The sequence below is a fragment of the Capsicum annuum genome, chromosome 7 (assembly GCF_002878395.1).
Source record: "Capsicum annuum cultivar UCD-10X-F1 chromosome 7, UCD10Xv1.1, whole genome shotgun sequence".
In the NCBI taxonomy this organism is placed as follows: domain Eukaryota; kingdom Viridiplantae; phylum Streptophyta; class Magnoliopsida; order Solanales; family Solanaceae; genus Capsicum; species Capsicum annuum.
Window position 1 is genome coordinate 226680400 of NC_061117.1, and position 57131 is coordinate 226737530.

Sequence of the window (57131 nt, forward strand, 5' to 3'; positions counted from 1 at the left end):
ATGTGTAGTAAATTAATTGTGTGAATTTTCTATCATTACATGTTATATGATTAAGTTATCGAATTGTTTATATTTATACATAGATATGGAGTTAGAATCATAGATGTGTTTGTATTTTTCTTGGATTGGTATATAATTGTCAAATTATTTCCAAAAAAAATGAGATTAAGTGAATGCTATTACTTTGTCTTGATATTATATTGTTTGTGCATACCTTCATAAATGAAAAAAAAAAAAAAAAAAAGAAGAAGAAGAAGATAAAAGTGTAACAGTTGTTCTCCAATTTCCATTATAAAGAAAACAAGAGAAAAGAAATAAATGGACAGATCTACTTTTTTTTCTACTTTCCATGGCATCCACCCATTTTATTTTTTTTTTCTGCACATTGGTTACTGTTTATTAATGTAATTGCATGACTTAAGCTTTGGAGGATTTTAGACAATTTGCTAAGAGATTGTAAATTAAGAGATTGTTAATTAAGAAATCACTAGCGTAGTTATATTGAACCAAAAATGGGTCTCGTGTACGATCTATATATTTGTAGTTTATATGATGCTTGTTGAAAGATAAGAATTTATTTAATGATTATTTAAATTTAATTTAAAATTATTTGAATAAAAAAAGTTAATTTTATATATTTACAATATTATTATTTTATTATTTTTATTATTATTATTATTATTAATATTTTTTTATTTTTTATTTTATTTTCATTATCATTATAAAACTTAATTATTTGTTAAACTAATTGACTACTTTAATTAAATATTGTTTAAGTTCATTGTTTAGATTAAGTAATGTCTCACATAGATAAAATTGTTATAAATTTATACCTAACAAATCAATGTCTTTAATGCGAAGTATTTTTTTTAGGCATGTTTAAAATGTTCTTCTCAATTAAGAATGCGACATACGCATCTTTTTGAGACTTTTGAAAATTCAAGAATGTAAAAATAAACTTTGGCAAATATTTTTCTTGCAATTTTTTTTTTAAATTTTCATTAATTTATTTAATATAAAAGAATATACAAGTTTTAATATAATAAAAATGAACGAACTTAGGCCTTAACATAATTTTAACAAAATAGTTTAAGTCAAGATAAGTACCACGGGACTCGAGGGGTGCCTCACACCTTTCCCTCGGTCAACAGAATTCCTTACCCAATCTTCTATTTTCGCAGACCAACAAAGAGTCATTTTCTTTTGATTAAGGATTCAATAAGGTGACTTGGAACACCATAACTCAATTCCAAGTGGCGACTCTAAAAATAATAAAAGTAATCCCTATTCAATGCCGTCACTTTAGCTGAAAAAATCCTTCGACTCGACCATCGGGCGAAAAAAGGGTGTGGCATCTCTGACGACTCTGCTGGGGAAATAATAAGAATTCGAGCTTTTGATATTGACTTTAATTGCTTTAATTATTGTTATACTGTGTTATACTGCCGGGGAGAGACAACTTGGTCGGTAGCAGGGCAACACCGCCTTCGTTGCCGATCTGAACCCCACCTAACATGTGTGACTATAATCCTTCACCAGGTGCCTTGACACTCCGACTATCTCAAAAAGAAAGTAGGATGCATGCGCTTCATTCCTTCTATCCTATTTCAGAGACTCAGAGGGGGTGCGCAAGATAAGACAGTATATAATACAGTTCAATCAATATCAAAGCGGTAAATAAGCGACACCTATCCTCATTAGGCTTAAACTTAGAAGAACTGATAATTCGGAATCTAGTTATCCCTATTAGGTGCCGCTTTGGTTGCATCATATGCATTTTACTTAGCGGAACTTGGCACATGGGTCGGATCTGTCTAGGACAGGTGATATACTTTATAAAGACCAACATGTGCATCCTACGTGCTCTTTGACATTTGTTTGAAAGACTATCTGATTGTTGACCGGCTTTTAGGCAACTTTAAAATGCAAGAGATTATGTTATCCTCAAATTTAGTGAATTATTTTTCAAAGAATTTTCTTTAAAAAAAAAAGAAAGGAAAATTTTAAATTTATAATAACATAGTTTTACGGTTTTCATGAACTACGAGGGTCTGATTCTCACATCTTATTGAGATACGTAGGAAGTCATTCTCAGGATACGACCCTATCTTTTGAAAAAATATTCATAGACTTATTGGGGAATATTTTGAAAATATGATTATTTTCATAATTATTTTTCTAATTCTCAAGTCTAATTTTTATATATATATCTTAATAGCCCTGAATCTTTAGGGATCATGAGGCTAAGTTTTTACAAAATAAAATATATATAAATGTTAACAGCCCTAAACCTTTAGGAGTCTTGAGGCTGAATTTTGTACGATATATATTTCAAGAACTACGCACACCTGGTTCTCATTTTATTGAGATACGTAGGCAATCCTTAATGAATTCAATGATCTTTTAAGAAATGGTTATCTTTTCTTTTAAACTAAAAAAAAATAAGGTTGTTGTCAAAAATGAAAAAAAAAATTATTTAATAAATAAATAAATAAATTTCTCATTATTCAAAAAAAAAAAGGTATATTTCTTTGCATCTCCAATTTTCAAGAACTACGCATACCTGATTCTCATCTTAATGGGATACGTAGTCAGTCCTGCATGGATTCGGTGGTCTTAAAAAAAAAAAGAAATTTAAACTCTGACACATTAGTTTTCTCCAAAATTAAAATAATATTTAGTGGTTGGCTTGTGGCTAAATTGACATCTCACCAATACAACACCAGGTTCATAGAACAGGTAAAATGACACACAAATATGATATAGGGTCTGATATGAGATGATGTAAATTGTTAGAAATGAGGAGTAAGAAGAAATGACCTGAAAAGTGATAAATTTGGAGCAAAATATGAGAAACATGCAAATACTGAGAGACAAAAAAGAGAATTCTCACAAGGATTTTTACATATTTCAATGTTCACTTGCCTCTAACCTCCAAAACACCAAAGTTGGACATGACATGTACGAGGGTCATGCCGACCTTTCTTTCTATCCCCATTCCAAAAGCCAAGTTACAACCAAAGAAAGACCTTCAAATCAATCTTTGAGAATGCCAAGGCTAAACATGTTATGGGTGCATGATATTTCATATTTTGAGTGTTATTTTCTAAAAAAAAATAAAAAATGAGAGAGTCTTATTGGTGAAAATCCTTTTGGGCATCATAAGGCGACCGTGAGTTGTGAGATCAATAAAAATGAGTCTTATTGGTAAAAGTCTTCATGGGCACCATAAGACGATAATGAGTTGAAAAAGAAAAGAAAATGGGAGCGGCTTGTTGGTGAAAACCCATTGAGGTGTCACTAGCCTAAGGAGGATTATAATCCAGAGGAAACATGTTCAAGAATGACTCCGTTTCAAATTAAATGATTGGGCAAAAAGTGATAGTGATTAGTTTGGATAGATCAAGTTGTTTATTCAAAATGCATTTCATAATCACTAGAATCAGTTGTCACACCCAGATAAAATTTTCTTTTTGATTTTTTTTTTAAAGAAGAGATGTCTATTGTTCTTTCCTATTCTTTTTGCTATTTTTATTTTTATTTCTATTTTGATTTTTGATTTTTGATTTTTTATTTTGTGTCTTTATGGTCAAAATAAAATCACTATCATCATCTTTCATGTATTTTTGAGTCAAAATTTTGTCAAGATAAATAAGGAAAGACTTCAAAACTTACTACCAACTCCTTTAGCTGTGCAAAGTAAGACAAAAGACCAACACACAAAGATAACAAGTTTCAAAAATAAAGTAAAGTACTCGAGAATGCTTGTCATCCGACAGTTTTTGAACTCATAAAACTATAAAAGGTGTATTTGAAGCTGAATCCCGAGGCATCATGCAAGAGAAATATGATTTGAGTTAAAAATATTTTAGTAGTCAGAATTTGGGGTCAATACTACAACAAGTCGACAATACCGATCAATGATTTGCAATAGAGTTGAGCATGACAAGTGCAAGAGATCGTCTCAATAGCCAAATGCCACAAATCAACCACCGTATTTTTAAATTAAAAAGTTTTCCTTATATGAGGCAAAAACACGTGTTACCTTCATATCAAAGGTTTCAAAGCTTATCTATTAAAAGCTGTAATTTCTCACTTCTGTAAATGCAAGAGGTAGTACTGTTACACAGATTTGGTAATCAATAATGGTAAAATCATCATTTTAACCCCTAGGAGACACACTTCCTAGTCCGGATAATTCAAGATTCATTTGTTAGGTGATGCACTTCCTAACTTGAACAATCACTCCTAGAAGACGCACATTCTAGTTGAGTCATTTCATTCAATCCCTAGGAGACGCACTTCCTAGTCTGAATAAGTCAGTTTTCATTTGTTAGGTGAAGCTCTTCCTAACTCGAACCATCGCTCCTAGAAGACGTATTTTCTAGTCGAGTCATTTCATTTAACCCCTGAAGACGCGCTTCCTAGTCTGAATAAGTCAGTTTTCATTTGTTAGGTGAAGCACTTCCTAACTTGAACGTTCATTCTTAGAAGACGCACTTTCTAGTCGAGTCCTTCAATTTAACTCTTAAGAGCACACTTCCTAATTTTAGTCATCAGTTTTACTCTGATGAGACGCATTTCTTTAGCAGGGATTTGATTCACACTCTTTACTGTACTTTTCAAAAGTTGTGATCTGATGACACTCGCAAAATTTACCAGTACAAACTTGTGACACCCCGTATTCAAGTACATGTATTGGCGTATTCAAGTACGTGTATTGATCTTATTTATATGGAATTAATTTTTTATTTTTTGATTTTTTTATACCGGAATTTGCCCGTCGATGGTTCCATACGAAGGTTATTGAATAAGATTTCCAACGATATAAAGATTTCCAAAAACGGATAAGTTTCGGATATAATCGAGCACGTTCGAAACTATAAAACGGTGGCCGGGATATGTGAACAGTAAATGTGCAGGAAAATTTCCTGCACACAAACTACTGAGGCCTGCCAGTTTTTTGGGTCAACTTTGAACGATCATAACTCCCTCAATATAATAAACTGGGAGAGATACCATATATCAAAAGAAAGATCTTTGAATCTTCTTTCCAATGCAATTAGTTTCATCCAAATCCAACATCTAAGTAAGGAGTTATACTAGTTTTACTTCAGCCTCTCAAAATATATTTTTAGGGTCAACTTCAAACGATCATAACTCCTTGTACAGGACGAACTGGGTGGCCTACTTTATATGAAATGAAAGCCCTTTGAATTATCTTTCCAACGATACCAATTTCACCCAAATCCAATATCGGAGCAAAGAGTTATGGCCGATTTACTTTAGCCTATCAAAACAGTCCACCATGGACAGATTCGGATTTACTTAAATTTTTAAGGGCAATATGGTCATTTTCCATCACCTCATGGACGAAAATTGGTCATTATATACATATAATTAGTCTCATATCCATCAATTATCATCAAGTTATTGAAAATAAGAAACCCTAGCCTAATTTCAACTCCAATTATCTTGTGATTCAACCGTAGAAAATCCAAATTGATTTCGTAGTTGTGTTCACCGTCTCGAGGGTTTCGATAAGCACCCCTTATTTGTGCCAACAGGACTTTGAAATCAAAAGGGCCATTTTATGGTAAGGATGTAAATTATGTTGGTGTTATTTATATGGATATATATATATATATATATATATACATATACATGTGAGCATAAGAAGTATGTTATTTGATTGTTGTTGAAAGATGATTGGGAAATGATGTTGGATTATGTTGAATTGTGAAGGAATTTGGTGTGATGATGTGGTATTGAAATGATGATTATATATATATATACACATAAACCTATTGTTCAAGTTGGTTTTTGGAATGTTTTGCAAATATTGGTAGTATGGAATTATGGAAGAGAATTGTGGTGTTGGGTTGCTAATACTAGATGCCAAACATTTCATTGTAGATAAGTGATTTGTAAAGGCGGGAAGTTGTGTTGAATTGGTATCCGAATCTACAACGAGGTATGTAAAGCATACTCTAACAGTGTTCTTTGGCATGAAAACACCAATGTTCCATCAAGTAAGATTCTGAGGTTCTCCTAAAACATGTATTGTTCTACGTTACCAACGAAGTTGTTTCCATTCTATAAAGTGTCAAAATGTTTCATTGATATACCAAAAGGCTCCTATTTCATTGTTGTGATATTGATGATTCTGAAACACATTGTTGATGTACCAATGAGTCTTTATTACATCGTTATTGTATAGAAGGTCTATTACTTGATTCCTATTGATGTATCATTGTTCCAAAGGTACTATATTGGCATGAACACTAATGTAATCATCTCAAAAGCTTTTGAACTAAGTTATTGGAAAGATCTCTTATGTGTGTTACTTGATATACATGTGGGTGGTATCCCAGGGGCATAAGCCTAGCATGGGTCGATCCCTATTTATGTGTTTATGGGTGGTATCCCAGGGGCATAAGCCTAGCATGGGTCGATCCCAGTTGATATGTACTGGGGGCAGCCTAATGGTCACAGTACGATACAGTATTGATTATTATTAGGTGGTTGGAGGTTTGGGAGGAGGAGGTAATGGCGAATGATAATTGTAAAGAATGAAATGAACGAATGTATACCATTCCACAAATGTGTTTGAATTCAAGAACCCAATTCAGATTAATGATAATGTACATGATCCTAAAAGTGTTTATGAAGTATGGTTCACTTCTATTATGATTTATTCACTTGTGTCTGATTTTCTTGATCCCCCATATCACATATGATTATTTACAGCTTTACATACTCAGTACATATTTCGTACTGACGTCCCTCACGGGGGACCTGCATTTCATGTTGCAGGCACAGGTACCTCAGCTCATATACCGCACAAGTAGGAGTCAGGTCATACAGCTATTGTTGGTGAGCTCCAGTTTGCTTCGGAGCTTTTCGAGTCGGTTCTGTATGTTTTGTTATTGTACAGGAGTCATGTGTGGGCGGGGGTTTGTCCCGACCCTAGTTATGTCATGTATATCTTAGAGGCTTTGTAGACATAAGGAAGGGTAAAGTCATGGAAGTTTATATAGTGATGTTATATTTGTATATGTGGTGGCCCCGACGGCCAAGTATTATATATATATATATATATATATATATATATATATATATTTGTGCGTGTTGTGCTGATACAGGTAGTTAGACCCTTCTATATGCAACAAAGTGCTGTCCAAATTTTTGGTGACATGTAAGTGAAAGTACAGGTATCTGAACGGGTTCTCCCGGGCCTTCTCGGCTTCGGGTGTCAGTCTGGCCCGATGGGATTTTGGGGCGTGACAAAACTGGGGCACAATTTTATTCGTGTTTACTAAAATTTATTTTGTACTTAGGACCCACCTGAAGAGTGGGACAGGATCCTCCTGAAGAATGGGAATTTACTTTTTGCTCAGGACCCTCCTGAAGAATGAGAATTTATTTTATGCTCAGGACCCTCTTGAAGAATGGGAATTCACTTTTTGAACAGGACCCTCCTGAAGAATGGAAATTTACTTTTGAACAGGACCCTCCTGAAGAATGGGAATTTACTTTTTGAACAAGACCCTCTTGAAGAATGAGAATATACTTTTGATCAGGACCCTCCTAAAGAATGGAAATTTACTTTTGAACAGGACCCTCCTGAAGAATGAGAATTTACTTTTTGGACAGGACCCTCCTGAAGAATAAGAATTTACTTTTTGCTCAGGACCCTCCTGAATAGTGGGAATTTACTTTGTCCAGGACCCTCCTGAAGAATGGGATGTTATTTTTCAGTTTCATCTTTTATTTTGAGTTCAGGAACATATTTGAAAAATCAGAAAAAAGGAAGTCCAGGAGCCCGCCTGAAGAACAGGGTGAAGAAAAAAGAAAATCTAGGAGCCCACCTGAAGAATAGGGTGAAGAAATTGTAAGTCCAGGAGCACGCCTGAAGAACAGGGTGAAGAAAAAAAAGAATTTCAGGAGCCCGCCTAAAGAACAGGGTGAAAAAATTATAAATCTAGGAGCCCGTCTGAAGAATAGAGTGAAGAAAAAAGGAAGTTCAGGAGCCCATCTGAAGAACAGAGTGAAGAGAAAAAAAAAGCAAGTCAGGAGACCGCCTAAAGAATAAGGTGAATTTTCAAATTCAAATCAGGAAGATTCAAGTCAAGATTTAAAAAAAAAAAAAACAGCATAGATAGGATCTTTCACTTGTATCTTCAATTTTTTTATTATTATTATTCAGTTCAATGTAAAAGCAGAAAGTCGGAAATCGAAAACTCGACGGAATCTTACTCGACCTTTATCACTTTCTCTCACTTTTTACCTTTGAACTACAAGTGACCCGATTCCCTTATAACCCGAGATATGTAGGCGGTCCAAAATCAGAACTCGGTCACATCTTTTATTTTATTTTGTTTTATCTTTACTTTTCGAATAATTGGAGGATCAAAAATCACCTTTTTATCTACTTCTTTGTATGAAACTCTTTGAAATTTCACATAAAGAGGGGCAAAAAGTAGACACGTGATTTTGACCCTCTCCGAGTTTAATATATATATTTTTCGATATTAAATATTTATATTTGGCCCGATATTTTTTTAACTCTTATTTTATTTTTAAAAATTTTTTAGTTAAAAATAAATAACTAGATATTTTATTTTATTTTATTCTAATTTATAAATTAACACAATAGTTTTAAAAAAAATAAAAAATTATTATATATATATATATATATATATATATTCTTTTGTTTTCTAAATTTTAATAAATAAATTAGTAGTTTTAATATTATTTTTAAATTTTATTATGTTCTGTTAAATATAAAAATTAATTAATTAGTATTATATTTATTATTATTATTATTTTACTATTTATTTTATTTATTTACTATTTTTATTTATTAGTATTATTGTCTTCTATTAAATAATAATAATAATAATAATAATATATTTTCAAAATTCAAAAATTCTATCCTATCCTAATAGATAACTACTCCCCCCATTCCCCCCATCCCAAAAAAAAAATTCCTCTACAAAAAGAACTCCCATCCCCCAGAGAGACAAACGTACATTCACTATTCCTACACAGACACTGAAAAAAAATCACCAGACACTGTGTCAGAAACATCAGAAAGTAGAGAAAAACAGATAAAAAAAAGTCAGTCAGAAAAAATTATCAGTCAAAAGAGAGAAAAGGGTGTAAGTGAATTCGGGTTCCATTTGAAATTTCCGGTGAAGGCTTCTTTCTGCTTTATTGAATTTAATTTATTACAGGTTCTTCTTCAATCCTGTACCATTTTCTTTATAAATTTTACTATGGAAAAGCATGTATAAAAATATTCAAGTGGTTTCCTACTTTATTTAATACGTGTAGTGAATTAATTGTGTGAATTTTCTATCGTTACATGTTCTATGATTAAGTTATCGTTAAAAGAATATACAAGTTTTAATATAATAAAAATGAACGAAGTTAGGCCTTAACATAATTTTAAAAAAAAGTTTAAGTCAAGATAAGTCAATAAAAGCGACCGTACTAGAACCACGGGATTCGAGGGGTACCTCACACCTTCCCTTCGGTCAACAGAATTCCTTACCCAGTCTTCTATTTGCGTAGATCAACAAAGAGTCATTTCCTTTTGATTAGGGATTCAATAAGGTGACTTGGAACACCATAACTCAATTCCAAGTGGCGATTCTAAAAATAATAAAAGTAATCCCTATTCAATGCTGTCACTTTAATTGGAAAAACCCTTCGACTCGACCATTGGGCAAAAAAGGGGTGTGACAGTACATATATATGTACGTCATTCATCTCTATGGAAAGTTATGGCTAATAAATAAATGTTGATTACAATGATTTGCACTATTTTCGAGGCCGCGCTCGATGATCAAACAAGCGATAGAACGAGAATTATAATTGAGGGCCTGACAAGATGGGAAATAATAATGAATCTGGACGAGGTGGCAATGGTAGTGATAGTGATAATGGAAGAAGAGAAAAGGGTGTGGAGAAAGAGTGATGGTGATGGTGTAAGGATCTTTGTGTAAATAATAAAATTTGAGGGTTTTAAAATTAGTGTTACTAACACTAATTTTAAAATTGTCACCTCTACTCAATATTTAAGACTTGTGTCATCACTCTTTTTTAGTTTCGAAACTTTTTTGTCACCCTTAATTAATTTTTCCAGCTTTGTTTAAGTATCATATAAAATGCATCCTTTTATTTTCCCGAATGACTTTATATGATATTTTAAAAATAGTTTTGTAACTTTTTGTGAATTTGAGCAAACTAGAGTTGCCAATTTGTCAGAGAAATTAGTGAATGACCATAGTATAATAATGTAAAAATATGTGACCAAATAGAACGGGAAAAAAGATTGGGGTTTTGAATTGAGGGATGAATTTGCGAAATCGTCGTCTCAAGTTTTTGACGCCGGCGGTTTATCACAACTAAGATGGATAATCAATCGGGCTTAGGGTTTGAGCTTAGCTGCTCAATTTTGTGTTCGATTTGAAAATGGCGTCGGGGTTATTATCGAGAACTCTCTTTGCCCACCGCTTTCTCAAGTCATCTTCCACTTCCTTATCCTCCACCAAGCCTCAATTCTTTTCATCTGTTGTAAGTTACCGTTTTTCTACTGCTACTTGTTGTTGTGATAGATAAAAAATTGTTCTTTCCACTTCCAATTTTCGATTTTCTTTCTTTCTACCTGTTTTTTTTTGCTTAGTGTATGCGATCTTCATCATAAAGCGAATTGTATTTGTAATTGTTACTATCTTTTTTCACAGCACATGAATATCTGTTGATCCTTCGTTACCTCCTTTAGCTATATGAAAACAAATTTACAATCTCACAGGTGCATTTGATTTGATGACTTGGTTAGTTAACCCGTCAGCAAATAAGCTGTTGATCAGCGGAACTTAATACTTTCAACTCCATAAGAAATTTGTGCAAGATTGTCTATTTCTTATATTCGAGTCTGTTTCCCATTTCCTTAATTTATTAAAATAAATGTTCTTCATTTGCTTAATCCTATCAGAAGAAAGCATTCTACTCCCAAGCTGCACCAACCTATTTCTCTTACAAAGTGGTGGGTTCGTTTACTTGTTGCCTTGCTTCATCAAGAGTAGGAACAATGGCAACATTCTCAACACTGGCGGTCTACTCCAGTGAACCTGTTGTTTCCGTTGACTGGCTCCATGCAAACCTCAAACACCCTGATATAAAGGTCTGTGTTTGAAATTTTTACTTGTTGCTCCTTCTTCCAGTGATTCGAGCTTATTTAACATGGTGACGCTGTTCAATCTACTCAATCAAGGGCAAAACATATCTCTTTTACTTCTTTTCTTATGCTTAGTACTTACATTTTTCTTTTTTCTTAAAGGTATTGGATGCATCTTGGTACATGCCAAACGAGCAGAGAAACCCTCTTCAAGAGTATCAGGTGCTGACCCTGATTAATAACTATATAAACGGAACTACTTTATCCTTACTCGATGAAAAAACTTATGGAGCTACTTTATCTTGATTCAAATTCCTGCATTGCTTTTTTTGTTGTATATATTCTTAGATGGAAAAATATCTTCCTTTTCAGACCCCCGTGTGGTTTATTTGCTCTACTCTCTCTCCTTTTTGTCTTTTTTTTTTCCTTCATTTGTGTTTTGGGGGTATGATTTTACTTACTTCTATTTGAACAGGTTGCACATATTCCTGGAGCACTCTTCTTTGATGTAGATGGTATATCCGATCGTGCTACAAATGTAAGACTTGTTCAAATTTTCCATATTCTATTTGTTAATATGTTGCTTCATAATGTTGTCTTTCACATCATGAAACATCTACTCTGGCATCAGTATCTTTACCACAGCTCCGTCCTTTTATCATTTGAACTCATCTGTTTCTATAGAATCTATACCATAAGAGATGTTTCACCCAACTGTCGAACATGCTTTTGAGAGTGATCACATCACCTTTTTAATCGTATAGAAAGCTTTATTTCTCTGTTTGTGTTATCAGCTGCCACATATGCTGCCATCTGAAGAAGCATTTGCAGCCGCTGTATCTGCTCTTGGAATCGAGAACAAAGATGGGGTTGTTGTCTATGATGGGAAGGGCATCTTCAGTGCAGCTCGTGTATGGTGGTGAGTTAACTGGTTACTGCAGAAGGCAGATTTGCACATTTTGTACAAAATGACTAACAAATTACAAAATGGATAATCAGGATGTTTCGAGTGTTTGGACATGACAGAGTTTGGGTTTTAGATGGTGGCTTGCCAAGATGGCGTGCTTCTGGATATGATGTTGAATCCAGTGCATCTGGTGACGCAATTTTGAAAGCCAGCGCTGCCAGTGAAGCAATAGAGAAAGTATATCAACGACAGGCGGTAAGTAAAAGCTTATTTTCTGTGAGCTTCATTTACTCGTTTATCTTAAAACAGAAAATTGCTTCAACAAAGTATCTTTCTTTAACCGTGATACCATAACACTGTTGAAGCAATAGGACTAGAATTTAGTGATGGCAAAATCTCTGTGCAAAAATGCCTTGTGAGTGAGTTGCACATCACTGAGTTCAAATTTTAAGCCACTAGCCTCAGGGATTTCTCGGTTTCAAAAAAGGTGTTTGCGAGAAAAAACTTAAATGTTTCTTGTGTAACTTTTAATGAGAAAACTTTTTCTTAAATATGGTTCTATCTCGATGAGGAGAAATCCAAGTGGACAGATCATGAGTTTTTTGAGAAATAAAAAACAAAATAGAGGTTGCTGCCTTTACATAAGAACAATTAAAGTTGAAAACTAGAAGGGAGTTATGGGTTATCCACTTGTTAAGTGGGATCACCTGAAACATTATGAAGGATTTGTTACCAAATGTAGATATGATAGGACAAAAGTCCCTACACAGGATTAAAGGCGGCCACTGATTCTCTATTAGTCCATGGATGTAAATCTAGCATCATAAATTATGTGGTAGAAGTTCAATAAACCCTATTTTTTCCTCATGTGTGGGTCACAGTGCCAAAAGGAGTTTCAAGGAGCTTAAGGTTTAATTTTGAGGTGAAGCACCAAAAGAAATAAACAATTTGACAGTGTCCGCTTTCTGAATGGTTTATTCTTTTCTGAAGAGTAAACAATTTGATGACTGAGAGTTTCCTCTGACATGAATGCTACATTGTTTCCTGGAGAGGTGGGGTGAGAGAATGAAAGATTGAGGTGTCTTATACTTGGGCATGCCACACTATAAATGTCTTTTTAAGTACTTGTTATCTGGAGGAAATTAAGAGCGTTCTTTTATTAATTTTTAAATCCAAATTCCTTGTAGCTATTGGAATTCTGCTTGTAATGTGTATTACATGATATTACCATAAGAACTTGTTGTTTGCAGGTTGGACCTATTACCTTTCAGACCAAGTTTCAGCCACATCTCGTCTGGACCCTTGATCAGGTTGGTGTGCTTGTACACCATTGAACTGGTGCTAATGGCATGGAGTTCTATATTTAAGTTGTATTCTCTTCACCAGCACTCAATCACCTTACTTCCTATCACTGTGCACTTAAAACTGATGGTAGGTCTAGGAACAGATGGAGCATGCACAAAACTTACACATTGTAATGTAGTGTGTTTCGATCAATCGTGCTTATTAATCCTTGGATCTTTTGACAGATATATTCAGCCAAAAAAAAACACATTCACTTCTAGGGATGGAGCCATAGTAGTGGCTACGGCAGAACCCAGTGCCGTTGGCTCAAACCTTTTGTGTTAAAAAAATCTTTTGGTATGTACAAATGATTTATTCAGAACCCAATTAACAAAAAGAAAACTTCTACCTCAAAACCGATAAACTTGAAATCCTGGCTCTCCTACTGTCGACTTCCCTTGAGTAAGATGTAAAACACCACAAAGTTCGGAAGTAAATCCGGGCCATGGATTTTGGAGGTTTTTCTTTAGTGGATCTTTGTATCAACACTTAGGTCTAATGGTTTTATAAGTGTGTGGTAGTCCAACCAACAAATTCTCCGTCCTGGTAGATATGTCAAGTAGAGTGAAGTTTTTTGATCTGCTTCCAAAAGTAAATGAATGCAACTTTTTGTTGTCAGTAATTCTTTCAATATACTTGCCTTAATTAGCAATTGAATGTGTGATTTAATTGTCAATGCTTCTACTTTTTGGTGTGGAGTTGTAATTTTATACTTTCAGGTTTGGAAGAACATTGAAGAGGGAACGTATCAGCAAATAGATGCTCGATCCAAAGATAGGTACTTGAGTTTGTGGGCGAACTGTTTCCTAATATATGATGCACTACTAGCTAAGTCCTTAGTGGAGTAGTAGGTTAAGAAGAGATACGTAGCATGCATAAAATTCATTTTACACGACTGAATTGAATCTAAAGTTCTGAGTTTTGCTTGCCCCTTTTCAGGTCAATTCTAAAGTTATGAGTTTTGCTTGCCCCTTTTCAGGTTTGATGGTGTTGCACCAGAGCCTCGAAAAGGAATAAAAAGTGGTCATGTACCTGGGAGCAAGTGCATTCCTTTTTCACAGGTGAAGGTTTATTAGTAAAAGAGATGAGATTTTTCAAAATTTCTCTCTACTAAAAGCCATTGTCTGCAGTGGAGGAATGGGGAATAGAATTTCGATTTAACTGATTAGATTATTTGTTGAGGCATTTGGTACCTTTTAATCTAATTTTGGAAGTTGACTTAAATCATTGGCTCTCCAGATTATCCAGCTGCCAGCACATGATATTGTAGGTGTCTCACGTTGATAGTGATTAAAAGCTATCACCCTTAAAAATAATACCACAGGGAAGACCCTAAATAAGGATAATAATCCCTGGATAGAATTTGGGATTAACTTTATCCCATGTTTGGTTTGTGTTATTAGCTAATCCTGGTATAACTATAAAACTAATGGTAGGATTAGCTAGCCCATATAGAAGATGGGATAGATAATCCCATGGGATATCCCACCATTGTACCAAACGACCTCCTCGGGTTTGATAGATGTTCTCTTCATATCTTCCAAGGTTATTTTGGGTAGATTGGGGTAACTGAATTCTACCTTCTGGTCATGCCTGGGTAATAATGCTGGGAAAATAAGCCATGCCTATCTTCATCCCCCCTTAGGGGCACCTATTGCACATTGCACCTAATACCTAAGTGTGCTCTTCCTTAAAAGTTCTTGTTTCTTTTCACCAATAATATATGGATTGTTCGGTAGTGTGTAAAGTGCTATTGTCTAGAAGCCCTTGATACAATCGAGGGTAATCATGGTAGCGCATTCTTGTTTCTGAATGTTGATCCCTACTCATTAATTCCTGGATTAAGCTCTGTTATCATGTATGCGTAGAGTTCAACTATTTGTTGAAGCCATTAATGCAACCAAGGGTAATTATTCTGGCGCTTATCTTTTTTGGCCAAATATTGATCCCTGCTGACTAATTCCTGGATGATGCTTTGTAGTCATGTATTCATATCTGGTTAACTTTGGTGATTTCATGCAGATGCTTGATGGCTCTCAGACACTATTATCTAATGAAGAGCTCAAGAAAAAATTTGATCAAGAAGGTAAGAAATATGAAAAAAATTGGATTTATTACAGTCCCAAATTTCAATTTAGCTTTCCCTTCCTTGATGATATATGAGCAGAATTGGATTTAGTACGGTCCCTAGTTTCAATTTAATGGTAAATTTGAAAAGGTGTCGCCTTTGAAATAAAGAATTGATTGTTTATCATCATAACTTAGGCATCTTTGCATCTGGTCCTCGTTAATCACACTATTAAGTTATCAGAATTTTGCCGTATGCTAACCTATTCTTCTATAGGTATCTCTTTGGACAAACCTATAGTAACTTCCTGTGGCACTGGTGTAACAGCCTGTATACTTGCCTTGGTTAGTCGACCTCTCTATTTCTCTCTTTCTGACGATCTCTTTGTATAATCAATGCCCTGTATCTGGTTTTTGATTTCGTGTAGGAGATTTTCAAACTTTATTTATCTTTGTAGGGCCTCCATCGTCTTGGAAAGGCTGATGTTCCAGTATATGATGGTTCATGGACAGAATGGGGAGGGCATCCAGATACACCAGTCTCCACATCTACATCTGAAGCGTAGATTCTACATGCTTTTGACGAGTGCTTCGACATAGGACTTTACAAGGTCTACTTTGTCCATTTAATTTCTTGTTGGTGAGTATGACAGCAGCCGTTGTATCATGGAATAATTTGATACTCATATATAGTTATGGCACATAAATATGTCCAGTCTCCTAAGGTGGGAAGCCAAATGAGGGTCTGAGGACGAGTTGCCATCTCCCGTCAGGATTATTATTGTTTATATGCGACATTGTTGTGGTAGGACTTGGATGCTACTAGTATGAGCAGGTAGGGTAAATCAAACCTGTTTTTGAGGGAGAAAGAGTGCCAGCTCACCGGAAAATGGTGTTCAAAGGGGTTATTCGTGAGGTGGAGGGGGTATTATTTCCCAACTATTAATGGTTAAAGTTGAATTTATTCGGGCTACTTGATCAGGAGTCCAAGTTTTCGGATCTTTAATAAGCAACAAACATTTGTTCTGTTTGACACGAGCACCATTAACTTTTTCTTTTTGGGATCCAACGACTCATGTGCATAGGCATATCTCTGTTGCTTAAACTGGATGAGGTGCACATTAGTCTTCAACAAGCACTGAATTATTAAGCACATTGGCGTTGGCCAATTTGGATTTAGAGACGTGGCGTTTGCATGAAGCTCAAATTTATTTGTGAACAAGTTGAAGTGGTGAGTATGTTAACAATTACTACCAAGAAGAATAAGTTGATATGAGTAAAGAGTGCATTTTAAAAGGGATTAAAGTGGAAGGCGTCGAAAATATCGTTGGTTTAAATGGTCATAATAACAAGCATACGAATAAGAAACAACTATTCTTGACAAGTCGCAACGTTTCAGGTAAAGAGGCGCCCTTTCTTTCGAAATTAAGAGGTGCCACCGTTTCGTTAACTGCTTCCAACGTACCTTTTCACACACACACACACACACATATATATATATGGTGGTGGTTATATTTGTGCACTACGCTAGTATCCTCATCCTTGATTGCTTTCAGACAACATATTCCCCAACATAATTAACCGTCACCTTCAGCAAAAGAATACTAGAGAAATGGATGCAAACCGCCAAGCGGAACGTGATAAGATACTGAAGGACATTCATAAAGTGGATGAAGATGTTGATTCAAAGGCCAAAATTGTTCACGAACAAGTAACTGCAACTGGAGGAATTCACGAGGCGCAAATTAGCAGCAATGAACCTGCTGCTGCATGCACAACAGGAGTGGGGAATGAGGATCAACCTGATAAAGAAGACTTGAAGGGCGAGATGTCGACATGTCATGATGCTGATGAAGAAAAAGAAGAAGTTAAGGAGTTGAATTATGACAAGGAAGCAATGGAAGACCTTATGTCAAAACTTCACATTGGGAAGTTACCTACTATTGGTAAGAGTAGATCAACCCCGCTAAATAACTTGAGAAGCCGAGGTCGCTCCACCTTATTACTGTTCTATCGTCTCTGGAGAGACCACCTTCTAAAGAAACCTCCGCCTCCTCTCTGAGGTTAAAGCTATATGATAATATCCTATGTATGTTATCCCCCTTTAGTTTCCCCCCGTTAAAACTACATTTGCTATTGCGTAATGAAACTATTGAATAATATAGTGGTACTTTGGGTATGTTTTAGATCCCTTGGTATTCTCTTATTAGATTTGTCGTAGTTGTAGACAAGCATAAACAGGTGATCGCGTGGCCTAATGGATAAGGCGCTCGCCTCCGGAGCGGGAGATTGTGGGTTCGAGTCCCATCGCGATCGCTCGCTATATTTGCTTACATTTTGTTCTTCGTCCCACTGGAGAGATCTATATCTTCTCCCTATCATAAAATTACAACAAATGGCGCTATGCACGTCCCAGTGCTAACTTTATTCCTCCAATCTGATCCTCCTTTTCTTTTCTTTTAAGGTGAAGAGGAAATTATGAACAGATTCCACCAACCATTTGCATGCATGCATGCATATCTTTTAAAAGGATCCATTTTGAGTTTTGACCTCTCCCAAGGAGGGGAAGAACGAAACAGTACGTATAAGTATCATACTAGCTAGTACCTTATTACATTAGAAAAGAAGCTAGTATCCTTATGCTCACTCAACAATATCTCACAGGCACAGCCATATCGACTCAAACAACTTCCCTGCATTTGCTAGTAGTTTAACTTCTTGTTTCGGCATGGCCATAACACCAAACTGCGCTTCAAATCTATTCAATATAACATGCAATTTAACAATTTTAGATTCAAGTTACTTTTCCATGTACAAATCACACTTTAACTAAATATAGTTGGACAAAAACAGAAAGAAACAAAAGAGCTGGACTTTCTGTTTGTCCTTTCGTCACGTCAAAAACTAGTGCCAAGTCTTTGTCACCGTAAAACCAATGGCAGCCAATAGACGAGCTCTAGAGCTCCATTTGATAGAGCCGAAGTAGCCAACAAAAAAAGGCAAAATAAACAATAAAGAAAAGCTCATTGTAAGTATAAACTCCAATCCACAAAAAACTATTTGACAATTTAACAGTTATTTCAACTTATCAACCATGATAGATTCTCTTATCACAAGAGAAAGTACCTCAATGAGGCCCAGAAAGTGCTTATTACAGTGATCCATCATCTTACAAGACTCTACAGATCCAAATCCGCTCTAGATTAAAATCCAGACATGAAAGCTAACAGAATGTGCAAAAAAAGGACCAAGCATGAGCACATATTGCTTAGGCGTCATCTAGGGCAAGCACCCCAGGAAGTTGTTTCCCCTCCAAAAGCTCCAAGCTAGCACCCCCGCCAGTTGATATGTGGCTCATCTTGTCTGCAAGCCCTACCTTCTCAACTGCAGCTACAGAATCACCACCACCTATGATGGTTGTCACTCCCTTTCCGCTAAGCTCTGCCAGTTTCCTTGCAATAGCCTGGCAAAAAATAACATTAGATGCAATTAATCCCCAATGTCAAATGGAAACATCTACAACATCTTAAAGAATCACTACATATTCCAACTAGAATAACAACTCCTAATTCATAAAGGCATAAATAAACCAGCACAACTAAAGAAAATCTCCATTTGATACCTCTGTTCCAGCAGCAAACTTGTCAAACTCAAACACACCCATTGGTCCATTCCAAATGATAGTCTTGGTGGAATCCAAGGCACTGCCAAAGGACTTGATAGCATCCGGTCCAATATCTAATCCCATCCAGCCATCAGGAATTTCAGAAGCTGGAACAGTCTGAAAATGCCAAAGAAAAGCAAGTCAGCCAAGACTTGAAAACAGATACTGCTACAAACAGAATTCATCTTCCAAATCAAGAAAGCAGCTAAACATATATAATACTTAGGTATTATTTTTCAAGATAGAATTGACAGACGAGGAATGTACCTTGCTGTTCGCATCAGCAGCGAACTTGTCAGCAATCACTACATCAGTAGGAAGCAATAGAGATACCCCTTTTGTTTTTGCCTTCTCCATAAGAGATGTTGCCAAGTCGAGTTTGTCTTCCTCCACCAGTGATGATCCAACAGAGTAACCTTGGGCCTTGTAGAAGGTAAAGATCATTCCTCCACCGAGTAATAACACGTCAACCTTCTCCAAGAGTGACTCTATAACACCAATCTTACTTGATACTTTTGAACCACCAACAATAGCAGCAAATGGCTTCTGTGGATTCGACACAGCTCCAACTAAATAGTCAAGTTCCTACAAGCATCAATTATGCAGGGTAAGACACTACAACAAAAATAGCAATCCAACCACAATACAGTGAAAGAGTGTATGCGATTATAGTAACTGCTGAATCACAATTAACCACCCGACTACATGCCACTAAATTGAGCAGCCCTCAGATTAATAACTTTCTGAAATGTTTTCCTCTATTTGACAGGTTGAAATTTTAGATTAGTACCTTCTGCATAAGGAATCCAGCAACGGCTGGTTTCAAGACCTTGGCAACCCCTTCCGTGGAAGCATGGGCTCTATGAGCAGTTCCAAATGCATCATTGACATACAAATCTGCAAGAGATGCCAACTTCTTGGAAAACTCGGGGTCATTCTTCTCTTCTTCTTTATAAAATCGCACATTCTCCAGAAGCACAACTCCTCCTTCCGGTATTTCAGCCACCAATTTCTCAACTTCTGGGCCAACTGAATCATTTGCCATCTTGACCTGAACAAATCACCAAATAATAACCTTCTTAAATTGGACTAGAAGAAAGAATGAATCAACAGAAAATAAGAAGGGAAGAGCATACAAACCTCAACTCCCAATAGTTCTGAAAGTCTAGGAATAAGTGGCTTTAAGCTGTACTTTGGAGTGACACCTTTAGGGCGACCCTGACAAAAAACTGACAATCAGAGAACACATAGAGAGACGAAGAAAAAGCTCAAAAGGAAAACAAAAAAAAAAAAAAGAGTAACAGTGAGTATAGTACAGAATATTTCCCCACCCATGCAAAGACCATGATAACAAAGCCTAAATACAACTTTCAATAGTGAAAATTCCAGAGTTGACAAAAAAGGTTAGCATCAAAAACCAAAGATCTAGGAGAAAAGAAGAAACGAAACTAGTTTCTCAATCTTCTGAAGCTATCTGATCTCCTCATACCACGAATACTGACATCCAAAGAACCATTTATGATTGGTATTATGAGTAAAAATACACAATGAGAGACCAGGGTCCGTTGGGCAGAGGCGTTGTGTGTTCTCATCCATCTAATTCTTGCCAGACAAAGTTACCTGGTACATGAACTAACGGAAAACAACAGATAGCCGGCACACTAGCGCAGGTGCAAGCAAGTTGACTGAGATACCAATGTTATCCGAAAAAGAAAGGAGAACAAAATATGACTGGACGCAAACCCAAGAGGTGACACGGTGTTGCTGACAAGAAAGCTGGAGAAAATAAAGCCACAACCTTTATTGTATTGTCTGTGACAACAATCACAGCTAAATGAAAAGCTTGGAAATAAAGTCGATAAAAATGATAACTTTAATATCATTCCTTGAACAAATTTATCCATGTATTTACAGTATCTATGAAGCCGCAAAACTTAAACCGTAGTGCTGATTTATCCAGAGTTTTAATCTCTAAATCTAACCTTGAACATGTTATTCCTTTATCCTTATACCTAGTAGTTACGTCTAGATAGAAAAGGCCATTTAAGTGTTGTTGCTAGGGACACAATGAAAATTCACATGAGTGTAAAATCGTAGGCAATGACTTGAACTTAACAATACAGAGTGAATCTAGAGAGCATGCATAAAGAGGAGGGCAGAGCGAGGGTGAGGGATGGATTACAAGATGAGAGGCAAGGATGACACGAGCACCATTTTGCATCAAGTACTTGATGGTAGGTACAGCTGCTCGGATTCTGGTATCATCAGTGATGTTGAAGTTGTCATCCAATGGGACATTCAGATCAACTCTCACGAATACTCTCTTCCCTTTAAGATCTGCTTCTTTCAGTGATCCAACACTCTTCTTCACCGCCATTCTGCAAAACACAAAGATCGATCCATCAGAAAATTGTATATGTAATTCATAGTGTATTTGAGCTGAGGATCAGCAAACTCACCGTGCTTATTTCGTCGGAGAATTCAATTCAATGTATATTATTGCTGATGATGTCTGCAAGTTATCGGAAAGATCGAGAATGTGGTTGTTGTTGTAGTTTATAAATAGGGGAAATCCTGGAGTTGGGGCTTTTCTTTCCGTGGCGCACATTGTTTAGGGCAATATTGTGGGCTTGGGCCACGACACCACTAAGTTCGATTCCATAAAGAGACATATTCCTCTTTTACATGCTATTTTTTACCTTTTAAATTTATGGAATTTCATTTACATCTTTCAATATTTTGTGATAAAAAAAGTGATCAAAATATATTTGACATAAAAAGAAAACAAATAAATTCACAAGCCAAAAGAAATTTGCAAGGTACAATTATTATGACTTACAAGGAATAGCTTATTTCGAAATTAGTTACCCGACCCTCAAAGAGGGATAAGAAAACACTACAATCCCGAAAGAACTAATTCCGGATAAGTTATCTCATCCATTTCGTCTCAACCAAATATGGAATAAACGCCCGAGATTAGTTATCCTTACCCTCCTACCAAACGACCCCTAATCCTTGCCCATAAATTTTTCATTAAATGAGAAACACAAGCAAAAGTTATGAGGCTGGAAATAGAGTAAATTGGTGCAAAAACTTGTTCCAAAAATGCATCGTCCTTCTACATACAGGAGTTTCAACTTCTTCTTTTTTCTATTGAAAACCAAGCATGAAACGTCCAGATTGAGGCAGGCATGTTTATTAGAATATTCCTGATGGTTGGTAGATCGAAGCTGAAAAGTAATAGTTGGAAGACCAACTATGAAACTGGTTCTCATTATTATGATCGCCACTCAATGAGAGTGTTATCATAGGCGTAGCTCTATCAAAATATTAATTCTGCCCAACTAGTAGTTTGTAAACAAGGTAGAAAAAACTAAACTGGCGTAGCAAATTTGATCTCACTAGGATTGTATGTTTTTAATTCTTTATCCCATGGAAACTTTAATATTTCCCTTTGATCGCCAAGTTCAAGTTATTGATCACTTTCTTAATTCCAATTTAGTAGCACTTTAGACATTGAAAGTTCTACATCTCCAACTTAACGTTATGCCCCAACTTTCCACCAGCAATCTACATCACAAGGTAAAACTTTGTCACATGACCGGACTGGATGAAAGCCACTGTATTTGCCTTTTCTGTGGAAAGATACTTACAAATTTCTCGTGTCCTTTACTTGAAAATTAATGTTCAAGTTCCAACAATAAAATGACTGCTAGGTATATGCATGCATTATCATGGTAATTTAGATATGTGCATCAATTCACATACTAATCTCACTTTCACATAGATAGATCACCACGTATAATATGGAATAGCACATCCTTCCACAACAGTTATGTCATGAGCCAGGAGGTGTCATTTTAATGCAAAACTGAATGTTATTAACAAAGCATTAGTTTGTTCAGATAACAAAGTCCTTACGTCTAAAGAAGTTGCTCCAAACATTTGTTGAAAGACATGAAAGCTGTAGCTGTCTATAACTGATATACTCGTCCTTTATTTAGACAAACAACATGGGTGGGAAGAAAAAAAGGACCTTATACTGCAAGTATCACCTGAAAAATCTACAACATTAACTCAATGTTTCCCAACTGGAAATCACCACTGATATAGGAAAAAAAGAATTTAGTACATATTGTTTTACACAGCAACAGGGGTATCTGCTTCGTCTAGAGCTATGACACCGGGTAGCTCCTTTCCTTCCAGTAGCTCCAAACTGGCACCACCACCAGTGGATATGTGGCTCATCACGTTAGCAACTCCAACTTTCTCAACGGCTGCAACAGAGTCTCCACCTCCAATGATAGTGGTCACTCCTTTCCCACTTAGGTCTGCTAGCTTCTTTGCAATTGCCTATTACCACAATAGCATACTTGTTACTAGTCACTCTTCAGTTACGGAAACAACTCTATCAAAACCGAAGGTAAACACTAACAACATATACAAACAGCACAACTGCTCCATCACCAAAAATAAAAAAATAGAATAATAAATTCACACACTAAGTGACATGCCAAACCAGCTTATTCCTCTTCCTTTAAATTTTAAAACGCCCTACAAAACCAGCTTTATTCCCTTTCCGTTTCTTTTATAGATCTCAGGATATGGTAAAAGTAAAACAAATATGAAGAGAAGAATGGTAATTGGTACCTCTGTTCCGACAGCAAACTTGTCAAACTCAAACACCCCCATAGGTCCATTCCAGATCACTGTTTTTGTGGTATCCAAAGCATCGTTAAAGGTCTTGACAGAGTCTGGTCCAATATCTAACCCCATCCAACCGTCTGGGATAGCTGATGCTGGCACAATCTGTAGTAACCAAAACAAAATTTTATTTTCAACACAATCCATAAGTAGCAAACACTGTTATTAAGTGGCAATTACAGTACAGATGCAAGATCAAAGTCTAAAGAATCTCAAGAGCTATCAGGTTAGATAGGTTTATATGAGAAAAGCTTAGCATGCAAACCTTGCTGTTTGCATCAGGAGCAAATTTATCCGCAATCACAACATCAGATGGTAACAAGAGACTGACTCCTTTTGCCTTGGCCTTCTCCAGGAGTGATGTAGCAAGGTCTAGTTTGTCTTCCTCGACCAAGGAGGAACCAACTGAAAGACCCTGAGCCTTATAGAATGTAAAGATCATACCTCCACCCAAAAGCAATATATCACATTTCTCCAAGAGTGACTCGATCACTCCAATCTTGGATGAAACCTTTGAACCACCCACAATAGCAGCAAATGGCCTCTTTGGAGTTGAAACTGCCCCGACTAAATAGTCCAATTCCTGAAACAGATAAGAGAACAGTTAAATAAATTTGCTACGGAGTGCAGTTTGCAATACATTCATTTTAAGATGGCCCATCAGTTTGTCAAAGCAAACAATATGTAAGGAAGTGACAATCAAGTGAGATAACCTTTTGTAAAAGGAAACCTGCAACAGAAGGCTTCAAAAATTTGGTAACTCCTTCAGTAGAGGCATGTGCTCTATGAGCTGTACCAAAGGCATCATTCACATAGAGATCTGCCAATGCTGCAAGTTTCTTTGCAAACTCAGGTTCATTCTTCTCTTCCTCCTTGTAGAATCTTACATTCTCAAGAAGAAGAACACCACCCTCTGGAAGTGAAGCAACCAACTTCTCAACTTCCGGACCAATGCAGTCATCGGCCTTCACAACCTGTTGGTGAAGCATACAAGAGTCTATTAGATAGCCACCTTTTAATCAACACAAGCTATTACTTTTGCTACAGTTTTCTTGCAGAGAATTAAAGTGCAAGAGGATGTACCTGGATTCCAAGCAGTTCGGATAGCCTGGGGACAAGCGGTGACAAGCTGTATTTAGGAGTGACTCCCTTTGGCCTTCCCTGAGATTTCAATAAGCAAGATGAATAAAAGCTGGCATATCCTCACTACTTTAAAGAATGTGGAAGAAGAGATGGGAGGACAACATTGACAGTGAGTGACTCGTAAAGGGCTATGAGAATTTGACCAGATTCTAGAAAAACTAATCCTAGAGCCAGTTAAATAAGTTGGATTTAAGTTCCAAGATTTTCCTGCATTTTATAATTAAAAGAAAAGGCAGAAACTTTGATGTGTTTAGGACGCAAAATAGACAACAGGGATGCAGGTTGTAATAAGAGAACAAAGAGTAGAGTGAAGAATAAGGAGATACTGACCAAGTGACTGGAGAGGATCACTTTAGCGCCGTTGGCAATCAAGTGCTTAATGGTAGGGATGGCAGCTCTAATCCTAGTGTCATCGGTAATGTTCTGGGCATCATCAAGTGGGACATTCAAATCAGCCCTGACGAAGACTTTCTTTCCCTTCAAATCAGCAGCGGTGAGGTCTCCAACGCTCTTCTTGGCCATGGATACAACGGCCCTAACAGGCTTGGAGGAGGAGCCGCTGAAAGATCGGAGCCTGGTAGCAACGTGGCTGGTGAAGAGAGAATCAGCAACAGCTCCGGCGAATCCGAGGCGGCGGAGAGGAGTTTTGAGAAGGAAGCGAGCAGAATGGGGGGAAACCCTGTTGGTGGTAGAGGAAGAGGAGGAAGAGGTGGTGGGGATGCCGCACAAAGTGTGGGAAGCAGTAGCTGATGCCATAGTATGGATACCTTTTCTCTTCTCTTGTCTGTGTGGGTGTGTGGGTGTTGCGGCAAAAACAAAGAGTGCGAGAGATGTATAGAATAGAGGACGTGGACGAATGAGGTTGGAAATGGGCGTTGAGTGGATTTTTCTTATCGTTCAGTTGAGGTTCAGGTTCAATCATTCATTCATTCATTCGCATTTTCCTCTCTTTTTGTTTCTTTGCCCAAAACATATCAATCTTCATTCTTTGCCCTTCACTTTCCTCTTTCCTTTCCTTTCCACCACAAAATCCATGCCACAATTTTTTACTCCTTAAATTCAACTATCCACCCACTGGTGAAAGACACACACCAAACTCAAAGCACAATTGCTCGACGATTACAAAACAGGATGATATAAATCAAGTATTTTTAGTCATTCATTGGTTTTTTTAATAAATACCTCCTGTTTAATATAAATTATATTTTTCTTAAAAGTCCAAGTTACATACACCTTGAATCACAAGAAGCCTCACTTCCCTTGCTCTTTATAATACTCGATACGCAATGTTATTCTCCAAAGATCATCAATAAAAAATATCATAAATTACATGATAAACTTACTTAATGGATCATTATTGATGATTAAAATAAATCCACAACCATTACTAAAACATGTGTTTCATCTATTTTTTTTTGTGTGTGTTCGAATTGAATATCTAAAAAAGGTACTCACTACTTAAGGTTATGTGTGTAATTTTTAAAAAATATAATTGGTATTTAGGCACTCATAATCTACTTATGATAAATGATTGATTTTTATCAGTTAATGAAAGCTACCATTACATACTAGTGATTATTCAATTTCAGAATTTATCATGCAATGAAATATAAGAGACTATGATATAAATTTTCGTTTATATGAGTGTGTTGATTAATATAATTGTTCCACATGGAATGGTAATCTTTTATTAATCTTAACTTATTTTATTTTTTATTCTCATTTTTCTCAAGTTATATGAAATAATAGTAAATTAAATATTTACATAAGAGGATGTGGAGCTAGAGTATTAAAGTAAAAGGCTAATCGGATAGGAGTGTTGTCGGGCACTAGTTATTATATGATAGCATAGAAGTTAGTCGTAGATATCTGTCTTTGATTTGATTATCACACTATTTTATGACTTATTATTATTTTTAAGATAAATTTTGCATTGTCTCCTATTGTCATATTATCTTCAATGTCCTCTTTTTTACACCTAAATTTGCTATACTTGAATGTCCTCTTTTTTACACCTAAATTTGCTATACTTGAGCCAAATATCTTTTAGAAATAATGTCTCTATCTCCCGAAATAATAGTAAAATTTACGTATAGTTACCCTCCCCAAAGTACTCCCTCCGTTTCATAATAAATGAATTGTTGAACTTTATCACACGGATTAAGAAAAAGAATCAAAGACATAAATTTAACATAGTTTTCTATTTTTATCCTTGTTCAAAGTATAGAATCATATTTATTTTATTCTTTTTTAGTTGATAGACCCCTTGATTGTCAAATCCTCAAGGGTAAATTTGGAAAAAAAATTAATGATTCATTTATTTTGAAACACTAAAAATACTTGGATAATTCATTTATTATGAAATGGAGGGAGTATTATTTTTAATTTTTGAAAAGTTAAATAAGAGGGAAAAAAGTGGTACAATAGAATAGAATAGTAAAAATTTTGTTCACAAAACTTTTTTATTACGTGTTTTAATTATATGGGGGATACGACAGTCCGAATGAGTTTTGGGAACTCGTTGGGTACGCTCACCGGTCAATGAAATAAAGTGCGAGTGTCCGTCCAGTTGATCGGAAAAACAAGAATACGATGATGGCCATTCGTTTTTGTGGTGTGCATCACCCGAATTACGGCATAACTCAGTTGCATAATAGTAAGTTTTTGAGGTCATACCCAAATGGGTTTAGTAGAAAAATCCTAAAAATCAGAGCTTTAAGAAGGGAGTGGCAAGAATACGAGGAAGCAGTTAAGGAGAAAGACCTGTCTCGAGCTCTCCGCTTCTTGAGAGATGATATTCCAATGCAGGTGGGGGAGGTGGATTGGTATAATCTGCAAAGAGAGTGGCAGGTTTTGGATACATGCTTAAATGCGGATGATATGAGGCTTGTTGCCGCTGCCTATGCTTTTCTCAAGGACAAAGGCCTCCTTCACCATTTCGGCAAATACCAATCTATTGGTGTGTTTCTCTATTCCAATCCTCCCCTTTAGCTTCTTGCTGCCAATACAAGTACTTTGTTCATTTAGTAGAGCACTAAATCGAATGTGTCCTCTGCAAACCTACTGTTAGAAAAGGGGAAAGCTACACGGAATAACTTTGTGTCCTCAATTAGTTTTGCTTCTGCATACCAGTTAGTCAGCTTAGTCTATTCGTTAATCAGATAAAAGCAAGGAATTGCCAAGATAGTAAATTTATTCTCTAACAACCCTTTCATCAATCACGTTAAGAGATATACTTGGTTATCTGACTTTTTGTGTTATTTTAGTTTTCAATTTTACACACACGAATGCTGATTAATGGATTTTGGATGATTGAACCGCAATCTGATGATGGTGCTTCTTGTATGTTTGTGCTAGAGGCTTAATCTTGCAGTTATTAATCTGAATTAGAGTCGTGCAGTTATTGATCTAAATTGGATCTAACTGCTTACCAGAGGTAGTAGTTAATAACTTTTGGAAGCCACGAGAGACTAAATGAGTAGCATTGGAGAGGGAGTAGTGGCTGAAACTTTTTTGTTAATATGCATGTGCTTGTCCGGCATCAAGAAACAGGAATTCTGGTGGAGCTATACTTTTTGTCCTTTCACCCTTTTCTGCCCTAGGAACTAGCACAGGCAATTCTGAATAGACCATGGTAAAGCTGGTGAAGTGAACGCTAGGTGTTTACAGAATTCCTCATTTCAAATGAAAAGAGTGAATATTTCATCAGTGTGTTACTGATGAAGTGCTTTATCTATTCTATTTCTGCGTTGGCATTTTCGAGTCAATTTCCGGAAAGTTGCTGATTTCATGTCATCAATGTGTGAAACATTCATTTGCTGGTTCCTAGAGTGAACTTCAACAGACTTCCATGTTTAAAGATATATCTTACCTTATCAAAAAAAGGGACAAAAAAAAAAAAGAATTCTATGTTAGAGTCCCGCTCGCGCAAACAGAGAGAAGAGAATATATGTGTCAATATTGCCTTTAACTACTTCACTAAACTATAAAGTTTGAACCCTACTTCTGTATAAACTAAAGAGCTAAGTATTCAATTCTGCTTACCAATAATTCTGTTTTCAATGATTATCCCACATTCCAAAAGAGTTCACTTTATATCAACATTTTGTAATATTTCTTTATCACAACATTGCCTATATCTGCAGTTCTGGAAGGGCCACGGGATGTCACACCAACCGTCTTAAAGTCTTCAACCGGGTTAGATGGTCAGTGCTAATCCAATCACCTCTCTGAAGAACTTAAGTCGTTTCAACTTGCATGTTTTACATGGAATATCCTACACAAAATCTGGTTTTTGCTTTTTCTGACTTGTGAAGGAGAAAATGTACTGGTTTAGTAACATGCTTTTTAACTCTTCTGTAGTTCAGTGACCAAACTTTCGCCAAAGAAGTGGGGTCTTGCTGGAACGTCTAGCTTTCTTTTGGCTACATTGTTTGCTGGAGTCTCAATTCTGCTGAACCAAGGAATAGATATTAGGCCTAACATTGCTGCAGTCTTGGGGCTTGCCATGCTAGATGCTATATTACTTGGTGGTTCCTGCTTAGCACAAATCTCCAGCTTCTGGCCTCCCTACAAGCGTCGAATTTGTGTTCATGAAGCAGGCCATCTCCTTGTTGGTAAACCATGTTTCTGCAACATTTGACAGAATTTACTGCAATAGAATGGAAGAACTTTAGAAATTTGATTCATCCATCCTTCAGAGATTAAGTTAGGATAATCTGCCCTTCTGGATATTTAAGTTTCGATGTGATGACTTGCTATAGATATCGTCAGCTTGTTTTCCCAACAACAACAGCTCAGAATATCAGTCTTGGCCTTTCTATTACTATGTCTTTATTGTTTGTAACAGTCGAAGGAACGAAAAGTTGTAAACCTACCTGTTATAGTAATTCATATATCTTCTGATATGACTGCAGCATACCTGATGGGTTGTCCAATTCGTGGTGTAATTTTAGACCCAATCGTTGCAATGCAGATGGGCATTCAAGGACAGGTATGTCACTGTAGATCTCTCTTATTGTCTCTCTGGTTCTCAGTGTAATGCTGAACCATTTGTTAAAATAACAGCCAACAAAGACCACAAATACATAGATAACTGCTCCCCCCCTTCTCCTTAAGTCCTTAAGGCGAACAGATGGGAATTCAAGACATCTATTTCTGACCAATCGTGCACAAACAGTATTTCATTAGATGCCACACACTGTACAGCAGTATAATCCATGGCATGATACGGATTTTTCTTATTTTCCATTCCCCTCTTGTGGGATTACATGGGGTTTTTTGTTGTTGCTTTTAGAAGCTTCCAAATTTATACCCTTTGAGAAGACCAGTTATGGAACAAGTATTGGCGATGTGTCAGCATAGACTCTTGCAGTTAGTTATCTTGTCGGTATTTCTCATTGACGAATAGGGGTTGAATGGCGTATAAATAATTTCTTTTCGACATGGCACAAGCAACAGCTTTATGTAGGCATCTCTCATTTTTTTCCTTTTCCTCAGTAGTGATTGTCCTTGTTCCATGAGAAGAACTTACAATTTAAATAGTGAAATCTTCAGTTTCTTATTTTCTTGGAAGTCAAAGTTGTCTTCCACACATAAGGTTGTGGACCCATTTTAGAACTATTTGAACAGTTAAAATTTGCTCACTTTGTCTTGTGATCTTCTTCTATTTTTCTTTCATGCAGGCAGGAACACAGTTTTGGGATGAAAAACTTGAAAATGAGCTCGCTGAAGGCCGGTTAAGTGGTACGGCATTTGACAGGTGGATGTCCTAGCCAATCATTTTGCTTACAATTGTTCCCTGGACAAAATACATTTCTATGCTGGAACCGGCTCTCTCGATTTTCTGCATGCCATATTATTTAGTTCTTTGCACAAAGTCTCGTCAAATCTCCATAACAAAGGCGATCAAGAAACCTTTTTTACTATTTAGTTTGCTGCAGTTTCTTGCCCCAAGGTAATTAAAAATAAAATTTTCAGGTACTGCATGGTTCTGTTTGCTGGGATTGCAGCTGAAGCTCTTATATATGGAGAGGCTGAAGGTGGAGAGAATGATGAAAATCTCTTTCGGAGCATCAGTGTTCTTCTAGAACCCCCACTCTCTGTGGCACAGGTCTTTCTCTGGTTAAAGGCTAAGTTGCTCGGACTCTCCAAAAATGTTGCCGCACCCGTGTCGGATCCTTCAAAAATACATTATTTTGGAGGATCCGACACACACCCATAGACATTTTTGAAGAGTCCGAGCAACTTAGGTTAAAGGTATTTGCTTGTCTAGTAACTCTTTGCTTTTATAATGCAACATTCGAATTTATCAAACAGATGTCAAATCAAGCAAGGTGGTCGGTGCTGCAATCTTATAATCTGCTGAAATGGCACAAGCAAGCACATAGAGCTGCAGTAAAAGCTATTGAGAGCGGATGCAGTCTGAGTATGGTCATTAAAAAAGTTGAGGAAGCCATGTCAAGATATTCTTAGTGTTCTCATTTTGTGTTTAATTTGTCCAAGCATATGTACCGCTATGAAATGCCTCGACTGGAGCTAGCAGAAAAGGACCGAAGGTTCTTGGGCCCATGGAGATGTCTCGTCTCAGCTTTTGACCTTTCGGTGTGATAGTTCCCCAAAAGGAACAGGCTATTTTTCTATGATTTATAGATGAGCAGCTTTTTGCTGTGAGCTTAGGAACGGAATTTCAAAATTAGGGAACAGAGACTCCTCCATCTAGCATCATCCTCCGATAAAGATGTCCGATGGAAATATTTAGCTATTTTTCTCGTAAGAAGCAAGATTGTTGTAACAGAAGAGTAAAGGATGAAAGGAAAAGTCTCGGTTGTAATTTCATTTGTACAATATATACTGTTAAGCTCACTCAAATCTTTTTGAACGTGTATTTGCTGAAAAGAATACAGGTATGTTTAGGCAGACGTTGGGGATGGCAGATATTTATCGTTTCGAGCCAACATACTGCTGTCAACGCCTGTGCACAGTTTCACGGCAACGGCCAATGAAGGCTACTAGTTAATTGGGCATCTGTTGGTACTTTTTCACCTGTTGCTTAATCCTCCTCTGGAATTTGGGGTAGGGAATGAGCTGTGATGGTTTGGGACGTAATAGTAAAAACAAAGTCTGGTGTTTATAGAATATCTGCCTATTGAAAGGGTTACCTACAGGAAATCTTTTTCCTTATACGTGCCCACACTTGTTTGGGTATCCGTCTTTATCAACTGATACACCAAAATCAAAACAAAAAGATAGTACCAAATTGACCTGCTGAGAGTCTCTTCCAATTGCTTAAACTGATAATAAGCTCGCTTCCAATTGTGTAGTATATTTAAATGTATGTCAATGGACACTAGCCAGAAATAATAGTAAAGTTTTTCAACAAGTTCCTTGCTGCAACTGCACAGTCACTGCTCCCATGTGCTCTTTAACCACAATTCCTTGTTAACTATAGTTGATAAACTCAAAGCTTGCTGGGAGGAACCCCTACAGGTGCATTTCTTGATTTCTTCTCGACTGTTCGAGAGAGCTCTTTAACTGCATCTTTAGGTAGATGTCGAGGTCTACTCAGCCAGAGTCCTCCATCAACAGGCATGATGGTTCCGTTGATATATTTTCCTACATGCACAAGAAGCATATTCAAGAAAAGAGGAGATTATGACAAGCAATTAGCAAATTGCGGGCTTCTAATTTTAAATCTTGATATAGCCAAAACTGCATGAGTATATGTTCCACATTTGATGCAGTAAATGAATGCATGATTCCGGAAATACGCATACTCAGGGAAAAAATATGTTTCCAGTAATGCAATGAGCTTTCTTCAATTGCCCTGTTTACAAAAATTTTAAAACCAATATAATTGAGTCGTCATAGCAATAATGGCAAGTTAACGAACCAGATAAGCACTTTGAAGTATGGCACTCTTATGTCTTATCTCAAAGTAAAAGCAGATCATTGAACAAGCTCTGCAGAAGACAACAGCAAGAGAGAGCACAGTTGAGGCTTTAAAACAACCTCAACAGGTATCAAAGAGGACAACCTGTTCTAAGTTAAAGATAAACAATGGTTGCTCTCTCTCCCTCTTTTTCATTGGAAGCAGAAGCAGGTTCAGGATTTTTTTCGGCAGGTTTGAAGCCAACATCACTGCAATATTGCTCTATCGAAGCAGCATGTAGGTTCTTTTGATATGTACCAATACTACTGAATTTTCACATACATATTCAAGGTCGGTTCTGAAATCAATGTATGCGCATATGAAATTCCGCGCACATATTCAAGGTCAGAGCTAAAAGCAGGTTGGTTTAAATATGGAATTTAACATACATATTTCAAGATCGAAGATAAAAGCAATTGGTTCAAATATGGATTTCCGCTAAATTTCGAAGACTGGAGTAAAGAACAATGGATTTATCCAGACCCAGTGCATAAACACTAGGTCCACACTGATTGGTAGCACACGTTTCACCGAAGGAAAATGTAGAAGTGGTAGTCAGAGTAAAGACGGTCTGAACATCCAGTGCAGAGTAAAAGAGTGGAAAAGTGAGTCCTCATTGCAAATTCAACCCGGTATAAGGAACAAGAAGAGAGACGCCACAAGTGGATAGCGAGAACTGACAGCAACTTGTCATAGCAAGAAACTGACACTAATTGGTCACATCAATAGTGAACTTGGACATGCACAACAGCACATGGTGGTGAGGCAAGAGCAGGGAGTAGAGGTGGGAATTGTCTGTCACCTAATATGAACCAAGTAACTAATACCAAGATGCATCTATCTCAATTCATATTTAATATCTTAAAATTCTTCCAGATCATAAGTATCAATATGACCAAGTAAAATTAACATAGGCGTAAAACTTCAGTGCAAGTCTAAAAAGCATCAGGTTACCAACCAGCATCCGACGCAAGGTACAGAGCAGCCATGGCAATATCATGTTTCTCCCCAAGTTTGTACAGAGGCATGTATTCTCTGCTCTTATTGCTTATCTCCTCCGGTCCAAGTTTACGCATGCCAGCAGTATCACCTATGGGGCCTGGTGCAATACCATTTACCCTAATATCATAATCTGTGCCCCACTCTAGAGCCAAATTTCTAGTGACTGCATCAACAGCAGCCTGTACCAAGAGATGATGTGAATGGGAATTAAAAATAACAAAATAAAAATGAACACAAACTAAGCTTGAAGCTGAAGTTCCAAACCTTAGCAGCAGCTACATGGATTTGATACCAAGATGCAGTGTAATGCAAAGTAGCACTGATGTTCAATATCAGTCCACCAGAAGTTGAACTCCTCCCAGGTCCCCCTTTCTTGATATAGTTAAGTGCTTCATGGCACATAGTAAATGTACCCACAGAATCAATATCTAGTACTGCAAAAACCATCATGAGCATACAAAAAGAATCAGAATGTAATCTGTGAAAGCCTTTTCCTCACCTCAAATTAAAGAGAGGAACGTGACTTGCTATCCTCTTTTACTACACAAGCACTCCCCTCACTCAACCTCTTTTCCGAACCTCCTCAAGAAATAGATGATAAACTTCCCTCTTCTACTCTTGTTCTAGGAAAACAGAGTAAGACAAGCTAACCACACATAAGATCTTGAAAGGATTTTCACTCATGACAAGGCAGTTTCTGTAATCAACCTCTCAGTCTTTGAACCTTGAATCACCTTCAAGATACTAGTCATCTTGAAGAACCTGTCTAGAATTTAATAAAGTTGATTCTAACAATTTTTTCAAGTTACCCACTAGAACAGAATATCTCATAAAACACCAAGCGCTAAATATTAAGAATGGTTGAGGTTATGTGAAGGTCTTTAAAAAAGCTGCTATGAATGTAATAAATAGTTGTTATCAAATCATCTCTGTTTTTCCTCTCTTTCCCACTTGAATGGGATTTGTTCTAGAAGGTTCAGTTGAGAATTAATACATAAGAAGCTGAATAATCTATTCAAAATCCTTATGAAACAAACCTGTTCTGAAGCCATTAGGAGACAAATCCTCAGGAGACACAAGGAAATTGCCAGCTGCAGCATTAACAAGAATGTCAAGCTTCCCAAATTGCTTGACAGTCAACTCTACAACTCTTTTTGCATCTTCTTGCTTCCGCACGTCCCCCTGCAAGCCAATTGCCTAGCGATGTGCAAAGGAAACAAAAGGAAGGTTAGATGAGATTATCACAAGTGAAGCACCAGAGCATGATTGACAATAAAAGTGATACTCCCTAGCTCCCCCTCTGTTGTTTGACGGAACATGGACTCATGGAGTTTAAGAAATATGACCTATAGACACTTAAGCTTAATATATGTAATACACCAAAAGAAGCCGTTGTTCTATGCCATGACATTCCTATAAGAACATGTTATTACGGACAACATGAAAATATCAACTACTACCTTTCACAGTTAGTTAGCTATTAGTTAGTTCGCTTAGCCTAACCCAAGCAGTTATTGGTTTGTTAGTTTAACTAAGTTGTTAGATCGGTTAGTGCTAGTATCAAATAGTCACTGTTGTATTCATTTTCTCAGTTAGTTGATTCAATGCATTGGAAAGCTTTTCCTTTCTCCTTCTTCCAATTAAACTCGTGAACTGAATTTGCGATAGTTTACGTGGTATCAGAACTACTGATTGAGAGAATTTAGGGATTCCTCCTCTGATAGTTTATGAGAGAATCGAGAAATTCTTCTTCGCAGCTCATTCATGTTTTTGTTGAAAAAAAGGCGAGTGCTCCAATTGACCACAACCATCCACTTTATTTGCAACCCTCAAGAGTTGTTCATTTAGGGTTGTTGGTGTATATCGTAGTATTAGTCGCATCCTTGTAGTTCTTGCTTTTGATATCTATTGCCATATGTTGTCTATTGTGTTTCGATTACCACAGTATTATGTTGCTATTATTGTTTCTTTTGTGTAGGCTCTGCACTTCTTTCTTTTGTTTTGTTTCTTCTTCTTGTACTTGGATTTGTTGCACTTGGACCGAGTCTGGGTACACTCTACCCTTCCCAGACCCCACATGTGGGAACTCACAGAGTATGTTGTTGTTGTAATAGGATCCCATCTTCTATACTGAGTGACAACTCCCCTTGTGAGCTCTTCTTCTCAAATTACCAGATTTATCTCATGTTATTGGTTGTGTTTGTTATGTAACCAACTTGGTCAATCCTTGAGCAACTAAGTCAGTTCTTTTGGGGTATGCTTCCAATCAGAAAGGTTATTGACTTTTCGATTTGAGTAACAAGATCAGGTTCACTAGTAGAGACGTTGTCTTTCATGAGAAAATATTTCCCTTCCAGGCATCATCTACTCCTGAGACTTCTATTTCTCTTTCACCCCCTGATCATGCTTTGTCTTTTCCATCTTTTGAGGATATGCAGCACTGTGAGTAGGTGAGTTCTCAACTTGTTCCTGTTTTGGTTACTGATCATGGTTCTGAGTGTTTAGCAGAGCCTTCACATACAACAGCACCTGCAGCAAGTGATACTGAGATCTCAGTGCCCATGCCACTTGCAACAGGTGATGCAAGTGTCCAGATGCCTGCAGTTTCCCCTTATGTACGTGAAGTAGATCTTTGTTCTAATCAAGGTCTTCAGAGGAGATCCACGCAACCTATCAAGGCACCTATTTGGAAAAAGGACTATGTGCAACCAGTGAAGGAGAAGGCCACCGCCAATTCCGATTTGTATCCTATCCCTGATGTGGTCAGTTATAGTGGTCTTATAATCACTTATCAAAGTTTTATTCTTAAAATGTCAACTGATGTGGAATCTAGCTCTTATTATGAGACTGCTAAGAATCCTAGATGGGTGAAGGCAATACGGGCAGAAATAGAAGCTTCGGAAGCTAATCAGACATCTGGTATATTTGTTGTCGGAGAAGAAAATAAGTTGTAGGTAAGTCTACAAAATCAAGTACAAAACTTCAGGTGAGGTGAGAAGTTTAAGGAAGACTGGCTACAGTCAGAAGAAAGGGATTGATTACCCAGACATTTTCTCCTAAGGTGAAAATGGTCATTGGTGAGGGTAGTCCTGGCCTTGATTGCAGCTTCTCATGGATACATTTATCAGATGGATATGTTTAATGCTTTTTTGCAGGGCAACTTGAATGAGGAGGTCTATATGCAACTGCCTCAAGGTTTCACTCATGCTAATCAGAATCCATATTTGGTTTGCAAGTTGCTCAAGTCATTATATGATCTTAAGCAAGCATCAAGACAATGGAACATTAAACTTACCACTGCCTTGACAGCTTCTGGCATTTCTCAAAGTTATCTGGATTATTCCCTCCTCGCTAAGAAGGTGACAAATTAAATTGTTGTGATCTTAATCTATGTGGATGACTTACCCAGTAATGGCAATGATCTTTCTCCGATTCAGGAGAAAAATATTCTGCAGCATCATCCGAAGATTAAAGACTTCGGAACACTGAGGTATTTCCTTGGGTTTGTTGTTGGTAGGACCAAGGATGGCATTCTTATTAATGCAATCCTAAGGACCGCTGAGGCGATCCAAGCTTCGTCAAAGTCTTACATACAAAGCCGAGCTAACGAGTTGGAGGTCCTGTTGCCAAAATGCTTAATATGCTACCTTAGAGGCTTGATGGATACTTGGAATAGAGGCTTGAAGCTCATGCACGCTTGCAAGGATCTCCCGAATGAGCAATGTCGTGTTTGGAAGGTAGCTTGGAGCACGGGAGGTCCAACGAAGCAAAGGAAGGGCCAAGGGACATTTTTGTTCAATTGTGAGATGGGACAGTGAGCACACAACATTGATGCTGAACGCAAAACTAACCAAGTAGATGCATAACTTGACAAAATGGGAGGAATCATTAGTGTGAGCTTGGTGGTCACTTGGGCGGATCGCACAAGTCTTGTGTGTGCTACTTGTGTGTCTATGGATGGACTGGTTTTAAAGTCTGGCTCACTTTTGGGGCTGTTTTTGCAAATTATGCAAAGGGTCACTTTTGGGCCTTGTACAAAACCACAAATAGTGGAGACTAGCTCCTTTCGTCCTTAGTTTTTGATAACTGATGAATTGTGTCCCCTAGAGAGCATTGAAAGAGCAAGGTAAAGCTTTTGTTGAATCTTTGTTTTGGAAACGTGGGTTGTAAGGAGATCCAATAATCCTTGAAGTCTTTGTAAGAATAGGATGCTTATTGTAGGATTAAAGGTTTGAGGATCATTGGTTTAATATACCTTTGGTTTGCTTACTGTTTCCTCTTTTGTGTCTTATTATCTATCTTCATCTTCTATCCTTTATTTTCCGCATTTCGATTCTATTGATTTTTCTTTAGTTTTCACGTTTATTCCGCTTTCCGTATTTAGAGGAAGTATGTATTGGAGCTTATTTCGGACACTGGATTGGCTGGTTCTAAACCTTTGGGAGCTCCTATGGAGCTAAACATCAAGCTGACCACTGCTGATTTTGATCAAGCTGGGGACAGATTGTTGCTTGATCCCCTTTGTTGTTCAGAGTCAAGTCATGCAGACCCCTTAGTCTTCTCATATGGATGCTGCTTATAAGGTGGTAGGTATGTGAAGCAAGCTCCTTGTTCGGGTAGTTTTGTTCTCTGCATGTCCTTCTAATCAGTTGCAAGCTTTGATTGGGGGGTTTGTCCTAACACCAGAAAATCTATCTCATCAAGTTTGGTGACTACTTGTATATATCCTGGATACATATAAGATTAACTGTAGAAGAAGCTTATTTGAGAGATGGAAGAATGGTCATTCCTTAAAGAGATGACTTTTCGGAATTGTCATGTGAACAGATGTGTGTGTGTGTGTGTTCAATTTAAGAGATCTATATCATTACAAACTATGTAACACGATCAGGTAAGAAATGAAACACACACAGAGACATAGAGAGAAATGAAAGAAAAGTGGATGATTACCGGAATACCAAAGGATTGGAGGTAGGAGACGGCAGAGTCGAGGACGGATTTGCGGCGGCCCATGATGGCAATGGAAGCACCATGTTTCCCAAACTGTCTGGAGATTTCAAGGCCGATCCCAGAACCACCTCCTGTCAAAAGTGCTACTTTCCCTTTAAGTATGTCTGACTTGAAAGGAGACTTCGACTCCATTCTTTCAGTGAAACAAATGTACGAGAGAGCGAGAGCAGCTGTATTTGTGTTTGTTACTTATAAGTAATTTACTATAATAACTAGGAATAAATGTCCCGGGGGTCTCTAGTTATGATCAACGGCCAGCCGCCTCGTGTTTCTCACCACACCACATAAATACGCAATCCCTCCTCTATTTTAGTAGTTGGTAGGAGTACTTTTTTAAAAAAATTAATTACGTACAAAATTTAAGTTGTTAGTACTAGTGGGACCACACAAATATTTAAAGTTAAGATTGATTATACAAATTCTTTCAATTCATTAGTTTCATTTTATTTAAAGGATTTAGAATAATTAAAGCATTACTCAATATCTTTGTTTTCGTCACAGGTTAATTAATTGATAAACAAAAAATAAATAAATTATCATCCTACAAAAATTAACTCATTTTCTATTGATGCGTTAAAACTTATCTCGCATTTCACTCACGACTGAATATTCCTATTGCATAAAACTTGTAAGATTCGGGAAGCAGGGCTTCTGTTTCTCTATTTAATTTATTAGGTGATACAATTCCTGTATGCACTCCATCATTCATTAATCAGCTCCATTCTCAATTCCCACTGGCACTGATTTCAAATTCTAGATACACCCTTTGCTTCATTATCTATTTTATTATTAGTAGTAGTCGTTGGAGTCATTCGGAGTTCATATCCATTCTTCCATACCGTAGCAGAGCCATAAATTTGTACAGGCAATTGAGAAAAATAATAAAATATCTTGAGATTTTAATCTATCACTTCCAAGTAATTTTTAAACCTCCTTTTCCATTTCACTAGACCTTTTATTAGCTCCGCAACTGCTTGAATATAGACATATAGTGAAATGTTACTTTTACACGAATCTCAGCGTATTGATAACACTCGTGTAAATGTAATTACATTTTACAATGGTGTTTTACGACGCAAATACATACAAGGAAAAATTTATATAATAATGTCAGAACAAACAAGACTGCATGGAATGTACATTGCACTAGTGATGTTGCAAATATTTCCTTTCTCTGTCGCTAAGCAACCCTTCATTGATATGGTGAAATAGTTGAACTTGGTTATTACAACTTCACAAAATAGTACAACTACCAGCTGCTTCCCTGAAAATACAAACCTTCATCAGAATTCAAGGCCATTTGAACAGTGAATCAGAAATATAACTAATGCCCGCCCACCTTTTCAAATCTTCATAACGGCTTAGTGCTTCCTCAAATTTAAGCCACATAGGACCAGTCTCCTGCAGGTTCACATTCTGGGGTCCAGAAAGATAAGCCTGGACAACAAACTGGAGATTCCTTTCTCTGACAGTAAATATTTCGCACCAAAACCAATCAATCAATTATATATATGGTGGTAGTATCTCAAAGTGCTAATTCAGTGAGTAAAAACAATAAAGCACTTACCTTCCCTCATACTCTGACAGCCAAACCACATAGGCCGCGCCAAAGTACATGGAAACAAATGGCTTTGTAAGATCCTCAACTGACTCCACTTCGTAAGACTTGTAGCCCAAGTCCCTAGTTTTCACGTTAAACAAGTTTGGAAGACACATTAGTAAATTATTTTATCTCATTGGTCTTCTGTGCTGCTTCTTTTCTTATTTCAACTGTCAAATTAGTTAAGCAACTCTGAGAACAGATTTTAGGAAGTCTAATACTAGAGAAACTTAACCCAAGTGAGCATAGAATACCAAATTGCTAAAGGATAAAGGAAATGGACAGTAAAAAGTAAACCAGACCAGATCAAACCAAACCAAAATTTACATGGCATTGGTCACATACTTGTAAAGCCAGCGGGCCGTCGGATAGTCAATTCCCATTAATCCAGTACGCTGTCCAATTCCCTCAACAAAACGCATGGCCACGATCTCAGAAACAGCACACATGACAGTCTGCAATAAAAAGGAAATATCATCATTATGTTTACTCTTTCAACCAAGCGGTGGAAGAGGGAAAGAACACAAACATTCTTCTAGCAATCCCCTTTAGATGGTCAAAAAATTACTCCATTAGATTGTAAACTAATCACTACGATGTACTAAAATTGCCAGGTGCGGGATGAAATTTGAAATCCTCGACCCCTCTTCTTTCTACCAACAAATTTCTCTATAACGGTGATCACATCCAAATTTTTCCTGTTTAATTGTCCAAATTTGAGCTTAACCGCTCTCTTTTACATTCATATATATCTCTTCATTCTCTGCACAGCTTTTACAATAAACAATACTGTATTATTTGTTAACTTTAATCACTTCAGTAGCTTCTTGCTCAAAAGAGATGTACCCCAGGGACCTGTCACTTACAGGTTTCAGCTGTTTTGTGCTGAAGTATTTTGAAATAATTACGTCTGCAACTGCCTGCAACAAGATGGGTATGTCAGAAATTCAGATCATTTAGAAATTAAAAATTTGCAGAAAATTCACATCCATAATCTTAGTAATGATGGGTAAAGGAACCTGTTTCCAGCAAAAGTCAAAAGTTACACGTTTACCCTTCAATAGATGTAACAGGCATAGAAAGTTCCCAAAATGAAAATACTCAAAATAGAAGTAAAATTCTAACAAGCTGCAATTTTAGCGGATTGCAAAATAGCTCTCCGTGTTTCCAGTTTATCAAGATATAACTAGAAACGATCTTACAGTTTGTCAAGTCTAATTGGTACAAGCAGTTTAAGCTGAAAAATATAGCTAGTTTTAACAATTGAAGATCATCAAAGTCAAATGGCATAATCTCCAGGACAGGAATCGTCCAACATCTCTTGCTAGATTTTACAGTTCTATGCATACTAACCATGCATTCTTACCCTCAGTTCCACCCGAGAAAGATATGGTCTCCTTTCAGTATCATGAGAAAAGCGCACATGGCCTTTTTTCTCTCCTGACTTGATCCACTCCTTGCTCACGCTGGGATGATTCCACATTTCTTCCATGTCTTCTGCAGAAGTTCTAGAGTCCCAAGTTGTATTGACTGGACTTTACCAAATGAAAAAACATATAAGAGATTGTTACCGTTGCGGAAAAGATTGAATGGTACTTTTCGTTGACTCGGGATTGAACAAAATATGATAATAACAGTTGCAGAAATTGAGACACAAAGAGTCATGTGGTACAGCCAATTATACTTGTACGCAGGTCAAGGAGGTTGAATTTCACTTCAACCAAAACATATGCAGGGTAGCTAACTCTAACCAGTATATATATGATTTATGGATCCCACTTAATATGCAAATTAGCTTTGTGATGAATTTTGTCCAACAGCTAGACCTTTCTTTGATCTAAAGAAATAGATTCTCAATTCCTAACTGCCGTGATGCATAAAATTGAATACTAAAAAAATAAGCATAACCAAAATATACTGGAAAGAAAAGAGCAGACAAGGAATGTACAAGTTTATCCTAGCACTGGTAGAACTTTCCAGTTGAGTGGTAGAACTTCAAGTGTGGGAACTTTCCATCAACTGTAACCCTACAAATGACTAGGTACATAGAAAATTTCATTGCAAACTCACAAGTGGCTGAAATAGGGGAACTCGCCTCACATGACACATCCATCAGAACCCCAAAAATGCTAGGGCATACAAGAGAACTCACATAATCACACTGTATTCGTTGTTAACATTATGAACTTATGGAGACGCACAATCAAAATGTATAAATAAGTGGAAACCATACCTCTATATGAACAAAATGCCTCTAGGTTTGGAACCAATTTGTTACATTGTGGAGGCCCGAGTAATACTTCTAATCTTAGAATGATAGTCAAATTATGATATACGGTAAGAGAAGAAGAAACAGAGAGAGTATGTGGTTCATCTAGTTATGCCTACGTGAAAGGGTTACAAGGAGAAATTTCACCAAAGCTGATTTGTGTTTATTGAGCATACAAATTAGAGATCTCACTCTAATTTATCCATCAAATAAACTCAACAGTATCTGAAAAATTCACTTCATGTCTTAAGGCACTGAATGAACTTATATAGAGAATGTAATCAACCTTCATGGCCTTCCCATAAATTTAAATGAGGCTAGCTATTTCTTAACATCAATGATCAACTATCTTTCAGAGAGCACAAAGGATATTCGAGCATAAGTGTCACATGATGAACATGCTAATTTTATATCTCTAGCCTCTACAGCTGTAGGATGGTCCAAACATACTAAATGTTGCTGGAAAGACGTGCTGATTTTCTTCTCTTTTAAGTCTCTATAGCCGCTAAGAGATTGTCATACACTAAATTGGACATGTACTAATTTTTCACTTGCTTAAGGCACTGAATGGACTGATATAGAGAATGTAATCAAGCTTCACGCCCTTTGCACCACATTTAAGTGATCCTACTGTATATTCTCACATAAATGGTTGTACGCACTTTGCAAGAACAGGACAGAGAGAGAGGAGATGAATGCTTTATTAGTTATGCTCACACACCTTTCTTTTCAGGAACTGCAGAAGCAGAAGATGAAGGGGGCAAAGGATTGACGTCAAATATTTTCCTGCAAAAGTCACAGATAGTACAACCAACATTAGGAACAAGTACATCATCCATTTACTTATTAAGAAATGGAAGTATGTACAAATCAAAAGCATCTACTCAGTTCAAGTAAATTGTCAAGAAGATAATCATCTTGCATGCTAATACAATCATATACCTACAGTAGCATTTAAACCTTCTCATGAACCTAAGGTGCCTAAGAAGAGTATGCCTTCACTTTTTTTTTTTTGATAACCGTGGTGTCCGAGCTAGCTTGCGCGCAACTCGACTAAATCCACGGAATACCTGTCATCTCTCACCAGCAACAGGTACTAGGTAACTCGGTCCACCAAGACCAGAACAGTTGGAAAGAAATCATTTACTATTTGTCTCTGCTGAGAATTGAACCTGAAACCTCATGGTGTGCATCCCACTTCATTGAACCACTAGGCCACACCCTTGTGTAGAGTATGCCTTCACTTTGTCACTACAACTGATAGAAGATTCATAAAAAAATCTCGAATAGAAGATTTTGTTTTACAAAGGAATACACCTAAATGGTAGACCAAAAATTGGCGTCGTAGGCTGCACCCTTTACCAAGATTGCATCCTCATCAAGGATCGACAGGTAATGAAACTCTAGAGATGGCTCATGGAGGCTTGAATCTAGAAATGCTCCCATCACATCCTTGTTATTTTAACTCATAATTTTCAAATAGCACTCTCCCCAATACCACATTAGCAGGCTAGACATGATAAGCAAACCTTTCAGATGAGATCACGACGACTCTAAGCCTCAGTTCCACTTGGCTTTAACCCAGCCTTATTTGATTTATACAGCAGATCCTCTATATCTTCCGAATTGAACATCAAGCCTGTGTGCGGGACTCATCAGGCTGTAACAATATACAAGGACCTCATTTGAAATATCCTCAATACTTTATAGTAACCTTCTCAAATTATTCCAGCAATGAAATGTTGATCAGGCCACTCCCTCAAACCATGCTTTCCACTGGTCTAGTAAGACCTGATGTTGTTCTAATAGGGAGTTTTATAAACTCTAATAGACCTTGATGTCTCTTTGGAAGAAAATATATTTAAAGTGGTGCCCGAGTATCACATGAGATTATACTATTTTCTGCATTCAATTGCAAAGTTGGCATCGTGTTGGGTCATTTGGTATCATGTGTAGAGAGTTGTGGACACTACAGGTGACTGAACTTAAGAAATTTGTTTAGTGTGAAACTTTTCAGTAAATATTATATTCAGTTCTTTTTGTATAACCACGAGCGACAAAATTACAGAAGGTCAATAGATGATAAGGACCCTAATTATTTTTTTCAAAACACGTCTTCGGAAAAGGTATATACCTATGGCAGCCTTCCTTTGCATACAACTTGTTTATACAACTTGTTTATATGATATAATGCCCACTATGTCAAACCATATAGTACTACGGGGGTGCACTATCGTGTCCTTAATGTTATTTAAACTCAGAAAAAGTAATGATCAAACTGAAACGATATCATGGCATCTGAACAACTACCTCGATGGCAGGGTCTCTTTGACAGAGAGATAACTTCTCCAAAATGGTAAAGTGGACTTATGAGTTGCCTTCTTAGTACCACCCTTGTAAGCTCTCACCATGAATTCTTCACTTCTCTCTCTGTTCATAAAGCTCCACAGTTAGGCATTTGCGTGCAAGATCTTTAGGATTTTGTGGGACAGACACATGTAAGATACATGAAATAGAAAGAAGATACTACAAGTACAAATAACCATATGAACTTACTTTTGCTCATAATTTGATAACCACTTAAGATATGCAGCTCCAAGATATACATTTAAAAAAGGCTTGTAAAGCAGTTTTGAATCCATTGCCAGCTCATATGTCCGGTAACCCAAATCACTGAAACAAATTGTAGTTTAAGCTTGTTTCAGTCGAAAAAGAAAAAGAAGACAAGTCCACAGTTTTTGGCAAAATCCGCATAATAACCCGTAATCTCAAGAAGGAAAAAGAAAATCAAATACCTCACCAACCAGTCTGCAGTTTTTGGTAAAATCTGCATAATTCCCATAGTAACCTCTTTAGACTTTTTATTGTACCGTGTTGCAAGAAGCTGCCGGTCACTTTCAAGCTCAGCAATAGCGCAAAGCATATCCTGAAAATATGCGAAGGAACCTCATAGGAGAACTACAGAGAAAATGCTGATAATTTCTAAACTCAATTGACTCATCCTCTGACTGAGCAACCTAACAATAGTTGCAGGTTGAGACAATGAAAGATTCTAGTGGAGATAAGGCACGAACTTGTAAAAAGTCCTGACTTAGACTTCATGGAATGCAACTTGTGCAAAGCATGTAATGGTAGAAAAACAAGGTCATCCACAAGTTAGCATAAGTTAAGTTTCAGCTCCAAGATTAAAATTTACAAAAAGCAATAGGGATTCAGTTGAAGAGGGAATTGAAACAACAAAACACTTTTGAGTATTTTAGCTGTTGATGATTAAAAATGTCTTCCATAGTGAGATCTACAAAACGAGACCTTGATGCTATGTTTAGATGACTTGCCACTTATCATGCACAAAAACATGGACTCGTCAATTTATCTCATCTACACTTAAACTATCATAACCCCTTTGAAAATTGGGAATCCAGTGACTCGCTATTCCCTACTCCAACTTCATCAATAATGCAGTGCCCTTTTTGATCCAAAAACAGAAACTTTTGGGCAATAATACTTGCTAAATCTGGCCACTGATTCTCTACAACGTGTAGTTTTTATATATACATTCTAAATCTTGGAAATCATACCGAATCAATCTGCGATAAAAAATGCCTTCGGACGATAATACCTGCTACTGCCTGTAAAGACAAAATTCAAAACAACTTTCATAAAGAACAATAGAAGGAATAATTGGCAAAAATTCTGTCGAATCCAGAAGCTAAGCACGACTTGTGGAAGAGATTCTAAGACATAGTTGGTTGGAGAGACTAACACATAGAGGAAATAGTATTAGCATGTAGACACGAGTTTAGTGGAATTGTAACGCGTTGAAATCAATCTCTATTATTCATCAACATGATTGGGATTTCTTCATAGAATTCTGTTAACTTTTGGGGGGCCAATTGAGTGCAAAATTGAGGAAATAGTAGTCATATTATTGTGTGAATGTATCAACCTTCATTTCTATTTGGGTTAGATAAGGCTGACCATCAGGATCACGGGAGAGGTGGACTTTTGATCCCTTAGTTTCTCCGGCGTTGAGCCATTCAGCTCGAACATCTGGATCGGCCCACATAGCTTCCAGATCATGAGGATCCACACAATCATTCCAGTATTTGAAGCTAACGGAAGCCATTATATTTTTGAATTTAATTATCCAACAATGTAGGAGGAAGCATGAAAATCTGCAAGTAAGAATGAAAAACACTAGCTACAGTCATGATTCATGAGATTGAAAAATTCCTGGAAAACATCAAGCCGTACATTCCCAAATGTAAATGTAAATGTAAATGTACGTACTACAATCGGTTAGCATATGTCTTTGGTTTTGCCAAAGTTGTTTAATGCCATGTACGTTTAAGATTAAGGTGTCAGCGGCCACCAAATACAAGGCATTTTCAATTTCAAGCCGATGGTTAATTTTGAGAATCAGCTGAGCAATAAATAATTATATATAATTGCGTGAGGTCGCATGTAAAATGAATAGATAATGTCGCTCGTCCGTTCTAGAAATGATGAAATGTGAATAAATAAACATATGAATGAATGATCAAATACATGCTACGCAGAGAAAAAGGTAAGAGTATTTACCAGAGGAGGAGGAAGAGGGAGAGCCTCTTTGCCTCCTTGTCTCCGATGGGATGGGATGCCTTAAATTTGCTTTATTTGGTTTCCCTCTACCTACAAACAATAAAGGGGCTTCTGGTGGGGTGGTTAATTAGTTAGTTAGTTGGACTCTCACATTGCTTACAAACGTACTACACACGCTCTTCACCCCACACTTTCTGCTTCACCCTTTATCCTTTATCCCAAATATACCAATTTCATTTCATTTTAGTCCCCCTTTTTTTTCTATATTTCCTTCCATGTCAAATTGTTAGACTAAGCGCTCATTTGTCTAAAATATATATGACGAATTCAAATGTTTGATTTTAAATAACTAATATAGAGAGACTTGACAAACGTATTCGCAGTTCAATTATAGTGTTTACCCCTAGTACGTATTTTTTAAAACTTAAGTACATAGATCGGAGTTGATATAACAATGGTATAAATGAGATTTGAAGCGGACGGTTGAATCATATCTATATATTTATCCTTTTCTTTAATTCATTTTGGCACTTTTATATTAGTAATTGATAACGCAGGCAGGTCACCGCAGGTGGTGCCACAAGGTTTTAATATCAGCTCCATCAGCTGATGCGCCTATGTATGTTTGTGGTCGGAGTAAATGAGAACACTTGGAACAAAAACCACCGATGTGGTCTCTAATTGTCTTGCCAAGGTTTGGCTTTATCACTAGCTAATGACAACTGTGCATGCAACTCTCTTTCTTTCTTATACGTACGTATAATTAGTACTCTTCTTGTTTTCATTCCAATTCCTTTTTAATTATGAAAATCCAGAGTTGGCTACGCACACAAGATTAAGACTGTTGAGGAGGCCGTGATACTGGGCACAACATCATCCCTAGTACAACTAGTTACTAAATAAATCATACAGGAGATCTGTTTTTGCTTCTCTCGCGATCAGTAATAATAACTGGGTTTCGCAGGTTCGTCTCAAATGATTCTGTTGGTCAACGAGAAATTCTTTTAAAAAGAGTACTGTGAATCTACCTGCCATTCTTTTGGACGGCACGAATACATGATAAGCAACTCTCGACTCGAAGGGTGGACTGCAAATAGAGTTAATTTTTGGACGATGTAAGAATAGATGCTGCATTTGGTTATCTTGAAGGGATGATTAACTGATTGTTTTAATGTGCAGGTCAAGCATATTTGACGACAAAGCTGGGATAGGCTCGAGTGAATCCTTCGTCAAGCTTGTCTCCTGGTATAACAATGGATGGGGTTACAAGTATGCTCTTTCTTCTTTGAACCTGTCATCTCTTCTCCCTACAGCCGTGATACCCAATTCCAAGAAAGAAGAATTAAAAATGCAGACGAACTCGTCATATTCCATAAATCGTTGACACCATTCTGCAGTCATCGAGTGTTGGACCTCATAGAGCACTGGCTATGAGGTACTTGTATTTGACATGGCTATGGAGTGTGTTAAGCTTTAGTTCCCCTTTCCGAGTGCAATTGAGTTCAAGTACCTAGTGATACTTGCCCTTTTTTCCCCCTTTGTGGATGATCAACCAGCGTAGGCAAATGACAGAATATGGAAGTTAGCTTGAATTTCTTACATTGTTAGACTAACATCTGGGAAATAACATTGGCTCCTCCATTTTTTGCTTCTCCTGGGGCTCTAGTGATTCACTCCCATGTACAAGTCTTTTAATTTGTCCAAGAAATCCAAATCAAGACAACTTTGCATTTAGAGTAGTAGTTCTTTCCTCAGGTATTTTGTACATGAATTTGTTCTTGAAAACTCGAAAACAGTTCAAACAACAAATAATATAACATTACACAGAACGGTAGACTGCGGCAAAACCTCAGCATTTCTGACTCCAATCACTCATTTGACCAATTTGGACAATATTATTTTCAGTCAAGTACTCAACAAACTCATCTATAAGATACGGCCATGCACCTTCAGCATCATAATTTGATAATGCAGGGTCCACATTCTGCATTGATAATCACAAATGTCAATTTAGGTAATATATACTGATGTAAAACTTTTAACATAAAAACAGCGGGAGAGATGGAAGCGGGAAGGTGGTAATGGATGTATGGTGAGTGAGCTCAAAAGATAATACTCTAAAGTAGATGAAGAGCAACTTACCCTTGCAAATTCCAGCAGCTGAGACCAAGTATCCCGTGAAATAGCTTTGTTATGCCTTGCCTGAATACGTGGCAGATTAGGGAGTAGAGGTGAGTTATAGCATCCTCTTTAAGCGGATAATACTTTCTAACTAAGTTGCTCGGACTCTCCAAATGTGTTGCCGCACTCGTGTCGGATCCTTCAGAAATACACTATTTTTGGAGGATCCGACATGCACCCGTAGACATTTTTGAAGAGTCAGAGCAACTTAGCTTTCTAAGAGCAGATTAGTTTTAAGTTTGTGGTAATAAAGACCCAAGGTAGATACAGATGCAGACACAAATGGATTAGAGACATGTACGTGAAGCAAACACAATCCAGTGAACAACAAAATTCAGAAATTCCCGTCCTTTCAACTACCTGTAGAAACTGACACCAATGATCAACCAATGGCCACTGTTTTTCAGCAAACAGCAATTGCCACATCCCAATAGCCGTGTCCAAGGCCAAAGATTTCTGACCCTGAAAGTAAAGAAGACGAGATTCTTATCTAAAAAAGACTCTGTAAGATTCCAAAGGCAAACTGGAGAAACTTCAGAAATTCTCCTCCCAAAACCACGATTTAATAATTTAGACACAAGGCTAAATACTGAGAGCTTCCTGCTTGAAGGAAACGGTAAGTAGAACTAATACAGAGCAAAGAAGAGCAGCAAAGATAAACAGTTGCTGCAAATGTTACATTTTGCAGTTTTGATCATCTCAGCTATATGTTACAGAGTTGTTTTAAGGTTATACAGTTAATTCCTTTACGCAAAGGACTTCAAACATAAGCATTTTTGTAAACATATCCGACTGACCAATATTTGTATTCAATTTTCCCCTCCACCATAGAGATAAAGAGAAACATCCATAGACAGGCAGCAGTTTGAGTAAGTAAACCTTTTTACTTTTTCTTGGTTTACTAGGAAGACATAAGCTTTAACATTGACCAAAAGTCATTTTCCCCCTTGCTTTGTCTTGGCCTAGCATGCATCAACATAGCATGCACTGATAACATTTAAAACTTTTTATAATGACAATTTTCATTTGGAATTCAAAACCATTGGAGAATTGTGACGGACCTAAAATAAAGGTGGTTTGGTTTGTTTTAGATTATCGTGTGCCTCCGAACCCGCATCAAGAGTTAAAAGCAGATGCTTGCTACAAGATAAGACACCAAGTAGCTTGTGAAATACGGCTATTCATTTAGACTAAGTAGTATACAGGCTTAAATACCTCCTACTGAGGTACCAATTTGAGAAACTTAGATTTGATGTTTGTTTTAACTGAAAACAGAAAAAATAAAAGAAAAAGAAATACTTCAACATGGTCATCAAACAAGTGATTTGTTGCTGTCTCATAGAAACCATAATCAATATCACTAGTATTTGACAAGATGAAATGAATGCACAAAAGTGGGATTAGGAAAAAGGAAGGGTAAGCCTAAATATTCTTAATTCATATTGATCAATCCAAACAAGCAAAACCCAAACAGCCTTTGAATTAGAGAGGGAAAGGAGAGGGATCAGTAAGACAAACCTTCTCCTTTGCCCAGCTGAAAGCAAAGTTGTAAATCTCTCGAAACTTATCTGAAGAAAGTAAAATAAAAAACTAAAAGTCAGAACTTTCATCTGATTAAATATAAATCAAATCAAAAGTTAAAAGAGCTTATATCCAGAATAAGAATTTATATAAGAGAAAATATCAAAACAAGGCTAAATTTTCTTTAACAACAAAAGAGGACTTGATCAAAAATAAAAAACACCACAAGGAGAGTTCCATGTCATCACATACGTTCATCTCTCATCTCTGAACGCATAAAGGGCAATTTTTCTCTGAGCTTTTCCAATGAATCTATTCTGCCATTCAGGAGACAGCCTCATTAGATCAAGCATCTAACATTTGCAGCAGACAGCGTAAAAGAGAAAATAGTATAGAAGTCAACAGGTCTTAACCTAGGCTTACCCGAGAGATTGTAATCCACTAATGAACTCCTGTTTGGAGAATTCACACATGGTTGCAGCTTTCATGTGCCATGAAAGAACCAACTGAAATTGAATTCAAACGTTTGTGTCAATCAAATATCAAGCAGCTCCTAAATGTTTTTTTCCATTTTTCTTTTCATCTTTCTCGGTTTTTATTACTCATTTGGAATAGGCAGGAATATTATTCTACAGATTATTATTATTATTATTATTATTACTACTACTACTACTACTACTACTATTATTATTGTGAGTAATAATTATTATTGTTATAATTTTCGTCTTTTAAGATACTTGGATAAATTATATAACAAAAGAGAAATTTAAAACATGTCCCATAAGTGAAAAATCACCATCTTAATTTTTTTTAACTAATAATTGTGATGTCCAGGCAAGTACATGTCGCCTCCCACCAGCAACATGTAGCAACATGTGTCAGATAACTCTAGCCACGAAGACTAGGACAGATAGGAAGGAATCACCTCGTGTTGGTCTCTACTGGAATTTGAACCTAAGACCTCACGGCTCTCAACCCACTTCATTGACCACTGAATCACACCCTTGGGTGTGCAATCACCATCTAAATCAACAACAACAACAACAACAAACCCAGTGTATTCCCACTTAGTGGGGTCTGGGGGGGTAAGATGTACGCAGTCCATACCTCTACCTCTGATGAGGTAGAAAGGCTGTTTCCGAAAGACCCCCGGCTCAAGTAACGAGATATCACACAAAAATCACCATCTAAATCAGAAAAACATAATTGATTCTTTGGCTTCAATTTTACTGTCGTGCCATTCTTTTGATCGTAAATTCATCAGAAATCAGGAACAACTATCGGAATTGATGAAGTCAAAGGGCAATTGCATCACCTTAAAGTTTAAAAAGCCCTATGGCCCACTCTAAGGGGGTGTTTGGTATAAGGGATGAAATAGATAAAGTTATCCGATGTATTGACATATCCCATGGTATTAGCTATCCCTCCATATATATGAGATAACTTAGCCTAACATTGTAGTACAAATGTTTTGGGATAAATAATCCTAAGACTAAATAATACTCCTAACCAAACGCACGCATGATAAAATAATCTTACATTTTATCACGCGATGATCATCCCTTAACCCTCATTCCAAACGATCCCTAAGAGTATAATAGGTGGTAGCTTTTCAATGCAACTACTTCTTCACAATAATTCTATTGATACATATCTTCTTTGAGCGAAATCCTCCCTCCAAAATGAATCCTTAAAAGGGAACATCGAGATAGAAATAGACAAGTAGACGAAAGGTTTAAAGTTAATAGTGCATACCATAACTATATCCTGAGGATCAACCTGACAATAAATCAAAGAGTTAAAATTTACTCAACCATAATAAGAAATAAACAGAGTAGAAAATAGGTGGGAGAAGCTAAAAGTGCAATATACCTACACATCATTTAGAACAAGTTTGAAAGGAAAAATTATACAACCAACTAAAACTACAAAACTCTAAAAGAATTGGTCTGATAACAATAACAATATAATAAGTGGTCTTCTTTATTTTAATCAAAAAGTCCACCATGATGGTGGTGTATTAAGCTTCAGCCCTCGACTCAATATATTAACCAACTAGACTGCCCCCACCTGAATGTCATTGCAAAGGAGGCTAATCCCATCAGCCAAAATCATGTCAGAATATGGGTCTGCAAAAGAAAGAATGTCAAAAAAACAATAATCAATAAGAAAATGCAAGTTAAAAACAAACCAGATGTGTCGTGATAGTCATGTGTAAAAGATGCATGATGATGCAAATAGTCTGCTTTAAATTTCCAGTAACAATAGTAAAATCTCAGCTGCTTTTGTTTACAGCCATACAGCTTTATATCTAGAAAATAGTGTCCATTTTCCAAATTTGTTTTTAAGATTGTTAAGTGAAGGTCACGATCTAGTACTTGATTGGTAGCCATAAGGCTAAAAGATGTGGAATTTTACAACTAATTTTTACTGCTACACTCTTATCAAACTAGATATTGTGCTTGGGATACTATTGTTTAGTTAACTTGAAAGATGATGGTGGGTATTGAATTGAAAGATTAAAAAACTCCATTAATAAGCTTGAGGAAACTTGAAGAATAACAAATGAGTCTTCTGAATTTGTGAAAATAATTCAAAATTGTGATTGGATTTGGCTGGGATTAGTGTTTGTGAACTTGTAATTGAAATTTCAAGTCACATGGAAAGAATTCCACCTATTGACATGAATTTGGTGCTCAATTTGTGAGCGAGTACGGAGAAATAATTGTTGAAGAGTTCCATATTTGCAAAAATGGTCCATTTGTTTTTTAAAAATATTTAATTTCTTAGGCGTCACTAAAAAAGGAACACAGATGGTTCATTGGTTCCTGACGGGCGCGCGAAGCCTCCTCTCCCTCGAGATGTGGGTTCAAAACCAGCTAATAACATTTATTTTCAAGGGGAGCCTTGAAGTAACTGGTAAAGTTGCTGCCATGTGATTAGGAGGTCACGGGTTCAAACCTTGGAAACAGCCTCTGACAGAAATGCAAGGTAAGGTTGTGTACAATAGATACTTGAGGTCAGGACTTTTCCCGGACCCTGCGTATAGTGGGAGCTTTAGTGCACCGGGCTGCCCTTCCTAGGCGTCATCAAAATATGACTTGGAATTCCGTGTGTAATTGATTGTATTACACGCACACTGACCTGATAAGAAAAGGGTTTAAAATACTATGTTCTATTGAGTTTAAGTGTTCAATTGGCAAAGTCATAAGTAGAAGGGTCCAGCTGACAACCTGAATCGAGTATAAGGGTCTTCCAGGTCATTCTTCCATTATGTTATATAGTTCAAATAAGAACAAAAATTATGCAAGGTAGAATTTTATTTAATTTTGAAGTCCGAAATTTTAGGCTTATACATAGTTCCATTTATTAAATTATTTTTAGGAACTAAGTTGTTATAGTGGTATTGTCCACACTATCTTTACGAATAACAAATATCTTTAATACTTCGTATGTTTTGATAAATGGTATATGTTTACCTTTTTTGATAACAGCATTCCCTATTGATAACAGCACACGTGTTGGTCTGCATGTTCGACTAAAAACTTTTCACACCAAAAACTCCAGTAAATATCTAGATAATATAAATGGATGACAGAATACCACTTCCAGACATGAATTGAAGGAGGTATAACACTTGTATCTATCTTGGATAGTCATGAGTTGAACTCTACCTATTAGGGTTGAAGTTTGAACAGTGACAGGTTGATTTTGGGCTGCTTCATGGGTTGAGTTTGGCTAGCTTTTGTCATGGGTTAAGATGAGTTGTGCCCAAACATAACCCATTTGTAACGTAGCGCATGCCCAACCCACTAAAACTTGGGTCGGACATGAGTTTGGGCTGAATTAAACAACCATAGGACCTAGCAAGCATGATTGTGCTAAATGTCATTTTGTGCTACTTTGCCTATGCCTCTAAAGCAGATACAGAACCCTCATATCAAGATAATAATATAATAAGGCATCCGAGGAACTCTATGCGTAGGATAATCTCTTTGTTGGGTTAACTACACAGGATCACCATTCATTATTTTCAAGAACTTACACATTTACCTTTAATTATTATTTTGCAAGTCAAACACATTTTATTAATGTTTGTGGGACACACAATGTTTTCACTCATTGACGTGACACGGTACACGTGCAAAATGCGCGCAAAAACTAGTACTCAATAAAAGAACAAAGTTAAATCAAAATAACTCAAATCTTTTTGTTTCTTGATAGAGAATATCAAAACTACATAATGTCAAGAGAGCAAACAATAAATTGAAATACCAAAAAAGTGGTATCTAGTTATGAAATATGTAATGATACTAAGCTTGCCTTTGTATCTATTGTAAAGCTCCTCCAACCGCCTCGTGTCAGCAGAAGACTTGACTTGTGACTGGCTATAAAAGACATCAAATGCTCCTTCAAGACTCCAATCACAAACCTTCAAAGCCTGAAGAGCAACTTTTTCACTGTGTACAAATAAGATGATGGAGAGTTATCAGTGTGTACTAGACAAACATTCCTAACAGGTTTATAGGCTGAACTTGCTTGCTTGATTAGACAAAAGAAAGTATGCGAATTGTGCAAGAGAGTAAGTTAGGGAATGAAGATAGATATACTTAAAAGATAGCTACCTCGCCCCAGTTATGGTCATAAACTGCTGAACTTTGTCCCGGCGCCCTACTCCTAGCTTGTTCTGCTAAGCAGATGTGAAAAATAAGGAGACTTGCACATAAAATAAATAGAGAATTAAAAAGATAATGAATAGGCAGCTCAGCTCTGCTTGCCATAATTGAGAATTGAGTAGCAAACAGATATCCTAGCACTGACCATCTTTTCGGGAAGGGGCAACGATCGATGGAGAGATAACTTGCTACCCGTCCGGGGAGAGATTCTGTTGCTAGGGTTTCGTCGGTGTTCCAATCTCCCCCTCTATGCTCAGGGACCCGACCCTCAACTTTCCTTTTTCTTTTATTTTCAGCTTCAAATCAATTCAATTTCAACGTGACGGACATTGGGGTCCACCAGTCCAAACCGGATACAAAGCCTCTTCCTCTATTCGTGCTCTCTCTCTTGCTTTAATATTTTTATATTTGTAGATAACAGGTTTTTTTTTTTTTTTTTATGAACTGACTTTTTCACAAGAGCAGGCAAGTTCAGAAGGCAGATATCTCCAAGCAAAATTTACCTCGTATTCCTCGAGAGCTTGTGTTCTTGGATGCTATCAAGAGGATAGTGGGTATAATAAGCAAAAATATAAAAGTAAACAACAAAAAGGAATGTTATTAAATTTGTATTTTATGATTAGAACTTATTAAATATAATCTTATAAAAAAAAATAGATAAAAAAATTTAATTGACAAGTCATCGATAATTACATTAATGAGGCAATTTCAATTATTTAAAATATCAAAGGCGTAAATTGATTTCATAAAAGCAACTGATAAGAATCATAAATCAAATATAAAAAATGCGGATAAATCACATCTCGTTAAGGTGACTTGTAAATAGCATTTCATAAAAGCAAATTATAAATATCATACATCACATTTATAAATGTAAATAAAAAATATTCATGTATTTAAAATGTGACTAATAAGTTACTTTTCGATATATAATTTATAAGTCGATTGTTATTAATAAGATTTTATCAATTACCGATATTAGAACATTACGAAATTAACAAAGGTAATAAAATTTCTAGGTCCATAAATTATAAAAAAAAGGATTCAACATACTAGCAACTAAAAATTAAAATAATGAATTAAATGTAGTTCGGACAGTACTTTGGCGGTAAAAAAATTTACTAAATCCTTTGTCAACTTCTCCATATTTGTTTTCCATGTTCAGATAACCTCTGGTTTGATTTCATTTGTATAGCACAAGTACGCTCAACAAACACCATTTTAGATGAATTATTTGTGGTTTGTCATTTTCAGTGCACGTAATTGTCTTAGTTGATAGCAACGTAATTCACACTCTACATCCGCTATGAGATTCTTGTTGTCAAAAAGATAATCACTAGACAA

The 57131-nt window shown here is 36.7% G+C and overlaps 8 protein-coding genes and 1 non-coding gene across 11 annotated transcripts; 4 read left to right on the plus strand and 5 right to left on the minus strand.

Annotated features, from left to right (window-relative positions):
* Positions 1–10325: 10325 nt before the first annotated feature.
* On the plus strand, positions 10326–16539 carry LOC107878883 (thiosulfate/3-mercaptopyruvate sulfurtransferase 1, mitochondrial). The gene is made up of 12 exons (XM_016726051.2): positions 10326–10584; positions 11006–11194; positions 11351–11410; positions 11664–11726; positions 11983–12107; positions 12188–12350; positions 13346–13405; positions 14159–14217; positions 14419–14500; positions 15462–15525; positions 15784–15851; positions 15965–16539. The coding sequence occupies exons 1-12, from the start codon at positions 10483–10485 to the stop codon at positions 16070–16072; spliced, it is 1143 nt and encodes a 380-aa protein (XP_016581537.1). The 5' UTR covers positions 10326–10482; the 3' UTR covers positions 16073–16539.
* Positions 16540–16694: 155 nt separating this feature from the next.
* On the plus strand, positions 16695–17692 carry LOC107878884. The gene is made up of 2 exons (XM_016726052.2): positions 16695–16905; positions 17063–17692. The coding sequence occupies exons 1-2, from the start codon at positions 16779–16781 to the stop codon at positions 17566–17568; spliced, it is 633 nt and encodes a 210-aa protein (XP_016581538.2). The 5' UTR covers positions 16695–16778; the 3' UTR covers positions 17569–17692.
* A 57-nt stretch (positions 17693–17749) lies between these two features.
* Positions 17750–17822, plus strand: TRNAR-CCG. The gene has a single exon. It is a non-coding gene; the product is annotated as a tRNA-Arg (tRNA).
* Positions 17823–18535: 713 nt separating this feature from the next.
* On the minus strand, positions 18536–21842 carry LOC107878882 (phosphoglycerate kinase, cytosolic). The gene is made up of 7 exons (XM_016726050.2): positions 21630–21842; positions 21353–21548; positions 20311–20388; positions 19961–20221; positions 19438–19755; positions 19129–19287; positions 18536–18969 (listed from the first exon to the last, which is right to left on the minus strand). Exons 2-7 carry the CDS (start codon positions 21545–21547, stop codon positions 18775–18777), a joined length of 1206 nt encoding a protein of 401 aa, XP_016581536.1. The 5' UTR covers position 21548; positions 21630–21842; the 3' UTR covers positions 18536–18774.
* A 1272-nt stretch (positions 21843–23114) lies between these two features.
* On the minus strand, positions 23115–26258 carry LOC107878881 (phosphoglycerate kinase, chloroplastic). The gene is made up of 6 exons (XM_016726049.2): positions 25348–26258; positions 24958–25035; positions 24588–24848; positions 24140–24457; positions 23821–23979; positions 23115–23523 (listed from the first exon to the last, which is right to left on the minus strand). Exons 1-6 carry the CDS (start codon positions 25771–25773, stop codon positions 23311–23313), a joined length of 1455 nt encoding a protein of 484 aa, XP_016581535.1. The 5' UTR covers positions 25774–26258; the 3' UTR covers positions 23115–23310.
* A 1189-nt stretch (positions 26259–27447) lies between these two features.
* LOC107878930 lies at positions 27448–31881 on the plus strand. Its single transcript, XM_016726111.2, has 7 exons — positions 27448–27976; positions 29163–29222; positions 29385–29633; positions 29934–30010; positions 30702–30778; positions 30997–31129; positions 31336–31881. The coding sequence occupies exons 1-7, from the start codon at positions 27610–27612 to the stop codon at positions 31489–31491; spliced, it is 1119 nt and encodes a 372-aa protein (XP_016581597.1). The 5' UTR covers positions 27448–27609; the 3' UTR covers positions 31492–31881.
* A 384-nt stretch (positions 31882–32265) lies between these two features.
* Positions 32266–39345, minus strand: LOC107878931 (peroxisomal 2,4-dienoyl-CoA reductase [(3E)-enoyl-CoA-producing]). The gene is made up of 5 exons (XM_016726112.2): positions 38900–39345; positions 34987–35146; positions 34214–34383; positions 33906–34128; positions 32266–32631 (listed from the first exon to the last, which is right to left on the minus strand). Exons 1-5 carry the CDS (start codon positions 39089–39091, stop codon positions 32477–32479), a joined length of 900 nt encoding a protein of 299 aa, XP_016581598.1. The 5' UTR covers positions 39092–39345; the 3' UTR covers positions 32266–32476.
* Positions 39346–39877: 532 nt separating this feature from the next.
* Positions 39878–47689, minus strand: LOC107878928. Its single transcript, XM_016726110.2, has 13 exons — positions 47410–47689; positions 46775–47003; positions 46407–46457; positions 45624–45754; positions 45385–45501; positions 45139–45258; positions 43550–43614; positions 41926–42089; positions 41426–41479; positions 40905–41014; positions 40527–40640; positions 40299–40424; positions 39878–40223 (listed from the first exon to the last, which is right to left on the minus strand). Exons 2-13 carry the CDS (start codon positions 46952–46954, stop codon positions 40193–40195), a joined length of 1263 nt encoding a protein of 420 aa, XP_016581596.1. The 5' UTR covers positions 46955–47003; positions 47410–47689; the 3' UTR covers positions 39878–40192.
* A 1415-nt stretch (positions 47690–49104) lies between these two features.
* On the minus strand, positions 49105–56368 carry LOC107878926 (DCN1-like protein 1). Of its 3 annotated transcripts, XM_047393413.1 has the most exons (12): positions 55933–56368; positions 55737–55798; positions 55435–55571; positions 54591–54656; positions 53182–53240; positions 52867–52890; positions 51535–51617; positions 51364–51428; positions 51109–51158; positions 49951–50052; positions 49552–49611; positions 49105–49393 (listed from the first exon to the last, which is right to left on the minus strand). In XM_047393413.1, the coding sequence occupies exons 1-12, from the start codon at positions 55933–55935 to the stop codon at positions 49259–49261; spliced, it is 846 nt and encodes a 281-aa protein (XP_047249369.1). In that variant the 5' UTR covers positions 55936–56368; the 3' UTR covers positions 49105–49258. The 3 variants fall into 3 exon arrangements, with proteins under 3 accessions (XP_047249369.1, XP_016581595.1, XP_016581594.1); XM_016726109.2 differs by lacking the exon at positions 54591–54656; XM_016726108.2 differs by lacking the exon at positions 54591–54656 and having other exon boundaries at positions 55737–55801.
* Between the last annotated feature and the right edge of the window lie 763 nt (positions 56369–57131).

Bases quoted from the DNA above. Each gene is read 5' to 3' on its own strand.
- LOC107878926 (XM_047393413.1), bottom strand. The intron at 52,891-53,181 runs GTGGGGGCAGTC...ATTTATTGTCAG, and splicing joins TCCTTTGCAATGACATTCAG to GTTGATCCTCAGGATATAGT. The intron at 50,053-51,108 runs GTTTGTCTTACT...CTTTACTTTCAG, and splicing joins TCAGCTGGGCAAAGGAGAAG to GGTCAGAAATCTTTGGCCTT.
- LOC107878882 (XM_016726050.2), bottom strand. From the start codon at position 21,547: ATGGCGGTGAAGAAGAGTGTTGGATCACTGAAAGAAGCAGATCTTAAA. The intron at 20,389-21,352 runs GTAATCCATCCC...GTTTTTTGTCAG, and splicing joins TCATCCTTGCCTCTCATCTT to GGTCGCCCTAAAGGTGTCAC. The intron at 19,756-19,960 runs GTACTAATCTAA...TGATGCTTGTAG, and splicing joins CTGGATTCCTTATGCAGAAG to GAACTTGACTATTTAGTTGG.
- LOC107878931 (XM_016726112.2), bottom strand. From the start codon at position 39,091: ATGGAGTCGAAGTCTCCTTTCAAGTCAGACATACTTAAAGGGAAAGTA. The intron at 35,147-38,899 runs GTAATCATCCAC...GCACATCGCTAG, and splicing joins TCCAATCCTTTGGTATTCCG to GCAATTGGCTTGCAGGGGGA. The intron at 32,632-33,905 runs GTTGGTAACCTG...TTGTGCATGTAG, and splicing joins GTACCTTGCGTCGGATGCTG to GAAAATATATCAACGGAACC.
- LOC107878930 (XM_016726111.2), top strand. From the start codon at position 27,610: ATGATGGCCATTCGTTTTTGTGGTGTGCATCACCCGAATTACGGCATA. The intron at 27,977-29,162 runs GTGTGTTTCTCT...CTATATCTGCAG, and splicing joins CGGCAAATACCAATCTATTG to TTCTGGAAGGGCCACGGGAT. The intron at 30,779-30,996 runs GTGGATGTCCTA...TAAAATTTTCAG, and splicing joins AGTGGTACGGCATTTGACAG to GTACTGCATGGTTCTGTTTG.
- LOC107878884 (XM_016726052.2), top strand. From the start codon at position 16,779: ATGAGTAAAGAGTGCATTTTAAAAGGGATTAAAGTGGAAGGCGTCGAA. The intron at 16,906-17,062 runs GTAAAGAGGCGC...GATTGCTTTCAG, and splicing joins GACAAGTCGCAACGTTTCAG to ACAACATATTCCCCAACATA.
- LOC107878928 (XM_016726110.2), bottom strand. From the start codon at position 46,954: ATGGCTTCCGTTAGCTTCAAATACTGGAATGATTGTGTGGATCCTCAT. The intron at 45,755-46,406 runs GTATGATTTCCA...GCATATTTTCAG, and splicing joins TTTTATCGCAGATTGATTCG to GATATGCTTTGCGCTATTGC. The intron at 43,615-45,138 runs GTAGTTGTTCAG...TGACTTTTGCAG, and splicing joins AAAGAGACCCTGCCATCGAG to GAAAATATTTGACGTCAATC.
- LOC107878881 (XM_016726049.2), bottom strand. From the start codon at position 25,773: ATGGCATCAGCTACTGCTTCCCACACTTTGTGCGGCATCCCCACCACC. The intron at 24,849-24,957 runs GTACATCCTCTT...CTTCACCAACAG, and splicing joins CCGAACTGCTTGGAATCCAG to GTTGTGAAGGCCGATGACTG. The intron at 23,980-24,139 runs GTTTGCATGCTA...TGGTTACTACAG, and splicing joins CTCCTGATGCAAACAGCAAG to ATTGTGCCAGCATCAGCTAT.
- LOC107878883 (XM_016726051.2), top strand. From the start codon at position 10,483: ATGGCGTCGGGGTTATTATCGAGAACTCTCTTTGCCCACCGCTTTCTC. The intron at 15,526-15,783 runs GTAAGAAATATG...ATTCTTCTATAG, and splicing joins GAAAAAATTTGATCAAGAAG to GTATCTCTTTGGACAAACCT. The intron at 15,852-15,964 runs GTTAGTCGACCT...TTATCTTTGTAG, and splicing joins CAGCCTGTATACTTGCCTTG to GGCCTCCATCGTCTTGGAAA.